The sequence below is a fragment of the Myodes glareolus genome, chromosome 18 (assembly GCF_982192425.1).
Source record: "Myodes glareolus chromosome 18, mMyoGla1.1, whole genome shotgun sequence".
Lineage (NCBI taxonomy): Eukaryota > Metazoa > Chordata > Mammalia > Rodentia > Cricetidae > Myodes > Myodes glareolus.
Window position 1 is genome coordinate 34,424,864 of NC_142043.1, and position 60,948 is coordinate 34,485,811.

Genomic DNA, 60,948 nt, shown 5'->3' on the forward strand with positions numbered 1-60,948 from the left:
TCCTGAGTTCAATTCCCAGCAACCATATGGTAGCTCACAGCCATCTATAATGAGACACGGCGCCCCCTTCTGGCGTGCAAGCACACATGGAAGGAATGTTGTACACATAATAAATAAATAAATCTTTAAAAAAATAAAAGAAAAAAGAAAGAAAAGAAAAAGACACCCAGCTTTTTAAAGGTAAAGTGGTTGACAGTGTTAAGGTAGGTACTCCTCGTTCGCTTAACCAACCGAAAATGGAAGACCCCTACGCAATTAGCTTTTCTCCGTGGAACCCTGCTGTACATGATGAGGTCAGAGAGAAGAGGCTGACTCAGAACAGCCTGAAGAAGAGCACAATAAAAGTGTTCATGTTGCTGGCCTGTCATGGCTAAAGCCTGGATCAGTACAACCTTTCAGTAAAGAAGAGAAAACAGTAGCAACCTAAGAGGTGGGGGATCTGAGGCACCATGCTCTTTCCTGCTGGACTCTGGCCTGGTTAGAGCTGACTAATGGCGGAGGAGGTCTGAAGAGCAAACCACGTGAACAGTGACTGGCTATCAGCGTGGTGGACGCGTGGGTTCTAACAGCAGGGTGTGGAGACCTCTCATTAAGTAACGCGTTACTTGTGACAGAAGTGTCAGGGTGAATGGAGTTCAGTACTCCGAATTATTGGGGACCTTGAGGCTTCAGTATCTTTCTGAATATGTTAGAGGTGAGTTGTGTTTACTCTAACAGCGGACAGAATGAACACTAGGTGGTAGGTGGAAGTTGGTGGTTTCCGCTGTACATACTACAAAAAAGAAGGCTACAAAAAAGAAAGGTGTAGAGAGGGATCCAGAGGGCAGCACTTTCAAGTAGAAGGACTCGCTGTCCAGCTTCAGCCTGCTGACCTGCTATAAACGTCTGTCTCCGAAGCATTAGGAGAGTCTGAAATGACGACAATTTGTGAATACAAGCACTCATTTGGAGCCTGGAGAGACAGCTCGGTGGTTAAAGAACACTTGATGCTCTTCTAGAGGACCTGACTTCAATTCCCAGCACCCACAAGGTGACTCACAACCATCTGTAACTCCAGATTTGATGCCTTCTGGCGTCTGTGGGCACCAGCCATGCACACTGGGCGCTGACAGACATGCAGGCAAAACTTCTACATACACAAAATAAAAATAAAGAAATGGTCATGTGATATCAACTAGGGAAAGTGAAGGAAAAAAATGAAGAAAATAAAAAAGAGCATGGAGGGGGCTGAGCAGGCGAAGCTGCTTGCCAAGCCTGATTGATGGCCTGAGTTTAATCCCTGGGACCCACTCGCTTTCCTGGTGGGTGCATGCATGCACTTGTGTACACACACACAAGCGCGCACACACACACACACACACACACACACCACAATGCAACTCAAAATTTTTATTTTTAAAAAGCCAAAAGTTCAACAATAAGAAAGCTATGAAGCAAACTGCAACATATCCAGAACTGGGCAAAAACTAAGGGAGGCAAACACATTCTCCAACAGTCCTTGATAATTTGTAAAATTTCTTTAGATAAAGTATGAAATGAAATCCTCATGGTTTCACACCGCACGAACAGCATGCTTTCAACCTCTGACTTAATATATGCAAACAAAACTACCCCAAAGAAATAAAAACACATTACAGTCAATTCTAGGTAGCGGAACTAAGAGTGAATGTCTTTTTTCTTTACGAAAGTTTCCTACTTTTCTGTATTTAAATTTCCTTCCAAAATTGACAGAATAATTTCTGTCTTAGTACTTTCTTCTTCTACAACAGAATACCAGATTGGGTGGGCTTGTCTGTCTGTCTGTCTGCCTACCTGTTTGTTTGTTTGTTTTTGAGGCAGTGTCTCCTGTAGTCAGAGTGTCCCCCATTTGTTACATAGCTGAAGATGACTTTGGATTCTGATCCTCCTGCCTCCACCTCCCAAGTGAATTGAAGGAAAGCACCACCCTGTCTAGGTTCTAAGTGCTGGGGATGGACCCAGGACTTTGCCCATGCTAGACCAGAATTTACCGGCTGAGCCGCATCTCTCTCCTTAGTGGTGTGCTAAGGTGGGAAGTTTGTGTACCTCCTGGTCCTGAAGGCTAGAAGCTATCTCGCATGGCACCGCCCTTTGCAGCAGGATCCCAGCTTCTACCATTGCTGGAGAACAGAAGGGGGTAAATTATTCACAGAAAGAGAAGAACAAGGGTCAGACCCACGAGCATGGCTGCCCACTCCCTTCAGAGCCCCTATCTCTCCCTGGGAATTCTGCCCTCAAGGCCTCAGCATCACTCCCGGGTTCACTTCCCAACATTACCAGTGCAGGAAGCTTCCACTGTAGAAACCTGATTCTTGTAGAAAACGTAAAGTTAACTGGGGAGACAGCTCAGGTGGTTAGTGCAAGACCAGAGTTTAACGCCCAAAACCCACAGTTAAGCCGCGTGTGGTAGCATGTGTCTGTGAGCTCAATACTGAAGAGGAGAGGCAGCCATAGGAGGGATCCCTGGGTCTCACCAGTCAGCCAGCTGAGCTGAATTCAGGGAGCTCTGGAACAGTGAGAGACCATAACTTTAAAAGGAAGATAGAACCTTCAAGATGATCAGGCAGGTAGGGGCCCTACTGCCAAGCTTCACAACCTGAGCTTGAATCCCAGGACTCTCCTGATGAAAGCTCCTGTTCTCTATCAAGGCTCCCTTTCTAGGCCTCGGAGCAGAACAGCCCATCTCTTGGCCATCACAGGGGAGCAGGAACCGCGCTGGTCTTCCAGGGTAAAGCCTGGACATCAACTGGCCTACGTTGTGCTCTGGTCACAGGGAATTCAAGGCAAGTAAGAAAAGCACAAGCCACCGGTTCACCACCACCTCCTTTGATACGTGCTGATTACACAGAGTGAGCAGGGCTTGGTACAGCAAGGTTGAGATTATGGATTGGCAGTTGACACCAGGGAGTGGCGCTGAGCTAGAGGGGAAGGCTGAGAGGGTCCCCAGGGAAGAACTAAGCTGGGTCCAGGTACAGCACATAACTTCTATTTCTTTATTAATATTTCATGTGTGTATGTACCCTGTGTGGTATGTGTGTGTGTGTGTGTGTGTGTGTGTGTGTGTGTGCTCAAGTGTGTCACAGGGAAGAGCTAAGCTGGGTCCAGGTACAATATATAACTTCTATTTCTTTATTAATATTTCATGTGTGTATGTGCTCTGTGGTGTGTGTGTGTATGTGTGTGTGTGTGTGCTCAAGTGTGTCACAGGGAAGAGCTAAGCTGAGTCCAGGTACAATATATAACTTCTATTTCTTTAATTTATTACTATTTCATTTGTGTATGTGATGTGTGCGCGAGTTTGTGTGTGTGTGTGTGTGTGTGTGTGTGTGTGTGTGAATATGCAGGAGCACATGTGCCCCAGTGCAAGTGTGGAGGACAGAGAACCACCTCGGGTGTAGGTCTTTGCTTTCTACCTTGTTAGAGACAGGGTCTCCTGTTGTTCATCACTGCAGGCGTCCACTAGATTAGGTGGCTCACAGCTCCAGAGACTCCAGTCTCCACGCCCCGTCTCCCCAAAGGCATGCTGGGATTACAGAACCATTACACACATCCTGGAGATGGCCATCCAGCCCTCCTGCTTGCAGAGCAAGAGCCTTAGCCCCTCCGTAATCTTCCCAACCCTTGCAGCTTCTATTTCTTGCCTACGATTTTCTATTTTTAAAATGTGTTTCAAGAGAATTTCTAATTGCTTGTTAAGGCATTTTTTTTTTTAAGATGGCTACTTCCAGATAATGCCAACACCTGACTTAACTGTGTTAGCATCAGCTGATTTTCCTTTCATGCCCAAGCTGCAGTTTGGGGGAAGGATGAGTGCTTTTTGGTTGTTGTTATACCCCTTTCATGTTTTCTATTACATTAAGAAACAATGAGTGTTAGCGCGGGTTGTCTTTCAGCAGCCAGGCCCCATTCGGCAGAGCAGGCAAGTCCCAGCCTGTATGGTGGGCTGTGACTCCAGGAGAATCTCATTTCTGAAGTCCCCTCCTCCCCGCACTGCTTCTGTCCACGTGTGGTTTATCTGGTTCTTCTGGTCCTTCCATGGGCTGCTGCTGGTGACTGAGGGCCAAGCGAATCAGCTAGGCCTCCAGGAGGTGGAGAAATGTTCCAGTCAGTGGAGCTTCAGGGGCTTCCCGTGTAAGAAACAAACCCCCATTCTCCAGCAAGGACGTCCAAGAGACTAGAAAAAGGGGAGCAGCTTTTAGTTCAACTCCGCAAAAAATCAGAAGGGTCACCAGCCTAGAGAAACGGTGAAAATGGCTTTGGAAACCCTGATTGCCAGAAACCCTTGTGCTCCACCCCCCCTACCCATACACCCCCCCCACTCCCACCCCCCTCCACAGGCTGGTGGTTCACAGTTACAATCAACTTACTCCCTTCCCCAACTCCCCATCCTATTGGTTCAGGATGCCAAGCTTTATCTAATGAATGTTCAGGGCCTTGAGACTTCCCCCTTTTCTAACAGCGGGCTTCCTCTCCTCAACTGCCTGCAATTTTCCACCTTTCAGAGTTCCACCTTTCAGACAAGCAGCCACCAGCTAGGGAAGTGTGGGGCAGAGACCCTCCTGCTTATCTGTGCTTCTTTAATGAGCTCTCAGAACACTTCATGCTGAAAATGGACCATAACCATTTACTCTTGTACAGGCTAGGCCACTCTGAGTGCCAGTGGGTGTGGGAGGGAGGGTAAATGGGTGGGGTGTGCATTTGGCTGGTGCCACCCAGCAAAGCGTGGGGACAGGACTGGAAGCTGGGGAAAGGAAATTCCCCCAGGCTAATCTGATATCCCAACTCTTCCAGGAAGGAGCTGCAGGGCTCACCTGGAATTCCCAACAGTGTCGCTGGCCTATCTAGATAGGAACACACCCGATAATCCACCCTTGGCAGTTCACCTTGAGAGGAGAGGCTCACCAGGGAAGTTACACCCAGGGAGACACACCCCCGAGAGGAGACACACCTGACTCACCTTCCCCTTTTTTCCTAGGCCCGAGTTCTGATCAGTTTCCCCATCTCCCCCGCCTTCCATTGGCCTCCTTTGCCTGCCTCTGACACCAGGCTCCATAGTCCAAACACTCGGCAAAGAACAACAAAGAGTCTACACCACCTGTCCAGATCAGAGTTGGACCACAGCCGTGTCTGTCTCCACCTGCTCCCACCTGCCTGAGAGCCAATCCATTGTGAAGGAGAAAAAAGACCTGACATAATCCCACCCAGGGAGCTGACTGATCCTGTAATTGCTGAAGCTTTCCTTTTGTGTCTTAGCTTTTGTTTATGTTAAGTTCAACTGAATGCGGACATCGAGCAGGTGGCTTCATAATGGCACTCGCTCTCTCCCAGTCCTCCCTTAGCTAGAAGCTCATCGGGCTCCCCACAGTCCCAGGCTTTGGGGACAATTTAAGCAAACCCCAGATGTCACATTCCCCTCACGGAGAGCTTGTGACTTATCTCAGACAGTACCCAGTCACCCACCTCTTTGGACAGTCTGGTATCTATTTGCACAGTTCAAGGCATTTATAGTCTTTGAAATATCTAAATTTAGGGGATCTTACAGGACCCCCAACAAGACAGAGGTGTGTGACTTAAGGGGAAGCATATCCCTGGGGTGTAAGGCCACAATTCAGTACGGTGAGGCTCTGGGCCTGCAGAGGTGCGCAGGGGGTACAGGCTACAAGCCAGAGACTCCAGGGGCATCCCCAGATTTGACTGTCAAGGGAATAACCTGGCCCATGTGTCTCCAGCATCCATCCTGTCTTAACCTGGGTCTCTGAGTTCTGCATCCCCATTTGGGACATAATAGCCTCTGGGCCCTAACTCTGCACCAAAGATTCAGAATGGCGTAGAATGCCTGCTGGACCCTCCTCTGCCAACCAAAGAACCATGTGTTTAACCTTCTGGCCTTTCTCTTTGGTGATGGACTGTGATGTGGAACTGTAAGCTAAAATAAAGCCTTTTCTCCCCCAGTTGCTTTGGGACACGGTGCTCCATCATAATGATGGAAACCTAACTAAAGCACCTGATCCATGAATGCCAGGCAATCACTGAACCAGCACAGGCACATCCCAGACTTGGCTTTCCATAAGCTGAGTCCAAGACTATTCTTGGACCCCCTAGTCTATCTGAGAAGGAGGAAGAAATACACAAAGCCTCAGGCACTCCAAAGCCACTGGGGGCAGAGCACCTACCAGGAGGCCTTTGTGTCTATAGGCCCTTGAGCTGTCAATTTAGCTTGAAGCTCCTGGCCTGACCAATGAACAACTCCCTAGCTCCCATATCCATTAGAAAGGAAGCCCTAAAGCCCGGCAAGGCTACCTGTGAGGTAGCAGTTCTCAGCCTGTGGGTCTCTACATCAGATATCCTGCACATCAGATATTTACATTACGATTCATAACAGTAGCAAAATTACAGTTATGAAGTAGCAAGGAGATAATTTTATGGATGGGGGTCACCACAACACGACATGACGCTGTGTATTAAAGGGGCACAGCATTAGGAAGGTTGGGAACCACTGCCAACGTGGGGCTGAACATAGCCGGCCCAGTCTTACCAGCATTGTGACAGGATACACAGGGCTCTGAGCTGAATAAGTACCCTCAGACCTGACAGGTCTAAGCACCCATCCCGAACTGCTGAGAGGGAGCCCATGCCCTGTCACTCCTTCAGGAGCTGACCTTCTCCTGGTGGCCCCCATTGGGGCTACCAGTGCTACAAGAATCTGTTAAAAGCACAGTCCTTAGCCAGGTGGGTAATGTCCTGTTTCCTGGCTGCTGTGGGATTATGTTGGGGCCTCCTATATGCCTGTATTCTTCTCTTAGACCCCCCCAGAGTGGGTTGCCAGCCTTCCCCTCTACCCCAAACTGCTACGTGCCCCTGGACCAGGCCTACTTCATGTGGAATCCCCTCCTTGGGGGAGGATAGTTTATGAAGACAAAGGACAGAAATGGGTAGCAAGAACATTAATATTTGGAGCTCTAGAGAGATAGCTCAGTTGGTAAAATCACTTGCCACCCAAGAATGAGGGCCTAACTTCTATCTCTAGCACCTCTACGAAAAGCCAGGCAAGGCAGCACATGTTCACAAACCTATACTGGAGTGGAGCTAAAGGCCACCCAACCTAGCTGACAGCAAGCCCCAGGACCCGGTAAAAGACCCTGTCTCCAAAAACACGGTGTATGTCTTTTGAGGAACAACACTGGAGCCTGACTTCTGGCTTTCTTGTGCATGCACACACATGTGCATATGTACCTAGGCCCAGACATGTGCACCGAAGTGTAAATGCACCCCTCCCCACAGCCAGAACCTTGTTGGCAAAGACCCTCTCTGAAACATTGTCCCTCTCCTTAGTTCAAACACCCCAGAGTGCTGTCCTAAGAAAGCAAATCCCACTGAGCTCAGTCCCAGCTGACACTAGCCTATCAGGAAAGTAAATATTAATGTCAGTGGAGATGGGCAACTAAAAAGACCCGACCACATAAGGGAGGGGCTCTGCTATCTTCTGGTGAGGGCGGCTCCCACCACAGGAGAGGCGCAGGATGTCACAGGCGAAAGAGGAGTCACCCCCACGAAGGAAACAAAGGAGAGGAACCGCAAGAAGCCACACATGAATGGAGGCTGATTCAGGATGCTGAATGCTACCATCCTCATGGGGTTCTGTTTGGCATAAGACCAGGACAGAGGACTTCTTTGCCTACCCAGGGTGGCTCACAGAAGGTGAGGCACCAACAGAACAAGACCTTCTGGACCAAGTGGCTTGTCTCAGCCTGTAGGATTCAACCATCCACAGAGCCATGGACTCTGCCCAGGGGCATAGATAGCCCTATGCATCTTGCCAAACCATCTGCTGGCCTCTCCTGTGGCTCTCCCTACCCCAGCTAGGTCAGGACCTCTTTTGGAAAAAGGAAAGCCATGTCAGGAATCTGGAAGGAGACCTCCCCCACACTCCCAGCAGGTGGGCCAATGACTCCATTTTGCTCTGAAATCTCTCAAGGCAGGTCCTGGCAGATGTTCCTCCAAGCAGAAAAAGACCAGACAGAGGTCTGGGGAGATGGCTCAGCAGATAAAGCACTTGCTGGGAGGCAGAGACTGGGAATCTCCGAAACAAGGGGTTAGCAAGATTAGCAAAACTTCAGGTACAGCAAGGGATCCTGACTCAGTAACTACGACGACAGAAAGACATCAAGGAAGACACGAGTTGTGAATCCCTGACCTTCACACACACTCAAACACATGTGCTTACCTACTTACGCACATGTGAAACACACACACACCTGTCCAACACTCACACATATGTGCAAGCACATGCACACAGGCACAAGGAGGCAAAACCCTTTGGGTAACCCTTTGGACAGTAAGTCTGCTGCTCGCATCTCATCAAGCTGTGGGATTCTACCTTGCCCAGCCTGTCACTATGGGGTCACCAGCTAGTCTCAGGAATGTGCCCTGGGAAGGAAGGGAGGGGGCAGAAAAGTCAAGAGAAAGAGGGACTTAAAATTAAGTTTATGCTACTGGATGCACAGCCAGTGAATGATGCCAAGGAGCAAAGTTTTCCTTACACAGGCAGCCTCCAGGCAGGGTAGTTCAGTGGGTGGTCCTCTTCAGAGCGTCACTAGCATGAGGCAGACTCTTCAGACTCTCAAGTGAAGTGGGTAGAAGGGGGGCAGGGGGGAGGCGGTGCAAGGCATCAGGCATCCCAGAGGCTCCGGTAGCCACTTCAAGTCTGAGTCCTTCAATCCACCGGAAGGTAGAGTATTTTCTAGGGGACAACTAGATCATGTATGTTCTCCTTAGGCAGGCCTTTGCGGGAGGGTTTAGAAGGATACTGACTGCAAAGTTCTTGAGCAGAGGCCCACCTAGCCACAGGACAATTCTGCCTTGGGAGAAAAGGGAACAGGAGAGAAGGCTGTGCTGTTGGAGGAGGCAGGGCACTCCAAGAAAGAACCATTCGGGAGACCAGGCGACAATAGAGGGTAAATGGGGCAGACGGGGTCTACAGAGACTAATGGACTCAGGTTCCACGAGAGTGGTCCAGCTCCGCTCCCCTGACCCCTACAGTACCAGCTCTGGACTCGGTCCATTGGCTACTGGAGAGCGTCTGAGATTCCATCGCTACACCGAGTCACCTTTAAAAGTTTGTCCTCAAGCAAAACCTCTCCCGGTTCCCGCCTGCAGCCCCAGGGGAGGCTCTAAAGACAACGCGACTGCCTCCTCCACTCCTTCAGAAACAATGGGCAGACAGCCGACGGAGAACCAGGGAAGCAAGTGTGGAAAATCCCCCAATTTTACAATGTCAACTGCTGAACGAGGTAGCAGCCAGAGGCTGTGCCCCCGCGTGTCCGCCCGCGGGACTGCACTCCCGGGGATGGGGGGGGGGAGATTGATCTTCTGGTTCTCAGACTATGAGGGCGCATGGTGGGTAGAATTATGTTAGCTTGCTAAAGAGGAATTCTTAATCTTTTCTCCAAAATAGTTGTTTTACTGGGTCATCACTTCCTACCACTAACAGTGACTTTTCTTTCTCCTCCATATTAGCCCAAAGCTAAGAGCTCTGAAGTAAGTCTTCAGAGGACAAAGGTAGGGACAAAGTAGTATTTGAAACTCTGAGGCTGACACTGCCTCCAGCAAACACTCAGCTGAGCTGCTTCTTCTGTTGACACGTTCTCCTAGGGCTATGGGGAACCCTGGCTACCAGGGAGAGAAAGAAAACAGCAAATAGAAGCTGTACTGAGAGCCATATGACAGCTGGACCTCATCGATCTCGTTGGCAATCCACAGCAAACTCACAGGGTCACATTTCAGCCAATTTTTCAGGGGCAAGAGCCCGGGGAAGCCTGGCTAGTCAGGTTGCAAAAGCTTCACTCCTTGACTTAAGACTTCGGGCCTTGATTTCAGGGCAGTTCACAAGATTGCCTGGGGAGTATCAAGAAGCACCCGCTGGGCTTAAAGAGGGTGGCTTAGGAAAGCCTTCCTTGTAAGAGAGGCCTCCCTGGCTAATGAGAGGGCTCTTCAGCCATTGTGGCAAGAACGAAATCTGAAGAAACAGCCTCTCTAGATGAGATGCTGTCGGCCCTTGAGCCAGAGCGCTGTGGCTACCACTGCCGTTTGTCACAGGGACAGCCACCCACTGCGCACCTATGCCAGACTCATCTGCCTCCGTGGGGTTTCAGCTTTCCCATCGGCACAGCCAAGCATCAGTGGTTTTCTCTTGACCACTCTGGGGCCACTTGGCAATAGGTACCATTGTGGTGGCCCTCTAGATCCTCAGGGCTTCAGCCTCTGGCCTGGAGAACAGAGATGAACACAGGCTGGCCAAGGACAGAGCACCGGAAGGGGTTTCACCTGGCCAGGAATGGAGTGAGAAGTTTCTCTGGCTCTGGAGTGCTTCCCCACGCTCCAAACCTCGGTATTTTCTTTTATAGAATGGTTATTATAGCTTGCACTTGCCATGCTTGGTGGTGGGGTTGAAAATAACGTATCTGCTGTGCCAGGTGCCAGAGCAGCCTCTTGGATTTGCCTCTTGGCAGAACCTTAGCATCTGGGCAAAAACCATCCGATGGGCTCATTTGCAGCAATGCCCTGTAAGTCTGGACTGCTGGGCCAACCAAGTCCCATGCAGAAATAGCACCCTGGTCTGCTACTAAAAGGGAGCTCCCTCAGCACACTGCTGTGTCCTCACACCTAACCAGAGGAAATCGTTACTGGAACAAGCTGTCCTCAGGTTTTCTCTGGGCCCAGAACAGTTCCAGCTTATAAAATGGGCAGGGGCAAAGGACCCTGGATCTCACTAAGCATACCCCTTCCCCACAATCTGGTCACACATAGCGCGTTCAGGACCATGCACCCATCTGACTATAGTGGTTACTTCTTTGATCTGTTCTGCAAAACTTCATGTTCAGTGTGTGTGTGTGTGTGTGTGTGTGTGTGTGTGTGTGTGTGTGTGTTTGTAGGATAGAGGACAACCTTGGACATTGTCCTCTGAGAGGTGCCCACCTTGCTTTTTCACATTGGCCTGCTATTCACCAAATAGGGTAAACTGGCTTGGTTTGCAAACCCCAGGGATCTTCCCATCTCATCTTCCTCCCCAGTCCTGGCATTGCTAACAAATGCAAACATGTCTGGCGTTTTAAAGGTGGGTTCTGAGTACTGAACGCAGGCCCTCATTCTTGCATGACAATCACTTTACCAACACAGCTACCGGCCCAGTTTCTGCGTGTTCCTGAGGAGTTACATTTAAGCATACATGTCTGCCTTCTCTCCTTTTCTGTTTGCTTGGGTGGGGGACTTCCTGGTTTGATCTTATTTTCAACAGTCTTCTTGGACTTGCAATAAATACCCTGGACCCCCGAGTGTTGTCCCCTCCCCCACTCCTTTGATCCACCCCTTCGCAGGCCAGAACCAGGGCCTCACCTGGCAGTACATGATGTGGGCACCTGAGCCCGACAGCAGGAGTCTCTCCCAGAGGCCAAGCTGGCCGGTATCCAAACGCTAGAGCCCATCCCAGCTGCCCTGGGGTGTGGAATTCTGGACAGATTATCTCATGTCCCATCACCAGCTGCTCCGGTAGCCTAAGTATAGCCAGGGGCCCGGTACAGAGTACAATACTGCACAGGCTGCACGCTCCGCTTTGCAGGCGAGGGCCCGGGATTGGGTCGAGGGCCCATACTACACTCCACTACGGGTAGAACACCAGTCAAGGCTGCAGGTCCTGCCGCCAACCCTTTAAAAAAAAAAAATCAAGGAAGTTGGAATTCTAAACGTCTTTTAATGTTGGCTCAATTTTTAAAACTACTTTTTTTGGAGAATGACCAGGATCAAAACAGTGCATACTGGAGGGGAGGTACAGCACAAAGCTGGTCCTCGAGTTTTTGCAGACATTTAGGGCTTCGGGTCATCGTTCAATGCCATTAGGGGAATGGGGAAGTTCACCCAAGACCTAGATCCATGCCGCCCTCGACCTCTCTTTTCCTTCCCCACCCTTGCTGCTAGCCCCAAACTGCATGGTTCCAACTCCCAGAGCTCTCAAAGTTGGAACTTCAGATCCTTCGGTATGAAGGTCAAAGCCCTCATATTCCCGTGGGAGTGCAGGTAAGACAAACTGTCCTGAGAAGGTGAAGAGACTCAGGCTCCCAAAGCCATGGCCGAGGCCCAAAGGAACCACCCACTCCTGGACTCGGGACAGCCTTGTCGCCACCTACAGGCCTGCGAGCCGGAACTAATTCCCTTTCCGTAGCCAACAGCGGAGACACAGTGTGAGAGACACGCGACCCCGCGCCCAGCACCGGCCTGAGCCCCGGTCTCCTCCAGCCCCTCCCCCCAGGGCGCTCCAGAGGCGGAGCGGAGGATCGGAGCGGGCGGCGACAGCAAGAGGCGCCGCGAGGGCGGGCCGGGGGCGGGCCGGGGCGGGGCCGCGACGGACTGCGGAGACGCGGCGGCGCACGGGGCGGTGCAGAGCGTTCTCGCCGCTGAGCTTTGCGGGCGGGTGCGGGCTCGCGCGGCTGTGGGGCGCTGTGGCGGGGGCCGGGCTGTACGCTAGCCAAGCCGGGGACCGGGGCGGGGAGCAACCACGGCGCCGCGGAGGCCCGGGGCCCGCGACGCTGCGCACAGCCTGGGCGCCGAGTAGCCGGGCCGGGCCGGAGTGCGGGCGGCGGCGGCGGCGGTGGCGGAGCAGCTGCGCCCCCCGCCCTCCCAGGCCCGGCGCCCGGGCCGCCGGCGATGGTGACACATGCGGCGGCGGCGCGCCGGCGGCAGGACCATGGTTGAGCGCGCCAGCAAGTTCGTGCTGGTGGTGGCGGGCTCGGCGTGCTTCATGCTCATCCTGTACCAGTACGCGGGCCCGGGGCTGAGCCTGGGCGCGCCCGGTGGCCGTGCGCCACCCGACGACCTGGATCTCTTCCCCACGCCGGACCCACATTACGAGAAAAAGTACTACTTCCCGGTGCGCGAACTGGAGCGCTCGCTGCGCTTCGACATGAAGGGCGACGATGTGATCGTTTTCCTGCACATCCAGAAGACCGGCGGCACCACCTTCGGCCGCCACCTTGTGCAGAACGTGCGCCTCGAGGTGCCCTGCGACTGTCGGCCCGGCCAGAAGAAGTGCACCTGCTATCGGCCCAACCGCCGCGAGACGTGGCTCTTCTCTCGCTTCTCCACGGGCTGGAGCTGCGGGCTGCACGCTGACTGGACCGAACTCACCAACTGTGTGCCCGGTGTGCTAGACCGCCGCGACCCAGCAGGTCTGCGTTCGCCCAGGTGAGCGCCCGCTGCGGGCGAGTGTGTCGGCGGGAGGCGGGGTGGGGGGGAGGTTAGCACCTTAAACCCCGGGCCAGATCAGTCCTTCTTGTTCTCTTGGGGCCCCTTCTGATCTGCCGGCTCATCTGTCCCTGCAGCTGCCACTCCTGACCTCTGATCCCTCGTTTCACCCTCTGTGCCTTTGCTCACCATTGGCCTGACTGCGCAGTGCCAAGACTTCCTCCTGGGTCACCGCCCGCTGCCCTCTGTCCACCCCACCTGCGGCGCACTGCTGGCTAGCCTAAAAGAGAAACCTCTGGGACTAAAGGTCCAGCGTTGGGTCTAGAGGCAGAAAAATAGGTGTGTTTGTGTGTGTGTGTATGTGTAGCCCGTGCCTGTCTAGTACCAAAAGTGGAGCAAGAGAAATGAGGTCCCTCTTCCCTTGCACCTGTGGTGTCTCCAGGCCCTCCAGTGCCTGCCAGCCTGGGGAGGAGCTGCCAGGAAAGGGGTGGGCTCTGCCTGCCGGTGTGTGCAGGTAGAACAAAGGCCTGTGTGACCCGGCCTGAAGGGGGGGAGAAGGCAGCACTACCTGGCCACCCCAGCCACAAAAGTGGAACAAAAGCCTCGGGTTGGGGACTGCCTTCCCTAGAAATCTCTCCGCCATCCAAATTAGGGATAGCTGAGGCAGTTAGGGCTACTTGCGCAGCTAAGGACCTTCCAGCAGCTAAGGGCCCTTCGATCTTCTCCTTGTTTGAGGATACAGGTGGGGGCCAGTGGGGTTGGGGCAGCACCTCAGGAAGCACTTTGTAAAGTTGAGATTGTAGTCCTGTTCCTGTTTGGTGCCCGCTGAACCTTCCGGGATCATCTCCCCCACCCCACCCCTGGAAGGGCCAGGAATTAGGGCTTCTTGCCTGCCTTTGTTTCTCTTCCATAGTCACTGTGGGACTGAATTTACAGATGAGCTAGGAAGTGGGCGTGGGCATGTCTTGACTGATGTCGGTATTTTCTTCCATACACTTAGGGCAGGAAGGTGCTGGCTTTCTGGTGGGGTTGGGAGCCTCCAGGGTCCAGCCAGCCTGGAAGCTGTTTAGGGTCCACCGTACTGCTTGCCTTACAGCACCAAGTCAATTTCTCAAACTGCAAGGACACTAAGATATTAAGAGTTGGGTAATAGATCTACTTATTTTGCCATACACCCTGTACCGCACCCCTGGCCGTTCCAAGTCTCAAAGGAGCTGTTCCAGGACCCTAATCGAGACCCAGAGTCTCCTTTCCAGGCCCTTGAAACTGCTTCCTGTCCAGCACTAGCTCTGCTAACTCACACGTGTATGTTCCAGGTGCAGCACCCATTCCGTGGTCCAGCCATGCTCTTATGATGGAGCTGGGTCTGCCCATAGCAGCTGTCCACTTGTCAACCAGCCAAGGCTGTGAGGTTCCCAGTGCTGGACCCTGACAGACCCCAGCAGGCCCAGGGAGGCCCTTTCTGTCTGCGGGATGTGGGGGTTGGGACAGGGAGGGCATCCTGTTTATAGGTCCAGGCAAACTGTGCATGCCACTCCTGGAGCAGTAGAGAAGCCAGAGCCTACCCATCCTGGACGCTTGAGTGGTACTCACCAGTTACCCTTGAAGGCTGTTCCCTCCCAGACGGCTTGTGAACTGGGTGGGCTGGGTCTTCCTCTTCTCTCTGCCCTCAGGGTTTTGGTAGTGCTTGGACAAATAACTCTGCCCAGCCTCCCAACCTCCCCATGGGACTTCTGCCTGTGGCTGCACTGAACCGGGCACACATTTGGGTGACTAATGGGGTTGGGCGCTTCTTCCGCTCCTTCCTAGGTTTGTGACTTACAGAGTCTCTGGTACTTCCTGCCTTGGTAAGGAACAGGTGTGTGAGCAAAGCGTTGGAGGTTTCTGTGGCCTCAGTCTACTACAGATGTTTCACATCTGCCAGCATCAGTCGGTGTACTTACAAGACCAGCCTGTAGAGACAGGGGTTGCTGGCTGACCTTGGACAGATGGAACTGCCGGGGGCTGTTACCAAGGACCACTGGCACCCGGGCCAGCTCTAATCTGAGGACGTGTCTACCTGGGCCAGAGAACCCTTCTGATGAACACAGCATACCTCTGGGAGCCAGTGAAGCCCACCGTTGGTGGCTCTGGACTCAGTTTATGACTTCCTTAGTGGCTAGGGGTGAGGGTGGGAGGTTTGGATGCCATTCTGGGGTGGTACCTAATGGGGCTGGAGTCCTCCAGGGTCTAGTAGTGGGAAGAGGAGGAGTCTGGCATGATAGTAAGAGGCCTTGAGTCTTCCTCTCACGTGTCCCCTTCTGTTGTGATGATTTCTGTGACTGGGCAGGAAAAGGGGGCAGGGTTGAAAAGAGAAGCCCGTACCCCCCCTCCATGCTTTTTGTGTTGAAAGCCCCAGTGTCATGAGAAGCTCAGAGTGTGGCAGCTGTAGCCAGACCCTCTGTGCGTCCGTCCTTAGCTCCACGTGTGGAGAGTTGAAGGTTTCCCTTACTTCACTTGGGTAAGGAATGAGCGCTGAGTAGACACCGCTGTGTGCAAATATTTCACATAGCTTTGGTTTCCTTTGCGAGTTCGTCTGGGTAGGAAATCCGAACACTCTGCAGCTCTGGAGACCGTCCGTGCCGGCTTACCCTTGGGGATTAGTTCATCCATGCTTCGTGCATTCCAGCCCGTGCCATCAGAGTTCCCAGCTGCCACCTCACTAAGATCACAATTGTGGTTTTAAAAAACTTTCCTGGGGCTAGGTGTAGCTCAGTTGGCAGAGTGCTAGCTTAGCATGCAGGAGGCCCTGGGTTCTAGCCCCAGTACCAATCAAACCAGACATGGGGTGTACTCCTCTACCTCCAGCATTCCAGGGCCTGGGAGCAGGAGGACAGGGAGGTCACGGTCATCCTTGGCTGTAAAGTGAGTTCCAGCTTGCACTATATAAAACCAGGTCTCAAAAACAACAGTAACAACAAAGTTTTTCCTTTCTTTTCTTTTCTTTTCTTTTCTTTTCTTTTCTTTTCTTTTCCATTTAAAACTTGGCTCCAACTTGGAAGCCACTCTCACTTTTTAAAAAAAGCTCTTATTACATTTTGCTCGTGTGTGTGTGTGTGTGTGTGTGTGTGTGTGTGTGTGTGTGTGTCTGCCTGCCTACCTGCCTGCCTGCCTGTCTATTTGTGTTTGTACCTGCCGTGGACATATATCAGAGGTTAGAGACCATCTTGCAGAAGTCAGTTCCCTCCTTCCCACTGTGTGGGTCCAGGGGATCAGGTTTTATGGCTGGCGTCCTTTTTTTTTTAAGTATTTATTTATTTTATATGCATTGGTGTTTTGCCTGCATGTATGTCTGAGGGTGTCAGATCTTGGAGTTACAGACAGTTGTGAGCTGCCATGTGGGTGCTGGGAATTGAACCTGGGTCCTTTAGAAGAGCAGCCTGTGCAGTATTCTCAACCGCTGAGCCACCTCTCCAGCCCCTCAGCATCTTTTATCTATTGAATCATCCATCTTACTGGTTCCCCGAAGTGTGTGTTTGTTTGGGGCTTTTGTTTAAGCAGACGGTATGTATGATTTTAAAAGTAAAGTCCTGCCAAACTCATACCGTTGAGGTGGCGTGGCCTTGTAGGGAACGGGCCATGGTTGTGTCCTGTCACCCCCGGTTGCTTCCCTACCTGCTTAGGGTGTCTACAGCAGGGATCAGAGGACAGACTGTGGTGCTGGGGGCTGGGGGTGGCACTTGTCCCTGGTGGTGATCTCAGTGGGCCCTGTGGCTTGCTGGGAGTTCAGTCCTCAGTATAATGATTTTGAGGCTCTAAGCCTTTAAGAGGAGAGCCTAGGTGATTCGGTTATCTGAGGACACCTTCCCGAGGGAGGGGGAGATCCATCCCACTTAGTTCCTGAAAGACTGAATCTGGACCAGGGTTGCTCTGTGGCTTCCAGTCCAGCCATGGGATCTCTCTTGCACACTGTCCCACCGTGATGTCATCTGTGCACCAAAAGGCCTTCAAAAAATCTGAGCTCCTGCTGGCATCATGTCCTTGAACCTCTAAGAACTGAATTAGTCATCTCTGCTTTGGAAAGCACCGAGCCTTGGGGATTTCATTACAATGGAAGAGAGTATGAGATAAGTCATCAACACCCCCATAAAGTAGGTGTATGAAGATTGGTCCCTTTAAACTCATTGGAGTGGCTAAGCCAGGAAGGCATGGGACAGTATTTGGACATCTGTCTATCCTGAGCACTGTACCTCAACTGGCCCTTTGCCATCTCCTGCCCCAGTGGGAATTATTGTCCCCAGGTAAGAAAGGCAGCCACAGATTCAGGCCGTACAGGCCGTCCATCCCTAGGTAGAAATGTACAATACTACATGAAACCTGAGTCATCAGACCTATTAGAAACCATCCGACAGCCTTCACCCGTAGCTGCAGGGCATTAATCAAGCCATGTTCTCTTGGCTCTGAAAGGGAACACTGGCAAGGTCTGCTGACTGACCATCCGCAGTGGCACAGGGCAGCTTCGAGTAGCCTACCCTGTATGGCCGGACGTTCTCCAGGAGTTTCTCAGTCCTAGGCTGCCCACTCTGCCACCTATCCTGGGGAGGATGGGCAGGGTCAGAGGCAGCACTATGGGGACATGGCCAGCTTGTCTCTATCTGCTTGGCACTCTCCACAGAGTAAGGAAGCCAGAAGCCAGGTGCCTTTCCACCCAGCCTCTCTAGTCCCAGTGCAGAGGACCTGAGAGATGTTTCCAGAGCAGACATGAAACCACAGAGAGAGTAGGAAGGGGCTGTCGCTAGGGCTCTCCACTCACCTAGTAGGTTTGAAAAGAGTCAATCAAGCACAGATGCCGTGCTTAGGAGAACAGTTACAGAGTGAGGGGCGGGTCGGCTCATCTGGCCAGGCTCCAGGCTGAAGCGGTGAGCAATCCCTGGGGGCAGGTACCTCTGCCCCTGTTTCAGGACCCATCAGCAAGGTTTCGAAATGCCTGTTACTAAGTGTCTGTCCTCTTGTAAGACTTTTTTTTTTTTTTTGCTTCTGGGGAACTCAGTTGTCTTTCTCTTCCAAGTAAGACCTCATTATTTCGCTTTTGTTTTGAAGACAGAGAGGATTAGACTGACGGGGAAGGGGAGGGGAATAAGCTCTAGACTCAGGGACAGGCAGAGGTATGTGTAGTGGCTGTGGGAAGTGATGTGGGCAGTGTCTGAGTGGGTGGAAAACCCTCTCCTATGTATAGGGTTTTTCAAGTCGGAGAGAGGTATAACTGATTCCAGAGGGCGTTTTCTCTGGTGCTGGCATGTTGCCCAGAGCTGGTCACAGGGATGAATGGGAGCCAGAGAGGTACTTGGAGATAGCCCAAGTAGAGAGAGATAGCCCACGTGTTATTGTCTCATCTGCCTGAGAATTCCGGCCTGTCGTTTGCTGCCTGTTGGACTTCTGGTCTTGTGTGTCCCTGAATAAAGTACCCCTTCCTGCTGTGGCATTGTCCCAAGTCCCCAGGGCCTGTCACTTTGCAGAAATAGCACGGACATTTCCACACACGGGAGAGGGCTAAAAGCCGGTCAACCTCTGACCCAGGGAAAAGTCTCCCCTGCTTCCAGATAGTTTCCACTGGAGACGGTACACCCTACTTCAGCCTTGGTGGGAAGCCGGGTCCTGGCAAACCCAGTCTGGATGAGCTTTCTTGCCTCTATTGCTGGCCCTTCGGAGGCAGGCCCATTGTGTGTGGGCACTGGGAGCTTGGCTGATCCACACCCTTTTCCTATACAGCCCGGAAAGCTTGTCATGTTGTGGAGGCTTCTTGACCCTCTGTGGCTGGCTGGTGTTCTGCCTGAGTGAGATGCCGTCCAGGGACCATTTGGAGGCTTCCCCCATATTCCCAGCTACCCCAGTTATTCATTCATGGATTCCCTGAGACTTTGGCCTTGGCAGCCTGTCACAGGAAACAGCCCTCAAGTTCTAGGAATGTTTCAATCCTCTCTATGAACAGGACTTGGGCACCAGGGGAGGGAGCACACATGGCCGGCCTGCCTGCCTGCCTGCCTGCTTGCCTGCCTGCCTGCTCATGTCCTGGGGACATGTGTTAAGGAGGGTTCCAGACTGGGCCCTCAGGGGTAGAGGGAGCCTCTGAGCCAGTCTCTTCTGCCTTGTGGCCAGAGCCAGTGTGACCCTGGGACTCAGTAGACACATCCCCATCTTTATGATGGAGGTATCCGGCTACCACTGGGGTCCAAAGAAGGGCACATGACCTCATGGTGTATCCAGCTCCAGATTGTGCCCAAGTCTTGTGGGAGCCATAGCCATTCATGACCACTTGAATTCCGCCGTGTGCCAGCAGGGAGGGCCCAGCTCCCCATCTGGTGAGCAGGCTGTCTGTGGTGCCCTGGTGGGCACTGCTGAGCAGGACCTTGTACATTTGCATGGAGCTGCAGAGAGAATCCACTCCCCACAGCCCGGCGTCTGGCTTGGGAAGGCCATGAGCCATGCAGCTGCCTCTGTTTGTTTACATGGAGATTGCTAAAAGGTTCAGCAGCAGGGACCTCAGAACGGATCAGTAGCTGGAGATAATCATTGGACCGCTTAGACTGGGGGATTAATGGTTTACAGAACTGTAAAGCACAGGGGTCAATGGCCAAAGTCATCTAGCCCTCTGGTTATGAGCAGGAGCAGGTTCCTTACCTCTCATGGCAGGCTCAAGCCTCTACCTCCGTGGGTCAGGCTACTCCTGCAAACGCCAGGCCACTCCTCAGAAACTGCGCTTGCCCTGGGGACCCTGCTGGGCCTGCAACTGGAGTCAGAACAGTATGGAGTTTAGTTTGGGCTGCTCCCTGTCTGGACCACTCAGAGCCTCAGTTTCTGTCTTCACTCTTATGGAATGGTGAGAGTCTAGGGCACAGCAGGGTGGTAAGCTCCACTCAGTGCCCTGGGCTCCGTAAGGACACGAGATACTGTGGCTGCCCAACAGGAAGGAAGCCAGCTAAGGAGATAGAGGGGAGCAGGAGCTGGGAGTGGCAGGCAACTCCAGGGCCATACTGAAGTGACCCAGAGTGAGGGCCAGCCTTGAAGCTGGTCCAACCAAGTACAACCCCAGCTTCACCTTTGCAGCATTTGTGCCCCGTTTCCTCTTCTGTAAATGCTCACCTTGACTGTGCCTGCCGCAGGGGTAGAGACCAGGACCAACCTGCACCTACAATTCCCCCAAGGGCCTGTCTGTTCCTTTGAGAGGTTACAGTGAGTTTTGCCACTTCTGGGGACAGAAAAAAGGGACCTCCAGAGCCAGCTCTCGACCTTACTCTGTGACCTGGTGGGACCTGAGGCCAGCAGCTAAAGCCTTGGCAGGGTTTAAGTTGTCCTTGAACTCCCATACGTAGCAGAGGGTGATCTTGAACTCTGCTCTCTGGGTGTTGAGATTGGAGCCACACTCCACCGTGTATAATTAATTCAGCGTTGCCGACTGAACTCAGGCCTCTGTGGGAACTAGGTGGGTGTTCCGTCAATTGAGCTCCATCCCCAGCCCAAATGTGGACATAAGGCATGTTGAGCCTGGTAGTGGTTTCCATGGACTGACTCCCCTCTGTTCCTCTGAGACGCTAGATGGACCCACAGGAACTAAAGGGCAAGGGCAGAAAGAGTAAGCATGCCCAAATGTGACATTGAGTCAAACCCAGGCTCTAATCACACACACACACACACACACACACACACACACACAGGAGTGTGCGAGGGTCCAGTGGAGAGTGTAGGGGAATGTTCACTTCTACCCCCATTGTAGTCCCAAGGTGGAGTCACTCCATATCTGCCCCACCCTGCTGTCTGCTATTCCATGATTCTCCTCCTATCTTCCTTTTTTGTTGTTGTTTTGTTTTGTTTTTAGAGACAGGGTTTCTCTGTGTAGCTTTTGGAGCCTGTCCTGGAACTCTTTTTGTAGACCAGGCTGGCCTCGAGCTCATACAGGCCTGCCTCTGCTTCCCGAGTGCTGGGATTAAAGGCACGGGCCACCACTGCCTGACTCCTGTCTTCCGATTACTAATTAGCAGCTAGGCTACATCTCCCCTAAACCAAACACCAAGTTGTTTCAATGTTGCAAACTTGCTAGGCCCTGTATCCAACTGTACTTGGCCTCCCCCAGCCTGCAGTCTGTGCTCAGCCTGTCTCTGAGGTGTATCCTTGCTGGTCCATGACATGCATATATAATCCACCCACCTCCCAATTCAGCCCCATGGCTGTCTAGACACAGCTCCTGTTTTCTCGGCTTTGTTCTGCCAGCAGCCTGGAGGGAGCTTCATTTCATGTTGCCTGCCGCGGTCCAGGTTATTAAAACTGCACATGTTCGTGGTCCTGTACACCTTGTTTAGTAAGACAGGGTGGTCCCCCTCAGCACAGCAGGCCCTGAAGACTTAGGCATGTAGTTTAGCTGCTATGAAATAAGCCTGGTAGCCTGAGTGCTCATCTGCCTGCCTCCGCTGGGTAACTGGGTTCTCTCCTGTGTGTTGTCTGCTCTGCCGTTATCTGTTTGTGTATTTGGCCTTGGTTTTCCTCTATGGGGTTGTTTATTCTCTCCCTGATGGCTGGTAGGGGCCTCTGTGTGTCTTCGGGCCAAGTTCCATGGGTGATCTGCCCAGCAGATGTCAGCCGCAGCATGCCCATCCACCTTTAATGTGGCTCTAGGCTCTTGGCTTACTTGGGCACTGCAGTGGCTAGAATCAAGGTGGCTGGAGCCCCTTCTGTCCTGCCACTGGGACCGTGGGTACACATGGAGGGGCTGTGCCTGCTGACCTCTGACCCCTTCTGGGACCTTGCTGATAGAGGCAGTTTCTACATAGGCCTTGATAGCCGAGGGAGTGGACAGATGGCTGTCTTATTACTGTTCTCCCACCAGTGTGGACACACCAGCCTACCATCAAAGGTACCCACTAGGGCCAGGGTACACAAGCTGAGCCCAGGAAGGCAAGTGCTGCAGGCCCCATTTAGCAGGGTCTCAGACAGTTGGAAGAAAGGGCCTTACAGCTAAAACCAGAGCCTGGAGGCTGCTGCTTGGAAAACACCCAGGCTCCATCTCTGTGTGTGGGAAAGTGGGCCCAAAAGACCCATCCCTGTTACTCGCAGCCTGACCAGGACCTTGGACACCACTTGTCTGCATCTGGTACCTGGCCCCACGTCCTTCCCCATCCGCGGTCAGCACCATCTGCTGCAGCCACACCCAGGGCTGTCCACCGCATGATGCTGTTCTGTGGACAAGCTCCTGGCTCTGCCCTCCCAGAGGAGGAGCTTATCACTGATGCCCCTACACACTCAGCCCCAGCCCCTGATGCCTCCTCACCCCACCAGCGCGGCCCCCCTGAGTCTCTTTCTAACTGAGAATTAGAACACTCTGGGGCTTGAACAGCCCAGGGGACAAATGTAGACCATTGCTTCTAGCTCTCGGACAGCAAAGGAGAGCAGCTCCCTCCAAGTCGGCACTAAAATTCCCGTGTAAATATTTACCTCTCTGGAGCTTTGGTGTCCTTGGGAAATAAAGACTGGAGACTACTGAGTTTTGGTGTGTATGTCACCATGGTGAGAAACGAGGTGAGCGTCCTTTCAAGCAGGGAAATTGGGGATGTAGGGGATAATATGAGCCTTCTTGAGACCTTAGGGAACGCTTTGTCACAGCTCTACTGGAAATGGAGGACTAGGGGGAGGTACCAAAGAATGCACTGTAGGGAGCCAAGGCGGGCTTTGCCAGGGCAGGTGGTAACTGACCCGCTACAACCCTCACTCAGTGCCAGGCTTTCTTCATTCAATCCTCGCCATTAGGGACCCCGTTCTGCAAACAGGAAACTGAGGGACAGAGAGCATGAATAAATTGTCACATAAGGTCACCCGTGGCAGAGCCAAACGCCTATGATTCCAAAGACCTCTGTAGCCCTCTCCCATCTCTCTTTAGTGACAGGCAGGAGGGGGGGGCCTCCCCACCAGGGGATCTAGGAGTCTGGCTCACGCCAGGGACTTGGACCTACCATGCTGCCTGTCTGCAATGGTGGGTAAATGTAGCTGGTCACAGTAGGCCTGTGGGAGGCCTGGGATAATGTGAAGGACCTGGGTGAAGGTTCCCACCTAGCCTGACTAAATGAACTGTGACATGGGGGCTCCCCAGAGATCAAAATCGGGGGGGGGGGTGGGATAAGCAGATGGGATTCCTAGTATCTAGAGGCCTTTTTAAGTAGAATTGTTAAAGATTTATTTTTACGTTGTTTTTGTTTATATAGATGACGTCTGTTTTTGTGGGAGTGTATGCCCGGTATGTGTGAGACGCTTTGGAGGCCAGATGGAGGCGTTGGATCCCCTGGATCTGGAGTTTCAGAAGTGGCTGTGAACTGCCCAGAGTGGGTGCTGGGAACAAACCCAAGTCCTCTAACCTCTCATTTAATTTTTAATCTAATTATGTGCCGAATGTGAAGGGGGACAACTTGCAGAAGTGGGTCCCTCAGTCCACCCTGAGGGTTCCAGGAATCGAACTCCAGCGGTCAGGCCTGATGGAAGAGTGTTTACCTGCTGAGTCGCCTTGGGAGACTGAGTCTAGAGGTTTGTGAGGGAAAGATAGGCCCTGCCCAGGCAAGGGGTGGGGAGAGAATGGGCCACAGGAAGACTTTGGTGGCCATGCCCTTCTCTGCCTGGAGGAGCTTGGGGCTTCCTCTGCCACCTCTGTCCCTGTGACAGATCCCAGGTGTGGATTTACTCATGGAAGTTCAGGCGAGGTTGCTTTCCAGCTCACCTCCTGAACTCCGAGAAGGTTCACTGCCTCCCCCATCCTACTGTTTATAGCCATCGGGAAGGTGAGTCCTGTAAGGACAGACTTGTGCCTTTGCTTTCCTGGAAGCTAGACTGGCACTGTGCCCAGCAGGAAATGCAGCTTCTGTAGGGGACCAGCTGGTTTTAGTCCCATGGGTAGAAGGCAGAAGTGGGACCAGTGGGCCGTCTGAAGCACATCTCCTCACATCCTCAGCTCTCAGGGAGCTGGCTTGGAAAGGGACCCAGATAGACTCAGACCTGACAGTCCTACATGGAATGCATTGCAGGCCCTCAGCCTTGTAGGATCCAGAGCACATCCCAGCAGCCGGGATTGTTGTATTCAGTAGGGTTTTTAGAGGAGCAGAACTGGTGTGTGTGTGTGGCGCGTGTGTGTGCGTGTGTGTGCGCACGCACGTATGTGATAAAGAAGATTCATTAGAATGTCTGGGCAGTCAACATCGGACACTGTGTATGCCAGAGAGGCTAAGAACCCAGTAGCACACTTGGTCTGGGTGTGCAGATGCCTCTGAAGGCCTAGAAGATTCCTAGAGCTTCCAGGTCTTCAGTCTATGCTGGGTTCTGATGCCAGGGAAGAAGAATGCCAAGGTACCAGGAATGCATGTACCCTTGACCAAAGGGGCAGACCAGCCAGCAGCCACGCTTTCCCCCTCCGACCTCTCTGCCCACTACTGGAAGATGATGGGATGGCCTTCTTCCCCAGTTCCTGGAAATGCCTTCACAGACCCACCCAGAGATGTGTCTTAGTTGATTACAGATGCAATCACATTGACAGTTGAGATAGCCACCAGGGAAGAAAGGTCTTCTGGCTTAGTCTGCAGTGTGGGAGTGCACCTTAGGTCAACCTCGGATGCTGTTCTTTGGGTTCTGTCTGCCTTAGCTGCCTTTTAATTGATAAGTCTCTCTCTCACCTGTAGCTCCGTAAGTAGGCTAGGCCAGCCAGAGAGCCTGAGGGATCTGCTTGTCGCCGCCTCACCTCCCCAGTGCTGGGATTACTAGTGTGTAATTACAAGCCACCAAACCTGGCTTTAAAAACAATTGCATGTGCGGTGGGTAAGTGCAAGTGTGTGTGAAGTCGTCCGTCTCTGTGCACAACTGCTGAGGCCAGAGGAAGACATCTGGTGTCCTGCTCCATCGGTCTCCACTCACTCCTCTAAGGCAGGGGCTGTCGTTGAGCCTGGCAGCCAGCAAGCCCTGGTGATCCTGTCTCCACCCTCTACAGTGCTGGGGTTAGAGGAGTGGGGGGGGCGGGGGTGTTTTTCAGCCTTTCAGACGGGTGCTGGCAGTTTGAGCTCAGTAGCCAATACCCAGAGGTGTGTCCCTTAGTTGATTCCAGATGCGATCTTGTTGACAATCAAGATAGCCATGGCAGGTGTCTTTCTTCTGGCTCAGTCTGCATCACAGGCCGGGCCCTTTTGCCTGTGGGCTCCTCACATTGCTCACAGATGTCCAGAAGACTTGAGGGGTGGAGGGTGTGACCCTCTACGTGCAGCTGGGGCTGTGGGTCTCCTGCCACACTGCAGCATCCTCTCTGCTTTCCACACTTTACTCACAAGTGAGCACCGTGCCATCTCCACCTGGCACACGCTCCCAGACGAGAAACTGTGCTCTGGGGATTTGAACCTGCGGTGACTGAGGTTTAGTTGAGCAGGCCCCTCCAGGCCCTGTCTGCTACCCTCATTCTCTGAATCCTCCCTTAACCTCAGCCCTACTGTGTCAGTTGCTGTGTCCCCTGGCCCCTTCCTCCATGTCTTTTTCTGGTCCGGATGGGACTGTGTGTGGTCTTGGCTTTTGTTCTCTTTCATAGTGTGCAGCCGACAGGTGGGAGGAGTGAACTGTGAGTGACCCTCCCCTGGTGATACATCGCAGCAACTTTGCCAGGTCAATAGGAGGGCTTACTACAGAGCCACCGGGTGATGCCCTGCAGGAAGGGCGTGGTGGTGCTTGGCCATAAGAAGGGAAGCAGGCGGCCACCCCATGAGGAGACAGATGCTGAGCTGTCCCAGTATGGGGTGCTCTAACTGAGCTGGGCATCAGGGTGAAGCTGCTGCGCTGCTGTGCTTCAAGGGCCCAGCCGGTACACAGCCTTCCTCATCGCAGCCCCGTGAGGCAGAGGCACTTCATATCCCAGCTGCAGACAGGAAAGCCACTCAGAGTTGAGGTCTCCAGACGATGTGCTAGCCCAGGGGTCTTTCCAAAGGCCTCTGTTTCCAGGGCCACCCCTGAGGGACGCTACACCTTTGCAGTCTGTGGTAGGTACCTATTTTTCCTACTTAGCCCACATACGACAAATCACCTGGACTTGGAACAGCAGTGGGCTCCGCTCTGAAGGTCCCATGGCCCTCTTCTCTTCAGTCATGTACAAGAGGAGATTAGCTCTTAGAAGGTTGAGTAAACTTTAGGAAGCTGGGCATGGCCAGCAGTGTCCCCAAAGGGTGGCTGCATAATACTCCAGTGAAACAGAGGGAGGGAGGCTGATGCAAGTGGCGTTCCAGGGGTTAGTTAGCATGATCGCAGAGGCTGCATTGTTTCAGGACGTGTTCTCTGCAAACTGCAGACCCAGGGAAACCATACCTCGTCTAAGACTGAGCATCACTGACCCTGGCAGACATTGATAACCTGAGAGCAGGAGGAGGGTATCTCCTGGGTGCCATAGAGCACATACCCACCCCTGCTGTGCCCATTTCCTTGTGTGCAGACCCCTTGGTTGTTCTTGTGGTGTCTGCCCACACTTGGAGAGCGAGTGTTACTTAGTTCCCTGATTCCAATGCCAGGCATTCTTTTCCAGGCCTCTGGGAGTCCTTAGTGCAAACAGGTGACACCTAAAGTTAGCCATCACTGAGTACCCTTTGACACGTACACCCGACCAGATGCAGTGTCAAGTGCCCAATCAAAATGGCCACTATTTCCAGGTACCTACTTGATGTCCCCCCGCTAAAGGACAAGCTGGGCATTGCAGAACAATCGGAAGTTGATCTAATGGTTAACAAGTAGCAAATATGCACCCAGCAAGACTAACCAACTTACCTCTGCTGGGGATGCTCAAGCATCCAGGCCAAGAGAGGTGGGCAGCCATAGGAAGCAGAACATCTCAAAGGGCCGAGCCCAACAAGTCCTACCCCTCCTTGAGCAGTATGTTAGGAGAGGGAGGCTGGGACCCTGGTGTCCCCTGCAAACCGCACCTCCCCTTCCAGTCTGCTTGCCGCTACTTAAACATATCACCCTTGATTTTTGGTTGCTTTTGTTTGTCATGGATGCTGCCGCTCGCAGAATGGGGTTGCACACCCCGAGCCGTAGCGAGGATGATAATAAGGCCAGGTGTCAGCACAACACAGATGTTCTCCAGACTTCCCCAGGCTGCCTGTGGCTTCCCTGTGCTGTGCTGATGGAATTAAGTGCTGTCACGTGGGAGGTTGGTTCTGTTGGTCCTCCGCAGCTAAAGAAATACACCGAGAGCAATGACTGCCTATGAGGTGGTCCGCGGGCGGAGGAAGCAGGATGAGTTGGTTGAGTGAAGAGGCTGGGGTGGAAATAATGCATATTGTGGAGAGCTTCTGCTTGGTCACCAGCCGCCTCTGCAGGGCCCTTCATGGACCCCTAGGGAGCATGCATTCCTCAGGAGCCAGCAGAGGGACAGAGGTATTGTGGGTGCAGGCATTTTTAACTGGAGGCTCAGTGAGGAAGTAGGCATGTTTGCATATTTTCCTAGCCTTGAGGGAAGCAGACCTAGCCCTGCCTGCGCCCAGCCGCACCCTCAGCTCCTGGTCAACATTTGTGACCTCGGGTCCTGCAGCCCGGCAGCTAGCCATTGAGTGGCAGGTCCCAGGAGCAAGTGTTCTCCTTTGCCACGCATGAGAGGCCCTTACGGGAAGAGCAGTAACATAGAACCCCAGAGCCCAGGGTCTGTACCCACCACTATTATGCACAGTGGTTCCCATGTCTTTTTGTGGTGTGGCCTGACTTTAAGGCACTAACTGGGGTGTGTGTATGTGTGCTGGGGCCCCTCCTTGGGATCCTACTGTCGGGGTGATTAGGCCTGGGGCATGGGTACGTGCCCTTATCCTTTCAGACCCAGACAAGACCTATGCCATTTGGACCTCTGACGTGCCAGAAGGGTGCCCTGGTGGCTGCCCAACTCTGCTGTTCCTGTGAGCCAGTGTAGATATAGACTTACCAAACCTTGAGGACACAGCTGTGATTCCCCTGGATCCTGCCGGAGTCTGGACTGTGGCAGCTGAGCCACAGGTCTCACCTGCCCACACGTACCCCAGTGCAAGTCTGCGAGCCTCCTGGCCTAAAACAGAGGCTAAGAGGGCAGGAAGCCTGCTCTCGACATACACCGCCACCCTCATGCCTCTGTGTGTGTGTGTCTCCTCACACATGCACCCACGTCAGCTCGTGCTTTGAAGCCCAAAGTGGCTCAGACATTCCGGATCAAGAATCCCATTTCTCCTTACAAGCGCTTGGCACTCACACATTTTCTCCTGCTTGGAATTCCTTCCCGCTAGTGCCCGCTAAGAGCTGAGCAATTTTCCACTTGGTGGCTGGGCCCTTTCTGCATCCTGGCCCTTCAGAAGCCCTCAGAATGACTAGGATGTGGGAGGATATGTCTCAAGGGTGACCTCTCGTTGCAGAGGTGAACTGAAGCCTCAGCCCAGGGTCGGGTCCCCTGGCCATGCAGAAGCCTGTTGCTGGTACGTCTGCACATCTGAAAGCTGGGACTAAGATGGGTCCCTTTCTTCCCTTGTGCCCTCCAAGGAGAGAGGTGCCCATCTAGGAGGATGGCAAACCTTACAGCTTAGGTGACGCGGGTGTGCTGTGCTTTCACGCCTGTCCTCATAGCCAGTGCTTTCTGTGACCGAAGAAGGCACTGAGCCTCTGTCCTGGCAGCCTAGGGGACAAGCGTGTGGTCCCACATCCGCCTCCTGTTGGGCTGATTGGAAGGCAGCTCTCAGCACAGAGACCTGGGGCATGGACATGAGGAAGAGGGTACGGTGTATGATGTTAGAGTGCTTTCACCAGTGCCAGCCTGCCCCTTCCTTCCAGGCGGTTTTTACCCTGGCACAGAGAGTCATTACCAGTGGGACCCTGGGTGGGGAGTGGCCTCCAAGAACAAACCAACGGAGGTATGCAAGTGTGTGTGTGAGTGGGTGCCCGATGCTGCCTCTGCTTGGTCCCCGGCTCACCTATGTTGGACAGTAGGAGGTGGGGCTAGCCTAGACAGGTTCCATGTGTTCCTGTCACTGAGGTTCCCTGGAATGCAGTTCCTGGAGAAGGGTACTTCCTTTCCTGTGCTGCCCAGAGGGCTTCAGGAGACAAGCCTTGCCCAGGGCTGGCTGTAACCACCTCTCTCTGGCAATACCTGGTTTTGTTTACACAGCATAAAATTGCATCAACCACTTTGGCATCTCTGTGCCTCTGCGTGCCACCTTCTCTCACTGTCCACCTCCAGAGCATCTCCTTCCTGAACTGAGTCCCATCTTCTTCCAACCCCAACTCTCTGGGTCTCCTCTCTGGCCTCTAGCAACCACAATTTGACTCTGAAGGAACTAGCCTAGTCTGGTGCCTTATATAAGTTGGACTATCTGACATTGGTACTTTGTAATTTTCTTTTTCTTTTCTTTTTTCTTCTGTTTTCTTTCTTTCGTTCGTTCTTTCTTTCTTTCTTTCTATTTTTTCTTTTTGGTTTTTCGAGACAGGGTTTCTCTGTGTAACAATCCTAGCTGTCTGTCCTGGAACTAGCTCTTATAGATGAATCTGGCCTTGAGCTCACAGAGATCCACCTGCCTCTGCCTCCTGAGTGCTGGGATTAAAGGCATGTACCACCACCACCCAGCTTTTTAAAAAAACTTTTTGCATATGTATGTGTTTGTACATGTTCTCACATGTTTGAATGTACAGGTGTGAATGCATACCCTTGTGTAAGCTAGAGACTGACAATGGGATTTCTCACTGCATAAAACCTAGGCACCTCATTCAGCCACTCTCCGCTTCCTTTTCTGAGGCACGGCTTCTTACTGAACCCAGAGCCACTGATTTGGCTCGTCTGCCTTGCCAACTTATCCAGGGATCCCATCTCCCAAGTACCACAATTACAGACACATTGCCGACTGCCCAGCTTTTTGTGTGGTTGCTGAGGATCTGAATTCATCTTCATACCTGTGAGGCAAGCACTTAATCCACCAAGCCATCTCCCTGACCCAAAATTCCCTTTTCAAGGCTGAATAATATTCCGCTGTGTGTATATGCTTCATGTTGCTGACTTGTTCATCTGTCAGTGGTTACATGGTTGCTTTTCTCTCTTGGGGATGACGCTGTCATCCACATGGGTGTGCAAATGTCTCCTCAGTTCTTCGGTATATATCCAAGAGGAGAATGCTGGATCGTGTGGTAAACCTGTTTGTATGCAGGGCCTCGTCATATTCCTAACAGGAATGTACAGGATTCTCCTCTTACTTGCCAGCTCTTGTTTTCTGGGTTGCTTTGTTTTGGGATAATGTCTCCCCTCCTCGCCCAGGCTGGAGTACGATAGCTATTCATAGCCTAATCCCACTATTGTTACTCACTGCAGGCGAGTTTAGCATGCTACAGCCTCAGACTCTTGGGCTCAAGCAGTCCTCTGCCTTGGCTGCCCAAGCAGCTGGGACTGCTGTGTACCACCAGGCCTGGTTGTTTTCTGATAGCCATGCTGGTGCATATGAAGTGGTACCTAATTAACTCACAGTGTTGAGCATGCATCTGTGCTTTCCTGGCTGTGTGCAGGTATAACGGCCACCTGTCTGCATCAGGGATCTCCTCCCGTCCCTCTTACCTTTCTGTTTATTTGTCTTGTTGTTGTTTGTTTTTGCTTTCTTGAGATCGGGTGTCATGGTATATACATGGCTAGCTTAGAACCTGCTATGGAGACCAGGCTACCGCCAACTCACAGTTTCCTGTCTCCACTTCTGAGTAGTAGGATTAAAGTGGCGTCTGCCAGGTCCAGCCTCCACCTCATTTTCAGAGATGAGTTTCTCACTGCATCTGGGGCTCGCCTATTTGAATGGACTGTCTCACCAGCAAGCCCCAGAAATCCTCGTATCGCTCCACCCTGCCACTCCCAAGTGCTGGGGTTACAGGCATGTGCCACCATGCCCTAATTCTCAGTCCTCTTGTTTATATGTCATATGCTTTGCCATTGGGCCGTCTCCCCAGCTTCCTCGTTGTGGTTAGGTCATATGCTTTGCCCTCCAGCCGTCTCCCCAGCTTCCTGGTTCTGGTTTAGATTTGCAGTCCTCTTGTGCTCAGTTGTGGTGAGCATCTTGTGAGCATCTTTGCCATTTGTATATCTTTGGGAAAATGTCTCTTCAACTTCTTTACCTATCTTTCAATGGACCGTTTTATGTTTTAGAGTTCCTTATATGTATCTATTACCAAATACAGCATCTGTAAATATTTTCTCCTATTCTGTGAGTTGTCTTTTCGCTCGGTTGATGACTTTGACTCACAGAGTTTAAATTGCGATGAAGCCCAGTGTGTCTCCTTTGTCTTTCCAAGAAAGCATCATCCAGTCCACCCTCAGAGCTTCTCCCCATGTTCGTTTGCTTTTTTAACTCTACGTTTAGTTGACTCAGCGTGTTCTGTTACCTGAAGGAAGACGAGCCCAATGGCTCAAGGTACAGACTGAGCACTTGTCTAGCCTGTACCTGGCCCTGGATCTGACCGCTGTGCCACCGGTGGGGTGATGAGGTCCCAGGCTCATTCTGTAGACTATGTCTGTCTAGATCTCCATCCCTTCCCCTGAAGACTGATCTTCTAAACTGGGAGGGGGTGAGGAGGGTGGGAGTGAATATGAAACTACTATGAAGTACTTACTTCAGGGACTCCTTGTTCTGTTCTAGTTCTCTCCTTCTTTGTGCTGGTACGAACGAGTTTTGTTTGGTTTTTAGTGGTGGTGGTGGTGGGTTTTGTTTGGGTTTTTTTGAGGCAAGGTTTCTCTGTGTAGCTGGGACTCAAACTTTGTAGACCAGGCTGGCCTTGAACTCACAGAGATATCCCTTACCTCTGCCTCCAGAGTGCTGGGATTAATGGCGTGCACCACCACACCCGCTACCACACTGTTTCGATTACTTCCGTTTTCTAATAAGTTTTGAAATGTGTGACCTTTAACTTTGCTCTGTATAACACACGCTTTGGGGATTGGAGATCCTTCCATCAGACTCTTCAGATGAGCTCTATCTGCACGGAAAATACTCTGTGGTTATGACGGGCATAATGGTCTGTGTTGATCCCACCGGTCGAAAATAAGACCATTACCACGCTTTAAAGCCAAATTTATAGCAAGCTTTAAATAAAAATTGGCCAGGTGAATGGGCTCTGGCCAGGGCCTTACCTTGATTCTGGGAAATGGCCCCTATTGAGTTTTGCAGCAGCTTAAGTATTTCCCAGCGGGTCCAGTCGGGGCCAGCACACATCCTGATGTGTTTCCTGCCTGTGAGCCTCCTCTTGCCCACGTGTGATCAAGCACATCCGGTGCGCGTGGGTCAGATTTGTTTAGGAAACTGAAAAACGTGTGACTTGTTATCTCCAATAACCTCCAGCACTTCAGGAGCTATCTGTCCTTGGGCAAGAGGCTCACAGGCCGGAGGCATTTTTGTTTCGTGGATCTCTAAGGCAATGGTAATGAAATTTTAACTGTGGCTTCTGCATCTGCAGATTGTGGTTCTGTAGTTCTTGGTTAGGTCTTCTCAGCCGTCGACACGAGTGTCTTTGCGTCTGTCCATGTCAGTTTTCATCTCTCCCATTCAAGACCCATAGTTTTCAGGATACAAATCTTTTACCCCCTTGCTTTGAGCTTACACTTAATGCCACTGAAAATATAGTTGTTTTGCTAATCTCCTTTTCAGATTGTTTATTGCTAGCATATTGAACCGATTTGTGAATTTATATCCTACAACACTGCCGAGTTAATTAGTTGTAGTGTTCTCTCCCCTCCCCTGTCGTTTGGGGTCATACATATAAACTGGTTGCTCTGCAAACATAATTTTATTGTCTTTTCCTGTTTGGATGTCTTTTATTTCTTCTTCTTGTCTATTTCTAGGATCTCTGTTTCTAGGATTATGTTGACTAGACCTGGCAAGTGGGTGTTGTGTTTATTTCCGACGTCGCTGAGCCCTTTCCCAGCAGCTTCCCCACCCCCCTGGTTCCTAAGAGTCCCAGAAGCCAGTACTCAGGGACTTAGACAATACTGGCGGCCGGAACCCACCTTCATGCCCTCGCCTTGCTTGTTGCTCTCCAAAGGCTAGAATTGCACACAGACAGGTCACCTCTGTTCTTAGCCTCAGGGACCTAGCTTTGTCAAGGAGCCCTCCCTGTGCAGGGGGGGGCAGGGGCTGTAGAGGCTCCGAGTCCTGGGCTGCTGGCCTGGACACCGCACAGGGTCTCTAACCCAGCCAACAGCACTGCTTACAGCCAAGTTCCAGGGCGGTCAGGAGCCAGTGCAGAGCCCCCTTTGCACACTCACAGTAGACACTCCGCTGTTGGGGACCTCCATCTGCCAGGAGGACCCTAGCACCCCTGGAGGGGTGGTGGCCACAGTACTATACCCAAGCCTCTGCAAGACTCATTGTTGTCTTCCTCATCTTTGTGGGAAAAGTTTGTGTGTGCACGTGTGAGCATGTGTGTGTGTATGAGAGAGAGAGAGAGAGAGAGAGAGAGAGAGAGAGAGAGAGAGAGAGAGAGAGAGTGTTTGCGCGTACGTGCATGCCTGCCTGCCTGCCTATCTGTGTCTTTGTCTGTGTTGGCTAGTCAGTTCTTGCTTCCTTTAGAGCCTCGGGCTAGGGATGGTCACAGTACAGAAAGAGTATCTTAGGGAAGGGAATTTGACACCTAACTGCAGCCCTGCCTTCTACTCCTGAGCTCCCTCTGCACCCAGGCCCTCCCTGTTTCCAGAGACTGTGACCTTAGGAGCCAAACCCTGGATGCAGCGCTTGGTCTCTCTCTCCCTCTCTCTCTCTCTCTCCCTCTCTCTCTCTCTCTCTCTCTCCCTCTCTCCCTCCCACCCTTCTGCAGACGGTTTCTAGTCTCCAGATCTTTCTCTGACCACCCAGGGCTTCCCTACCCCCACCCAGTGCTTGCTGAATACCATGCAGTCTCTCTGCCAGTCTTTTGCTCTCAGTTTTAGGGAGTGGCTTTGGGATTGTTAGCCAGTGGGCTTCCTGCCAAGCCTCACCTCAGAGGCTTAACTGAGGCCTCATTCTGCCCAGGCCCCATGGGGCCAGACTAGTGGAGAAACAAAGCAGGAGAGAAAACAGCAGCACTCTGCCTGGTGTGCATGGGGGCCCTCAAGTAGGCCATGGCCAAGAGCAGCACTCCCTCACGGAGACAGGTGTAGGGTGGGTCACTGGCATGTGTGGCCTGTGCGGGCTTCAGAATAGAGTGATGAGGTATGTTGCTGCGATATGGTGTGTGCAATACTGGGATGGGCCCTCGAGGAGGGAAACCATGGAGACTGTGCATAGTCAAGGGGCTGCAACTGTACAGATCCAGGGGTTCCCCTGGGTGATCTGCAGGGCTCTCTTAGAGAGAGAGAACTTCCACACATGCACGCTCACCATACAGGCGGAAAAGAGAGAACTGACTTCACACAGTTGCCCTTTGCCCTCTGTACACACGTCGTGGCCTGCACACACATCCATGCACAAGTGCATATCTTAATAATAGCGTAGACTTAATTAAAAAGAAAAATGACATGAGATTCGATGGTGACCCAGTGGCAGAGCTGGGACTTTCCTTCTAGAGCCCCTCAGAAGTGCTGGCAAGGCCAAGTTGAGGTAGGGTTTCCACAAAGGGTCCTGTGACCTCAGTGCTGCCTGCATCCATTCTAGGGTGCAGAAGGGTCTGCGTGTTCCCGTGGGCACCCTACGCACATGACACAGATCTTCTGAGAACCATAAGGAGACCAGGCCAGTGACAGACGCAGTGAGATCACGTGATCAGAGCATGGCATGGGAACCCTGACCTCTAGCTCTCTGGTCATCTTGCATGGGGTGAACACTTGGGTGCCTCACACTCTGCCGTACAAGCCTCATGGTGCCCTGCTCTGTGGCCTCACACGTCTCTGAATGGCCCAGGGACTCAGCTCTTATATTACGGAGTGCATAATGTAAGCACCTATGTGCTGTCTTCAGCACCTATCTGCTGTCGCCTCTTCTTTAGGAAGCACGGCGGCACCCTGTAGATGCTGATGGGTGTGTCCCTATCACAGAAGGAGAAGTCATGACAAGCATAGGTGCCGGCTAGGTCACAGCTCCCTGCAGGTTGCCCTTCCTCTCCTGTTTCGGGCATCTTCTGGGTGACTCAAGCCTTCATTTCCACTGGGAATCTGTCAATTGACACCATCCCAGCTGCCCCCCCCCATATCAGAGGCCCTGTGCATCACGTGTCTGTGGTCTAGCCCCTGTTGCTTTTCCTTCCCCATACCCACCAGGATGACTAAGCCCTCTGTGCTGCCATTGCGTATTGATACAGCCCTGTGCCAAACTCCCCACTAAACTTTAGCTTCCCCAAGGCATTGAGGGACCAGCAGCCTACCCAAATGTCTGGTTAAAGTGCACCCTGATGGCTGCTCCCAGAAAGTGTAGTCCCTCAGCTGCTGGAAGGGAAGGCCCTTTTTCCTGAATGAGCCTCAAATCTTGGTGTCTCTACCCTGGTGGGTGTGGTTGTGCCACCCCTGAGAGAAATGTCTGGAGGAGAGATGGGCCAGAAGCCTGGAGCACCCCTACCCCTGCAGGAACCTAGCCACTCCCAGCCAGAGCGGGTCAAAGCCACCCAAGCCTGTGCCTGTCCAGACCAGCCAGGATGATCCCCCTAGATCCTCTTGGCCTGTCTTAGTGCAGTAGGAGGGCATGGGGCACTCCTTGGGCTAAATCCTTATTGTGTTTGCTCAGCTCCCTCCCACTTCCCCATTAACTGCTCCCCATTAACTCTTTTCCGTGTGTGGACGGCTCCAGCCTCTTTAGTGCAAGCCTGACTCCTCCAGATACCCAAAGATACCTGAGCCTTGCAGGCTGCACCATCTCCCACAACTACCCTGGGATCAAGGAGCTTAGGTGTGGCCTAAGGCCAGGGTTTGGCAGTGGGGAGGACAATTAAGTCTGTTCTCAGACAGAAGAACCTGTGGGCACACAGCCAAGCTGCTGACCAACACACACACACACACACACACACACACACACACACCCCGTCTATCCGAAACCTCCCACAGAAACGGAAGGAAGGCAGCAGAGGACTGGAGAGGCCCAGCCTTCCCATTTGTGTGTCCTCAGACACCTGTCATGGGCTAGTGAGATGGTTCACTGGGTAAAGGTACTGACTGGCAGACCTGGTGATCTGAAGCTGATCCCTGGGACCCATGTGGAGAGAACTGACTTCCACGCATGCCCTCTGACCTCCACACGTGCCCTCTAACACACATAAATACACACACACACACACACACACACACACACACACATGCCTGCACACATATACACATACATGAATAAACACTCTATAGGCAGAGCACACAGCACGACTCCTTGGAGAGGCCCACCCTCCTCCAGGCAGGGTACTGGGCCCTGGAGGCCCCAAAGCCCCAAGGCCTCGTGCTGCAGCCAGAATCTCCCTGAGGGTGCTGAACTGTGCCCTGGCTGACGCACTACTGAGCTCACTGGTACCCTGGAGGCCAGGCCAGTAGAAGGAGGAGATGGCTAAGAAGGCCACTGCCTCCCTCATCCTCTTCCCCCTCTGACCTCCAGGACACACAGTCTCTGAACACAGACATGACCTTGACTGCTAGGACCCCAGGCAAGGACTGTGGGGCGTGAAGTTCTCCCCCTTGCAGGACTTCCTGCTGACCTGCTGTGTCTGCACAAGGACAGTGGTGCCCCTGAGTCCTGTGTCTGAGGAATTCTCACATGCTGGGAGTTCTGTGTGCCTGCTTTACTGGGGGCTTACACTGAAGAGGGATTCCATTTCAGCAGACACTCCTGAATGCCTATGGAGATAATCTCTAATCCGGCGGAGCCCACCACAGGGGAGTTTTCTCATTGCAGATCATCAGGCACACCTGGTGAGATACTTAATCTTGATTGTCAGGCTGTTGATCTAGAATCACCATGAAAATAAACTGTTGCGCGTGTCCATGAGGGAGTTTCTAGGTTAGGATCCCTGAGGTGGGAAAGAGCCACCCTCAGCGTGAGTGTGGGTGGCCCCGTCCCATAGGCCCATGTCCTAGAGTGAGGGAGAGGAGAAAGGGAGCTGGGCGGCAGCATTCTTCTGCTTCCTGACTGCAGGTGTGACGTGACCTGCTGCCTCCCACTCCCACTACCGTGCCCGCCCCACCATGACGGACTGTGCCTGCAGACCACTAACCAGAGTCAACCCTTCTCCCTTGAGTTGCTTTTGTCTATCAGACCGGCCCAGTCACACAGTACAATGTCAGCATGTTCTCTTGGAGATGAGTGGGCCAGAGTTTTGTTCGGGATGCTTGGCATGTGTGTTTGATGAAATTGACTGTGCCGTCCTCTCTTGGCTGGTCTGAGTTTTAATGCTGCAAATCCATTGGCTCTACCTTTCCTGTCTAGGAGACAGAGTCTATTTATTTGTTTGTTTGTTTGTTTGTTTTTTGAGACAGGGTTTCTCTAACTTTAGAGCCTGTCCTGGAACTTGCTCCTTTTTTGTCTAAGAGAGCATTTATTTGTTTGTTTGTTTGTTTATGGTTTTTCAAGATAGGGCTTCTCTATAGCTTTAGAACCTGTCCTGGAACTCACTCTGTGGACCAAGCTGACCTTGAACTCTCAGAGATCCTCCTGCCTCTGCCTCCCACTCCCACCACCCCAAGTACTGGGATTAAAGGTGTGTACCACCACCACCCCACTATTGGATAATCTATTGTTTTAAATTTTGTTATAAATAAATTACCATTTTAATAAGAATTTCCCCCCACACACACTTTTATTTTAAAAATACCAAATCAGAGCTGAGAAGATGGCTTAATGGGTAAAGTACTTAACCACCCAACATGAGTGAATTCCTGCCCCCAGCATCCACATAGCAGCACTGGGAACACAGAGGCCGAGGATCCCTGGGGCTTACTGGCCAGTTAGTCTAGACACGTTGGTAAGCTCCAGATTCGGTGAAAGACTCTGTCTCAAAAAGATAAGGTAGAGAATGATTGAGGAGGATACCTGTGTGTACACACGCACGCACACACACACACACACACACGCACGCATAAAATCAGATCTTCAAGCAGCTGAAATAATGAGCTGAGATGGTCTTTCACCTGTCAGTATTTTATTTGTGCTCATATATGAAAATTCAATTTCTAAATACACACATGGACTTGTAGATACATGTACATTTACGTGTGTGCGCACATATATATGTGTGTAGTTGCTTTAAGTAAGAGTAAACTGCAGCTATTCCTTGGTACTTACATGTTGTTAGAGATTTAGAAAATTTTGTTCGGAAGTAGATTCTTCCCTCTATAACAGTCCAGGTTGGCCTCAAACTAGTGATTCTTCTGCTTCAACCTCTCAAGTGCCAGGATTACAGATAAGCATCACCACACCCAGCGTTGGTAGGGTTATCTTCAGTTACTTTGTGTGTCGGGGTGGGGGGTATGCATGTATATGTGATTGCGCATGTGTGTGTGGAGACCAGAAGACAACGTCCTGTGTTATTCCTCAGGCACTGTCCACCTTGATTTTTGAGACAGAGTCTCGAACTCATCAAATAGGCTAGTCTAGCCCGCTGGAACTCCCTGGAGATCCACTTGTCTTTATATCCCTGGTGCTGAGATTATAAATGTGTGCCCCTGTGCTGTGCGTGTATGGGTGTGTGTGCGTGCTTGCGTTCTTGTCACTATGCAGAGTGTGTGCATGTGTACACAACAAGTATGAGGAGTGCACGCATGCATGCATATGTGGCAGCCAGAGCAGGGCATTAGTAGCTTCACTTTATTGCCTTGAGACAGGGTCTCTCACGAAATGATACAGGGTCCTCAATGCACAGATGTTCACAGTTTAGTCCTAAGTTGGCTAGCCAGCAAACCTTCAGGACCTGCCTGTCCCGCCGCTCAGTACTGTTACATGGGTCTCAAGGCTTACAGAGCAAGTGTTCTCGCCCACTGAGCCCCATGCCTGGCCTTTTTATGTGAGTTCTGGGGATGGGTCTCACATTCTCATGCAAGACAAGCCCTTTACTGACTGAGCCTCCTGCGCGGCCCAGTTCTGACTTCACTTTTGAGATCATAGGGCAGTCTGTGATTTTACATCTAGACACTTTCTACAAAATAGTTGACAAATGGTTTCTCTCTTTCTCTTGCATGTCCTGGCACCTCTGCCTCGATGGGTGATGGGTGAGAACAGGCAAGTGCGTTTCAGCTGCTTCTCCTTCCTCTCATGCTGGGCTGGGCTGAGCCTGCCCGGGTCACTCCTCCTGCTAGGTGCCATGTTGTGAACCTCAGGAGATGCAGTGTGTACGTTTCACAAGGAAGAAACGAGTCAGGGGTGTTCCGTGGGGACCCCTGTTCCAGCCACACAGCTACTCGATGGCAGAGCCCTTGGCAAGTGGGAGACCTGAATCCCAACGTTGGCTATGGCACATCTAGTTCCTGCCGGTGCCTTGAGAAGACTCAATGATAGAGCACATGTGACGTCACATGTCTCTGGGAGCCTCGGTTTACCAATCCACAGGGGGCTCTAATAGAGACCAGGAGCAGGGCCAGCAAGCTCCTGTGGAGAAACTGAAGTAGCTAGGTGGTTGGGGGAGGGTTCCTGACGCTAGAACAACCTGTAGTCCTCGGGACCCGGGTCATTACAGGTGACAGCTTTCCCATTGTATCCAGCAAAAGTGGCCAGCTCCTTCCCCTGTGAATGAAGCTGGGTCAGCAGGGCCACAGTCTGACCAACACTGGGACACTGCAGCTAGCTTGGTCACACAGTGGTTCTCTCTGGACCGGCTGTCAAGGTTCTGAGGGGTGGATTCTACTGCGGGGTGGGTGGAGGTGTGGGGAGGAGGCGGTGGCCTCCTTTTGAGAAGACTGGCGAGAACTACTGGTAGGGTATTGCTTAGCATTGTGGGAAAGAGCCAGCCACCATCTTCAAGTTCAGCAAGATGGGCCCGGAGGGATGGAACCCCCCACCCACCCGGAAAAGTAAAAACACAAAGTAGCCTTCCAGCTTTGAACATAGTATCTATCTATGGCTTGCCCGTCAATCAGAGAGCAGCTTTCTGTTAGATTTTACACATTGCTGTGTTTCTGTGGTTATTAAAAAAAATGAAAAACTATGAGGAAAGCAAAGAAAAATCTACCCAGGACACTGGACAAAGGCCCCAGCATAAGCTGTGTCCTCACTGCTGCCTTGTAGTCTCTAGGAACAGTGTCATTGGCTCTGGCTTGTAGGCCCTGTGCGCTTCCAGTCCTGGCAGGGATGGTTTCCATCAAGGTGTGGCATACTGCATGGTGGTTTTTTTGTGCTTATGACTGAGTGCCTGGCACAGATAACCAGAGGTGGGTGCTGCTTGGTTAGTGGCAGAAGCAGGTAGAGACCCGCTGTGGGTGGGTGCCTCAGCCCATCCAAGCATATGTACTGCACACATTGGCAGCCCCAGTGCTACCCTCCTTACAGGCCTCTATTTCTCCTCTCTGGCCTGGTACTTATGGTGGGGGAGGAGGGTAGAAGCCAGTTACAGGCAGTGAGGATGTGAAGAAGTCTGGAGTTCTGACCACCTGCCCCCACAGGAGCAAGGAGGCCGGAAGAGTTGAGTTGCCCTTCCTCCCCTGGTCCCCAGATCTGGAGCAGGTCTCGGGCTGAGTGAGCAGGTCCATGCCCACCTCCTCCTTGCACACACTCAACAGAGGAGCAGTGTTCTGTCCCCTTCTCTTGACCCCATAGTGGGAGTGCACGCATGCATTCAGGCAGAAGTGACATCTTGCCTGCCCAGTATCAAAAACCAGAAAGTACCAGGCAGGTGGGCGTGAAATATGAATGAGTTACAACAGGCAACCCCTTCTCCCCTCTTCCCTGGCATGCGGCCCCAGGCAGCCTCTCCTCTCACTAGAGAGGCCCACTCACTGGAGCCCTGCCTAGATGACTCAGATGGATGCCAAGACAAGGCCCTCCCTGTATGCAGAAGGCTCCAAGTAGATCACTGCTTAGGATGTCTGCAGAAAAATCCTGCAGCCAGACTGACAGGGCACAATGAGAACCCCAAATCCAGCCACTTGTCCCCTCTTCTCTAGAGAGCTGATAGCTTACAGGCCTGGTTCAGTGGGCTGTGCTGCTTGAAGGCATTGACAGGGCCTCCTCCTACAGCCCCTCCCTGGGTGGGGCTTACCCAGAGCATCTCCTAAGTCCCTCCTAGCCATACTGACCCAGCCTCGTTAAAACCATCCTGGGCCTAGTATCCTAGCCCCGCCCAGTTCCCTAGGTTGCCCAGTAGTTGCCGTGGGTGTCACACACAGGGTTGGCACTGGAACGGGTAACTAGGAAATATATCATGGAGAAGGGGCTTCACCTGTGCCTTGGCTTGTCCAGTCAGCACAAAGCTGGGCTAGGAGGCCACCCTGAGCTCTTTGGACCTTATCAGGGCCTCATGGGATCTGCATGGCTCTAGGAACTTTGAAATAGCTTGAACTTTTCCCAGGGTAGGACCACTACTTCTGGTAAGTTACCTGCCTTATCCTAGAAAGAAAAGGGACTTTGGGGACCCTCATGCTGCCCCCCAGATGCCCGCACAACAGCTCAGTTTCTCTGTGGGTGCAGCTCTTTGGCAGGAAGACCTCTTGGTGAAGCAGCCAACCTCATTTATAAAATGAGCAAGGATTTTTTACACTCCCACTGAGCCACTGGGTGTTGCCAGCAGGAGGGGGACCATCAGGATCCCACAGCTGACCGAGCAACACTGTACTTCCTCAGTGTTATTTTTAATAGTTTGGTATTTTGAAACAAGAATGAGATTCCATCTTGCTCACGACAGGGCCCTCTCCCTTCATGCATCCAGGAGACGCTCTATGAATCCCATGAAGTAGGAGAGGGATCAACAAACCAGAGCTGAGAGGGTAATGCTCCCTGAGGCTTGGTTGAAGCCTCATGCACCCGGACTCAGCCACACCTGTGCTTCACAGGGTAGACTTAGCTAGCTGGCGAGTGAGCTTCGATAGCTCGGCTACCTCCACCTCCCATCTCACAGGCACGGAGATTGCAAAGGTGTTCCATTCCCAGCTTTTTCCATGGGTTCTGCGGATTGTACTCATTCCTCACCTCCATCCCCCACTCCCACCCCCATCCCAGTATAGTGCTCTTTAATAGATGCCGTTCCATCAAGTCTTCATGGGCCTAGAAGTGTATCTTTCAGCCTGTTTAACAAATGTAAGTGCTGAGACCTGGGGACTGAGTGACTGGTCCCGTTCTGTCCCATTTCGCCCCCTCCCCCCAACCCCAAGCCATGTAGGAGGACAGCTAGCCAAGTGAGGTCCTTCCTGTCAGTTTAGCACCGGAACCTCTTGCTCTGCTGCCCCTCACCAGGCCAGAACTACAGGGATTGGGGTGGGGTGAAGGTAAACAGTCTTGAGTGCTAGAGCAGGAATGAGTGTGCATACCCCCACACCCCCATACTCCCCAATTCACCCTGCAGAGAGAGGCCAGCCAGTGCCCACCAGGCCAGGACAATTGCCGTGGACAGAATTTGTTAGTTCCTTTCCTCGGTGCTGCAACAAAATACTTGACAAAAACTATCTGTGGCCTCCAACAAGGCCACACCTCCTAATAGTGCTACTCCCTTTGGGATTATGGGAACTAATTACATTCAGACTACCACACACTGACAGAGAAATAGATGTGGCAGGCCAGCTAGCTTCATATCAGAGAATGATAAGATTAAAGCAACTTCAGGAAGGAGGTTGCTGTGGGAGTCTGCGTTTCTCAATGGGTATCCACGCCCGAACCAGGCTGCGTGCTTCCTGAACTCGGGCCCACGAGAAGGGACAATTTCCTGAGGGTTGAAAAAGAGACACAGACACAAAGAAACATGGCTCATCTACAAGAGTAAATGGCAACTTTATTAAATTCAAGTCAGATATTTATACCAGTGGGCAACCAGGATCAAAAAGGCAAGGCCTCCTCCCAACCAGAAGCAGGAGGAGAAGATTAAAGCTTCCCGGCCCCTCGGGCAGGGTCAGCCAGGGGAGGCAGGCTAAGGGCTCACTGCTAAGACCTTGAATACAGGTGGAATCACCATAACAAAGAGAACCAGGTTCTTGCTAAGTTATCCCCTCAAGCCAGAGCTGGAGCAGAGACTCCAGGTCACACGGCCCTGCGAATCGCCAGGAGAGAAGGGAAGAAACTTTGTTAGCTACAGGTTGCTTTGGTCTGTTGAATCCAGCATGGCAAGGAGGACCTAGTGGCAGGAACACGAGGCAGGCAGCTGGTCACATTGCAGCTGCAGAGAGGTAAGTGCTGGTGTGCATCTCCCGTCCTCCTTTCATTCAGTCTGCTGCAGCCCCCAAGATGCCTCTGCCTCCATTTAGGGCAAGTCTTCTCACCTCAGCCCAGTCTAGGTGATGCCTCACAGTCACGCGGCCTGTCTCTTTGGTGATTCTGCAACCCAGCAAGCTGGCTTTCTTAAGCTTCATACCTGAAGTGGGGAGAGGTGAGGCAGGTTGATGTAGAGGGACTCTGCTGTTCTGCAGTGTCTGGTTACACAGTCCCTCAGCCTGGTAGCCACTCTCCACAGGCTGACTGACCCTCCCCGACATTCTGCACACGTGCGCACGCGCGCGCGCACACACACACACACACACACACAAAGTAAAAAAAAACCGACTCATGCTTCACCTGGACATCCTTTTCTTCTGACCACTTCCACCAGCCAGGATCTGACCTGGTCTGAAGAGAGCACAGGACAGGCAGCACACTGAGCGCTAAGGCAGCATCATTCTCTACCCAGCCTACCACCCACATGCCTATCTGGTAAACAGCTTGGTTATGATTCCAGCTGAGGGGAGGGCTCAGCACAGAGGTGCTTGGCACAGGAGAAGGCAGACCTTATGTGCTGTGGTCTATACCAGCCAAGGCCTTGTTGGGCCCCACTGGGTCTGTAGACGAGGGCAGGCTGGAGAAGTCACCTCAGGTCTGCCTTGGTCTTCCTGCCCTCTACACCATGGTCAAGGGCAGTGGGGGTGGACACTCATCAAATAAACAGGCCAAGGGCTACAGTAAAGAGGGATGGAGCCCCAGATAACTTTGAGTCACATATCACCCTGGCTCCAGGAAACAGGGTTAGTCTCACCCCGGAACCTGTCACAAGTTCACAGCAAAACTTCCAAGATCACAGCTTCTGCAAGTAAAGGAGGAAACTCTGTGCTAACATTAAAGCTGGAGATAGATGGCTCAGTGCATAAAATCTTGCCACGTAAGCATGAGGTCCTGTGTCTTAGTCCCCACAAAAGCCAGACGTGTAGCATGAACATCTGTGATCCTGGCATTATGTCTTAGTCAGACTTCCTATTGCTGTGAAGAGACACGTGACCATGGCGGGAAGCATGGTGGCATGCTGGAGGAGTAGCCAAGAGTCCTCCATCCTGCATGCAGCAGGAAGTCGACTGAGACACTAGGTGGTATCCTGAGCATAGGAAACCTCAAAGCCCACCCTACAATGACATACTTTGTCCAACAAGACCACACCCTCTCCAACAAAGCCATACCTCCTAATAGTGCCTCTTCTTTGGGGATTTTGGAGGCCACATACATTCAAACTACCACATACTCTGGCAGAGAAATAGAGATGGCAGACCAGCTCGCTTGGCATACATATCAGAGAATGATAAGAAAGTCTCAAACAAAATTAAAAGCAAGAATCTATACCTGAGGTTGTCCTCTGACCCCCACATATGTGTTATGGCATGCATACATGGGCACACTCATGTATACACATGAGAGAGAATCATAGAAAACTAGTTCCCTCGAAAGGAGTTACACTGACCCCAGCCTCGGCAGACTGCCTGCCTAGGTAGGACCTTTGACAGACTACCCCCCCCCATGCTGCATGGTAGCCATGCAGTGCCTCCCGCACACATCTGTGTGTGTGAAGACAGTGTGCGCCCAGTTCAGATGAGCATCCTCAGCCGTCTGGAGCCTGTGTCCTCAGGAGAGTGGTCCAGGTGCTGAGGCTGCTGAGTGGATTAACTGGAGCAAGCAGTAGGTACTCTGTCGGTGCATGTCTTGGGGGATGCTGTGTCTCCTAGAGACCAGAGATGGGTTTGCTGATGCAAATGATCTAAGGCCCGAAGCAGGACAGGAGCCCACTTAGCCAGAGCGGCAGTGGCCAGAAGGGCTGTACTTAAATTTACTGGACTGAGAGAAGGGTCTAGCCTTGCCATCCATTTACAACCTGGCTATAACCCAGGAAAGTCACAGCCTCTCAGGACTCTGAGTTAAAGGAAAAGGTATAGACGCTGACATATCTTAAAAAGGCTGACAGGGCTTAAAAAGGAGAGGAGATCGCAGTGCACAGGCTGGTGAGCACCTGTGGTATGCAAGGCAGATGGCAGAGACCTAGCGCCAAGTGTGACTGGGGCAGATGGATGGGTAGCCCTGGAGATGAAGGTTGAGTATCAGTGTTGGTGGCCCTGGGCACAGGGCCCAAAGCATGCCAGAGTCATGGACCCCTGAATCCTCCGAACACCCAGCTGCAGGCTTACCCATAGAAATCTGGAAGAAGGCCCAGGACAAGCAACGTGCCTCTTGGCAGTCAGGCCAAGGTTGAGCAGGAAGGATGGCTGTGGACCTGGCTGACAGAGATGAGTATACTCAGAATGAGGTTGCAAGGCTGTCTCGGGGGTGGGGATGGGGCAGATCCCTGCCCATGTCCAGCTTGATTCAGGCCAGGTTTTCTGTAAGTTAAGGAGCCTCCCTGGCTTGCATATTATCAGCCTAGAAAGCAAAGTTCTTGCCCACAGGGTCTGTTTTCGCCCTTTCTGTATGTATGTATCCTGCAGCCCGGGGAGCAGCCTAGGGATCCCAAGACTTTATCAAGAAGGACGAAGGCCTCGTTGGCACATTATCCCCTGCACCCCAGCTTAGACCCAGCCTGCTGGCTGATCACAGGAGTGAGGCCCACAAGGCCCCACTGGCAGCTGTTGTACAGTACTGGGTGTGGATGTGGCCCCTGAAAGTCACTACTTTACTCTAGAGGCCTGGGCCAAGGGAGGGGGGACTTGTGCTTCTGAGCTTAGAGCAAAGCTTCCAGCAGTGTCGTTGCACAGTAACCTGTGGGCCACCAGGGCCCGTACCTGAGGATGTCTACGACCGCTCTGTCACTGTAGGAACTGCCCAGTGGAGATGCAGAGGAATAGGGCTGCTGAGCCTAAGGGTCAGAGAAACTCCAGGACCTCTCCCCTCCAGGCCCGAGCTGTTAGGGTGCCAATGGCAGGCCTGCAGTTGCCCATGCTGTCAGTGTGTCTGACAGCCCTGATCGCGGTCACCAAGAGGCACCAGGACATTGTTAGCTTTGCCCCATCACTGTGTAAGAGGCAGCAGGGAGGACCATGTCCCCATTTTACAGGCAAAAAAATGTGGGCCCAGAAGGTGCCCTGCCCAGGATCTGAAAGCTGAAGGCTTGGAGTCATGCCCTGGGTTTAAAATAATAGCTAGGTTTTCATACACACACACACACATATGTTCCCCTCTTTATGTTTGAAATGCCCCTGGGCACCAAGACTGTAGGGCTGGGGCGTTTGTGTTCAGACACCTGAGCAGTGGCTGCTGCATTCTGGGATGACTCAGGCTTCTGCCCTGGATTTGTCATCCCTGCCTGGCAGCTAGACTTAGGGGCAGGACAGTTTCAGTGAGTGGGGTTCATAGCCCTTTCCCCCATCCTCCCCACTCTATCTGCCCTTCCAGGGACACAAGGGCACTGGGAGGGTCAACACCGCCCCCCTGTGTCGATGTCTCCCAAACATCTAGCATCTTCTCTTCCTAGCAGAGAAGCCGTTAGGACTCCTGTCCTCAGCTTGGACTCTACAGTGAGAAGGATATGTGTGATGGGGGAGCGGGGGGCACTTGTCCAAGAGTCCACACATGGCCAAAAGTAATTAGAGTGTATGCCCTGGCTCCTAAGACAATACCAATTTCTGTTTAATGTCTCTCATTTTCCCTGCAAAGCTGGCGTAAACGTGGCCCTCCCTGGCTTACAGACCTTATTTGTTTGTTGCTCGGAGTTGAGTTACAAGCACTGCCACCTGGGTTGTGATGTGGACAGCTGTCAGCGAGATGTCCAGGCGCTCATTCCAGGCGGGCACATTTAGCTGGCCTTCTGGGTCACTAATGTAATTATGTGATTATTGCTGCAACCCTGATACCCCGGGCCCTGTAGCCCAGCATCCAGCTTACCCTCACATTGTGTAAGGTCCTCAGTGTGTCGGCCCTGAGGAAATACACTAAGTTCAGTGACCCAAATGGGGTAAAAGTTTATGTCCCTCCCTTTAAAAGGATACAGACCCAGGCTGGCACAGTAAGAGCACAGCCATGGGAACACCAGAGACCCAGGCTGTTCCTCTACCTGTCTAGAGCGGAGCTTCTGCTTAGGATCCAGGGTGCCTGCAGACACTTGGAGTCCAGCTACACTCTAGCCAGCAGGAGGAAAAGAAGACAAGGAAGAGTTTCTGGGGACATCCTGATGGCCAGGCTTAGTCACATGGCCATACTGAGTTGCAGATCACCTCCTGAGCTCCTTCCTCCGCAGCTGCTGTCAGCCTGAGTATCCACACAAGCCAAGCTCCCTAGATCTACATTGCCCCTTTTGCTATCTCTAAGAATTCAGCTTAGGCTGGGGCTGTTGAAGTGTCCATGTGATTTATGTTGGACTAGCCACTCACATCCCTGGGTATTCCTTTCCCATTTCTCCAGCTGGCTGCATCTGCAGATTGCATAGGTCACCAAAGAGGCCCATCTAGGGCTCGGCTGCCCTCATCCTCGCCCAAGATAGGATTCCATTCTGTGTTCCCCACGAGCTGGTAGCTGTGGGCACTACCTGCTCTGGTTGTCCTGAGGGCCAAGTGGGTTCAGGAGAGGGATCGGTAGAACAGCCTTCCTCGGAAGGCTATGAGCAGGGTCTGCCTGCTCCTGTGTCTGCACCTGACCCCTGATGCCATGAGCCCTGGGCCTGAACCAGGGTATTTTTGGAAGCAGACTCGGTGACTCAACAGAAATCACCCCTGCTTTTCTTTAGGTATTAGCAGAGGGGTGGCCTTAGACCAGCATTTTCTATGCTGCATTTAGAGAGAAAAGCATACATACCCCTCCCCAGCTGCTAACAGCAGCTCAAACGATGGGCTGGGGGATCCCACAGGTACCAAGTAGGACTAGTTGGCCCTGCATACAGGGTCAGGGGCAAGGAGATGAGGGGCAAACCCCTGGGAACCTGTTTGCTTGCTAGGCACCCTCTTGTGCCTCCGTGAAGCGTTGTCTCCTCTGGGCCATCCACTTGATCCTTTACCCCCTCAGCCTGCAGCTGTGCCTCTGGGAGGGGAGGCAACACCGTCTTACATTCTCAAGAAGCCTTACCCACAAACCCCATTCTGCTCCTGGAAAAAGAAGAAAGCAGCCAACCCCATATGGCCTCTGCCCCACGGTGGAACTTGAAACCAAAATCACACTTCATTTTTCTAAAGTCCTAGCAGGAACCCAGGAGCAGGGGCACACAAAGCCATTGTGGGGTAGGAAGCAGCTGGCACCTGGGGAGCCAGTGGCAGGACGCTAGCCAAGGTACTTTGTGTCAGGGGCTCCCCAGCTTTGGCAACTTCCACAGTGTTCTCTTCCTTATCAGGGACCTAGGGCAAGGTCTGCTTGTCTCTCACAAAGAGTCACTGTCCAGCTCGCTGACACCCCATGAGCCTGGAGTGGTGACAGTAGTCAGAACAGGTCTGGAGAAAGAGACTCCACGCTTGAGTGTCCTGAGTATGTGGGACCTTCTGAACTTGAGTCAGGTGTCTTAAAGGTTATTGATTATTAATCTATTTATGTGTATATGTGTGTATGCTTCTGTGAGCTATGCATATATATGCGTGTGCCTCTGTGAGTTATTCATATATGTGTGTGTGCCCCTGTGAGCTATTCATATATGTGTGTGTGCCTCTGTGAGCTATTCATATATGTGTATGTGCCCCTGTGAGCTATGCATATATGTGTGTGTGCCTCTATGAGCTATGTACACCACATGCTGGCAGGAGTCTCCAGAGGCCAGAAGAGGGAGTCAGAACTGAAGTTGTGGGTGGTTCTGAGCCACCCTGTGGGTGCTGCAAAACAAACCCAGGTTCTCTGCAAGAGTGGACACTCAATTGCTGAGAGAGGGAGGGAGAGAGATTGATTGAGAGAGATTGAGAGTGCTTTCTCATGTTCATATGTGTATGGGTACACATGTATACTGTGTGTAGAAGCCAGAAGTCAAGCTCAGGTATGATTCCTAAGGTGTTGTCCACTTTGGGTTTTTTAGACACAGGGGGACGGGGTCTCTCACTGGAGTGGAACTCACCAAGCAGACTAGACTGACTGTCTATCACACCTCAGAGGTTCACCTGTTTCTGTATCCCCAGCTCTGGGCCCCAGCCTTTTTAACATAACATACATGTTGGGAAGTGTGTGCAGGCACGCCACAGTGCACTGTGGACGTCAGTGGACCGTTTGCGAGAGTCGGTTCTCTCCTTCCGCCATGTGGGTTCTGGGGATCAAGCCCAGGAGCTCAGGTTTGGCAGCAGTGTATTTACTCACTGAGCTTGCATGCCAAGCAGTTTTCTGACCGGCCCAAGCTTTGCGCCCCAACACCTCATCCCAGTCAACAGGGATCCTACAAATGTGACATTGACTCAGCTATTTATTTACAGGTTGAGGATCTTCTATCCAAATGCCTGGGATATTGAATTTTGTGGGAGGATTTTTTCTGATTTTATTAATAAATAAAATAATAACATTAATAAAGTATGTTGGCCATGGGTCCTGAGGGCAGACTTTACCCTCTGTGTACATGTAATATGGAGGTAACTGAATGCTGTATTTTTTTTTAAATATTTATTTATTTATTATGTATACAATATTCTGTGTGAATGTCTGCAGGCCAGAAGAGGGCACCAGACCTCATTACAGATGGTTGTGAGCCACCATGTGGTTGCTGGAAATTGAACTCAGGACCTTTGGAAGAGCAGGCAGTCTATTGAGGGAGGAGCTTGTAACTACTGGACTGGTTAGGTTAGTAGTTCTGGGATTTATATGTAAATAAGGCATGAAGGCAAGTGCCTGCCCTCTCTGCACTGAAATCTGCACACTGCGAGAGAGTCCTCTGAGCCAGCCTGCCTTATCTGTGAGTTTTATTTTCCTGACTGAGCCTCTCTCACCTGTGTCTGATCCCTGACCACCCCACCATGGTGTGTGCAGGTCTCCAGGTGTTCTTAGCTGCATGGGTACATGTGGAGGCCAGAGTCCTCTGGGACACTCCAGCTCACATTTTGAGGTAGGACCTCTCACAGAACTAGTCATCCCTTCACCTAGACCTCCCGAGCCTCTCTCCCGTCCCCTGTAACCCAAGCACTGGGGTTATAGATGTATGCTGCCAAGCTTGGCTTCTTAGTGTCGGTGCGGTGCTAGGGACCCAAGCTTGAATCCTCGTGATTGCACAGCAAGTGATGGGCTCTCTGAGTGTCTCCCAGCCCTCCTACTTTGTCTACAAACTAGGAAGATACTCTGGTCTGGCCTTGCCTTGGTCTCTTCACCGCAAGCTCTCCTGAAGTTGAAACCACACGTTCACAGTCCTCTAAGATGCACTGCCCTGTTTGGGTGCCCGAGGCTCAGGGACTGATGCCTCCCCAGGCTAGAGAACTCTGTACTAGCTTGCTAGAGACCCAGCCTTGGTCAGAGGCAGATACAGAGATAGATAGCATTGTTATAATCGTACCTAAAGGACCATTTGAGGGCCACCTCCCTCACTATTTTTCTGGAGGTGATTTTCCCGAGCTGATCGCATTTGGCTGAAGCTGAGATGTGCTGTCTACACGGGTGTGGGTGGTGGTCACTGTGCAAGGGAGAAGATGCTACTTCCAGAAAAGAGGAAGTGGCAGACAGGTTCACACAAGCAGAAGTCAGCAGGGTGGGTTTAGCGCTGTTGTCTCAGATCAGGCAGAGTTCCTCTTCTTTGTTCTTATTCTGGTATCCCCTGATATTTCCTAAGTAAGCTTGCTATTTCCCTCATCCCCTTCAATCCCGCCAGCCGTCACCCCCACCAGATCCCAGGTGGGACCAGAAAGCTGGCAACTTGGGGACTAGAGGAGGTGAGATAAGAGTCCAGTCCTGGGCCACCCTCAGCTCCCTGCCCCTTGGCTCAGGTTGGCCACCCCTCTGGTTGATGCACTGAACACACTTTGCAATGATGGTTCCACCCAGCATGGTGTGGGCGGGGCTAGTCTTCCTTGCCCCTCACCTTCCCACCCTCACCCCATGGCCCTAGGCAGTGTTAGCTGTCTGGAATGACCTAGACTGGTGGGAACAGACCAACTTTCCCAGAAGTAGAAGAAGAAAGCAGAACACGCCCTGGAGACATCAATTGCAGAACTTAACTGCAGAGGTGTTGCTCCCAGAGGGCTCCAACGCACATTGTCGCTGCCAGATACTGCCTGGGGGCCCGGCTGTGGCTCCTGGTTGCAGTTACAGGTATAGGAAGGCCTCCTACACCCCATCATTTGAGTGACCACCATGTGCCCTGTCCTGCCGACTACCATGAGCCCTGGACTTGTCCTTGTGTGGAGTATATATCCAGGGATGTGCCCTCGAGGTCACTGTGCCATGGGCACCATATAGGGTAGGACAATGGTTTACACTGTGCTCACGAGAGCCCAAGTCAAGTGGTCAGCCACCCTGAGAGAGCACAATTTGTGGGGGAGTCCCTGAGAACAGAGCTGCTTCTGTATACACCCCTAAGGCTCTCTGTGTGACAAAGCCAGCCATCGTCCAGATGCTGGACTCGGCAGGACATGTGGTTTCCTTCAAGGGAGCAAGTGAGGGGTGTGTGTGTGTGTGTGTGTTGGAGGCCAGATAGAAGAGACAGTTTGTGAGCCACCTGATGTGGGTGCTGGGAACTGAATTCAAGTCCTCTGGAAGAGCAGTAAATGCTCATAACCACTGAGCCATCTCTCTAGCCCTCCCCCCATTTGGGGGGGGGGGTTTCAAGGCAGGTTTCTCTGTGTAACAGCTCTGGAGGTCCTGGAATGCTCTCTGTTTTCTGACTGGCTTCGAACTCCTGTTTTCTTTTTAAATAAAGACTGTTTATGTGCGGGTGCCCACTGATGCCAGAGTTACAGATAGCTGCGAGTCAGGACGTGGGTGTTGGGAACTGATAAGGACTTCTGCGAGAATAGCAATTATTTTTTTAACCACTGAGCCATCTCTGTTGCCCTGTTCCCTTTTCTTTTTCCAACGTGTTTGGGACACATAAGAACTTGTATCATGTCTATGAGAAATAATTCACAGTAGTGAGACTTGTTCCCTTGCTGCCCTTAGGGCATCCCATGAGGATGGTGTCCTAGGACCACTGTAAACCCCTGGGCCTCCACCCCAGAGAACAGCAGCCCTAGCCGCTGCCTTGAATTTCCAAGTATGCCATCTCACTGCAGGGAAATCACTTACAATGATTTCAGCATCAGCACCCATCACTAAAGACAGTCGCTGGGGGTTTCTCTTAAGACTTATTGTTATTTATGTGTGCCGGGGGAGGGGGGTAACTGAGAACGCCAGAAAAGGCTCTCTGAACTCTTGGAGTTGGGATTACTATCTGTTGTGAGCCACCTAACAGGGAGTAAGTCCTGAGGACTGAACTTGGGTCCTCTAGAAGAACAGCAAATGCTTTTAACCACTGATCCATCATCTCTCTAACCGCAGGATTTTATTTCTGAAAACAGTCTGTTGGAAAACCCGGCCTCTAAGGCCAATCATACAGTAAGCCGGGTGACCGTGCAGATAGGAGGTATCACACTTTACAGGACCCTAGAGGGGATGGTGTGACTTTTCAGGGTGCCTGGCTTGCATCTGAAGTCAGTGACATGAGCCATGGAAGATTCTTGGGGTGAGGAGAGGGGTGCACAGGGCTCATCCAGGAAGAAGGCAGCTCCGTCGATGTGCCATGGCCTGGCCCTGGAGCTACCATCTGTTCAGTACTGATGGGCATCTGACACCAAGAACACAGAAAGCCTGCAAGGGGCAGAGGCCATCACACAAGATGGCAACAAGGTATACAGGTCCCAGGCACAGGCTGTATGGGCCTCATTCAGTTCCAACCTTTGAGGGGTGCAGTCTGACCCACTGAGAGAAACAGCTGTCCCCTCCCCGCTGTGGCTTGTGCAACCCAAGCAAACAGGATGTTCTCCATCCTGGGAGCCTTCCAGGGCACAGGACATTCATTGGAGGATCAGGAGCTACTGTGGGGGCTTCCTCTGCACTCTACAGATAGTAAGGGGCCAGCCATCTTTTGTCAGAATTATCACTCCTGTGACTTTCAGAATGTACGTTGGCACCCGCAGGGGACCTGGGCAAGAGGGATCTGAAGCCAGGCACTACAGGGCATCATTCCGCGGTCTCGCTTAGAAGGCACACTCTTGGCAAGTTCGTTCCCTCATACCTCAGGTTTTCTACTCAGAGAGGAATGGTAGAGCTGAGACCTTGTGCTGCAACTGGAATTGGCGGACGTCGCTTGCCCAAGGGTCTGTGCTGAAGAGCCACAGTGGCTACAACAGGCACAGCTCTATCCCCTCTTCTTCCCAGGGTACTGATCTCTTACCCCGTTCTCATTGTAGGAAGTTCTATTACATCACCCTGCTGCGAGACCCAGTATCGCGCTACCTGAGTGAGTGGCGACACGTCCAGCGCGGAGCCACGTGGAAGACCTCACTGCACATGTGTGACGGGCGCACACCAACCCCAGAGGAGCTGCCGCCCTGCTACGAGGGCACAGACTGGTCAGGCTGCACGCTGCAGGAGTTCATGGATTGCCCCTACAACCTGGCCAACAACCGGCAGGTGCGCATGCTGGCCGACCTCAGCCTGGTGGGCTGCTACAACCTGTCCTTCATCCCCGAGAGCAAGCGAGCCCAGCTGCTGCTGGAGAGTGCCAAGAAGAACCTGCGTGGCATGGCCTTCTTCGGCCTCACGGAGTTCCAGCGCAAGACGCAGTACCTTTTTGAGCGGACGTTCAACCTCAAGTTCATCCGGCCCTTCATGCAGTACAACAGCACGCGGGCGGGCGGTGTGGAGGTGGATGAGGACACCATCCGGCACATCGAGGAGCTCAACGACCTGGACATGCAGCTGTATGATTATGCCAAGGACCTCTTCCAGCAGCGTTACCAGTACAAGAGACAGCTGGAGCGCAGGGAGCAGCGCCTGCGCAATCGCGAGGAGCGCCTCCTGCATCGCTCCAAGGAGGCGCTGCCGCGGGAGGACACAGAAGAGCCAGGCCGCGTGCCCACTGAGGACTACATGAGCCATATCATCGAGAAGTGGTAGTTGGGGCAGGGGCAGAGAATGATGGGCAAGATTTAACAGGGAAAGAAATGGGGCAGACAGTTTTTGCTGTTTGGTGGAGAGGGAAGCGTGCTGGTAGTATACCCTAGACCTTGACAGGCAGGGTAGGACCTCTGAGGCAGGCGGCCTCCCTGCTCTTCCAGCCCCCGTGTCACACTTAAAACTGATTTTGAAAAAGACTGTCGAGGGGACATGTCTGTTCAGCCGAGAGTCCCACACCTACTATGCACGCACTGGCCCCACTGACCCAGACCCTCTAGGAACGTATGACTGGTTCCTAATAGTTCATCTGAAGCTCCTTGTCCTCTGGGGACCCTAATAACCCAGAGTGGTGAGGAGCCTCTTCCTTGAGAACCCAAGCGTATCTCTGAGGCGTCAGTCCTCGGACCTGGAATCTCCCCTTCTTACCCATCAAGGCTGCTGTCATGGTTGGGGTCGGCCCCAGCTGTTGCAGAGAAGACTCAAGTCTGGCACCTGACCCCTGCACTGTCTTGGTTGTGGTCAAAAGTCACAGTCCATGCTGGCTTTGAGGGAGCCAGGCTCAGGCGGAAAAGGGACATCAAGAGTCGTTCCCCCCCCCCATCCCTGTGCTGTCTGATCCACTGCCCCCAGCCCTATCACTGGGACACTTATACAAGGGCTCCTTTGCCACTGTTCCCACCATGCCAGCAATTCTTCAGTCCCATGCATTAAGGCATCCATTGGATGGGTGGGATACAGGGCCACGCCAGCCTGAGTTGATACTGGAGACCAGGATGGGGACTTTCCCTTTCTCGGCTAAGGGTCAAAGGAACAGCTCTGAAGGGTCCTTCCTGGGGCCTGTATGCATAACCCTCCCCACCTGGCTCTCCCTGCATCTTTCTACCAGGCTGTTTGCAGCAGCCCCGTGGGCCAGCCAGAGCCCCTACTAGAAGCCATGTTGCATACCTGTTTTTCAGAACTTGCCTAGTGCCGTGTCCCTTGTGTGCTCTAGGAGGCCCTGAGAGGCCCACCGTTAAGTGGAGGGGTCATGGCTTTCATAGTCCGTATGCCTGTAGACGGGGGTTGCAAGCTGACCCTGAGGCAGGGCAGGGGGCCTGCTCCCTGTGTCCGCCACACTCGGCACTCAGGCTAAGAAGGGGTGGTTCAGCACAGACAAGAGTATGGGCCATATGTAGTCTAGCAATATTTCAGATGTCGGCAGGTATAGCTGCTGCCCAGAGTGATGGCTTAATCTTCACACGCGTGCGGAATAGGGCCTACACTCAGACACCAGGCTTGGAGTCCGTAGGCAGGATAAGGATGAGTTCTGTTGGGCGCTGTCCAGCCCAGTCCAGGGCCTGCTCATGGTGTGATCAGGTAGCAAGATGAGTTTGAAGGTCAAGGTCACTAGAGCAAATATACTTCTGAGAGGAGCATGGGGCATATTTGGGGAACCCTGGGGTCTTTTCTTCGCAGGTCATGTTGGTTGCGGCCAGCTTCTGTCAGGAAGTACCCCAGCTCCGCATGGCCCCTCTTCACAACTTGCTGTGTACATGGCTCAAATATAGGATCTGTTCTATACATATTGGGATATGTTTTAACTTAACGCCCTGCCATCCCGACTCACACGGAAGCACGGGTCAATTCTCTCTCTCTCTCTCTGCTGCATTTGAAAACTAGTCCCTCCCATCTCAGGCCAGCGTCAGGCTGAGGAATCCTCAGTCCCTCGACTGTCCACCCTGCCTAAGGCTCAGGCCACCAGCTTTGGGGCTCAGCTTCCTGGTACTCATAGCATCTCAGAACAGGGTGCTTGCCCGTCCCTTCAGCTCCAAGGACTCTGCCTATCCAGGGACATCCCCCGAGGCTGAGAGGCTGTGCACAGGCAGTAAGCCAAGGCATCCTGCAGCCCTGCAGCCCAACCACCCCCCCTCCTGGAGCGGGAAGCAGGGACCACGGAACTGTCCAGGTGTCACGTCTGAACTGGAACTGTTTCACTTGAGCCCGGGAGCTTTAAAGCTTTATTTATTTATAGCTTCTTATTAAAAAATAAAAGGCGTTGGGAAGGAGTCTCTCGGTTATTCTTACAGAGCAATGGATTGATGATGGAAAAGCAACTGGTTGTCTTCTGATTGTCTTTGTCTAGGTGGGGAATGAACACTAGCAGATGAAATAAACCCTGAAAAGGTCACTGTGTGCTGTGCTCTGTGCTGATCGCCCCCCCCCCCACCAGCTGCCTGAGTCATAGGAGTTTAACAGGGGTGCTGCATGGGTGCAGGTGGCCCGGCACAAAGTGAGGTGCCGGGTAAGTAGACACAACTCAAAGCACAAAGGGTAGAAACAGCATCATTTACTGCAGCCTGTAGACAGGTGACACCAGGTGAAAGGGGGGCTGTCACCAACAGCAATGTCAGTGCCATCTGCCACGGCTTCCTCTGCTCAGCTTTAACTTGGAAATTTTTCAAGTGGCAAAGGCAAAGATGGCTCTAAGGATGTGGCTCATTGGCGGAGTGTTTGTCTAGTGTGTAGGAAGCCTAGGTTTGATTCCCAGCTCTCAGGAGGTGGAGGCAGGAGAATCAGTTCAAGGTCATCCTTGGTGACTGTAAGTCTGAAGTCAGTTGTGTGAAGTCCTGTCTCAGTGAGCCTAAGCTTCCTCTGATGCGGGAGAATTGTCTGTATTCTGTCAATCATATTTTAATAAAACGCTGATTGGCCAGGCAGGCAGTATAGGCGGGTCAACCAGACAGGAAGTAGAGGCGGGGCAATGAGAATAGAATAAGGCTACGGAGGAGGAAGGTCCCTCGGCATTCCTGTGCAGACCACCGAAGAGACAGCATGTAACCTGCCCAGCTGAAAAAGGTACGGAGCCATTATGGCTAACATAGATGAGAATAATGGGTTAATATAAGTTATAAGAGTTAACAAGAAGCCTGACCTAATGAGCCAATCAGTTTATAGTCTTGTGTGTGATTTTCCTTGGGACTTGCTGGCTTGTTGGGGTACTGGGCGGGACAGAAACCCCAACAAGCCGGCCCTCATGTTACATTCCTCTTCATTATAAGAAACTACAAGTCAATGGAAAAGATTTCGGGGGCTGGAGAGAGAACTCAGTGGTGGAGAGCACTGGCTGTTCTTTCAGAGGACCCGGGTTCTTTCCCAGCACCACATGGGAACTCAACTGTCTGTCATTCTAGTTCCAGGGGCTCTGACACCCTCACACAGACATACATACAGGCAAACTATCAATGTACATTTTAAAATTTTTTTCTTTAAAAAAAAAAGATTTTATGTCAAAAGAGCAAGAACTGTTCTTAAAGACCATCAGCTCCATGTGAGTTCCTTACCAGTTGTCAGTAACTCCATGAGTGCATTACAAAGGACAAAGGTTTGCCAGGCATGGTGACACGTGTTAGTAATCCCAGCAGAAAGAAAAAGGGATCACTTTTGCTTCTGGCTCGCAGATTTGATCCACAGTAGAGGGACTGCTTGTGGTGGGCTTGTTGGCAGAGCCCTTTCTGCCTGAGACAGGTGAGCCAAGCGTGAGGCAGTCCCATAGTCTACCTGGTATCCCAGCCCTCAGGACATACAGGCGGGCAGGTCACTGGTTCTAAGCCAGCCTGAGCTGCATGGTGAAACCCTGGCTAAAACAACACGAAAGTCTGGGAAAGTAGTTCAGTTGCTAAAGCACTTGCCTCGCAATTGGAAGGATCTGAGTTTAGTGTGCAGAACCTACATGTAGACTAACAAAAGCCAGACTGGTGGCGTACTTAACACCCCAGTGCTGAGGAGACAGACACAGCCAGCCAGCCAGCCTAGCCTACATGGTGAGTTCCAGTCCACTGAGAGACCCTGACTCAAAACAGCAAGGTGGATGGCACCTGAGGAATGGCAGCTAGGATTATCTTCTGGGCTCCCCAACTGCACATGCGCATGCACACAGATCACACACACACACACACACACACACACACACACACACACACACACACACACACTCGTGCACAGGTGCAGACAAAATAAAAGAAGCACATGTCTATGTGTCCTCTAATAAAGCCATAGGACTTCATGGGATCACTCTCATGATCTAATCCTAATCACTTCCCAAGTGGGCCCACCTCTGAACACCAAAGCAGAGGGAGTCCCCACCCTTTTCCTACTTCCCACTGTGGATTAATCCATACATGGAGCCATAGGGGACACCCCAATTATATCGAAGCCACGGCAAACCCAAAGAGTTCAGTGAGGTCATATTGTATCACACTGTTGGCTCAGTGCCCCCTCTTCCGTCCTCTGCACACGCACACTTTCTGAGCTATCTGAAAGTAGGTTGTGGTCATCAAACCCCTCTACCCCTAAACTCTTGCACATATGTCTACTGAAATGTCATTCTGCTATTATATTCAACCCAACTGCCGTGTCCCCCAGGCATAACCCATATGCACGATTGTTATCTACTATATCCTTGTCCCATAAATGTCTTCAGACCCAAATATTACTTCTGCACCTCTTGTGTATGGGTTAACTAGAGCCCACACACTCTCTGGTTCTCATCATACTATTAATATTGTGTGTGTGAGTGAGGGTACAGGACTGCCATTGTGCACATGTGAAGATCAGGAAAACCCCGGGTGTTAGTCCTCGCTTTTCAACTTGTTTGACACAGGTACTTTCTGCTGGTTTTCTCCCTGCCTAAACCAGCAAGTTTTGGGGGTTCTCCTGTCTCGGCTTCCCATGTCCTCTTAGAAATGCTGGGGTTACAGATACTAAGTGTCCAGTCTTTACTTGGATTCTGGGAATATGAACTGGGGTCCTCACACTCACATGGCAAACACTTAGGCACTGAGCCATCTCCTGGCCCCACCCTGGATGCTATTGACTGATATGAACCACTAACCCCTTCAAAGTTGCACAACCCATCCCCCACCCACAACCAGTTATTTAACCTTCTTGAACCTAATAGCAGGCAGGAGCCTGCTGCTGCTGAGCATTGATTCTGGTCTGGGACCTGGAGAAACTGAGGTCTCTCCACTGGTTTTCTATAAAGGAAAGCAAAGAGTCACAGGGAACCACATGGCAGAACCCCCAGCAACTGGTAACCTGGTAGAAGGAACCCTTGTCACTGACTGGGGCCTGTCATCAAACTTATTTGTTTTTTATTTGTTTGTTTTTGAGACAAGGTTTCTCTGTGTAACAGTACTAGCTGTCCTGGAACTTGCTTTGTAGCCCAGGCTGGCCTTGAACTCACAGAGTTCTGCCTCTGATTAAAGGCATGCCACCGCCCAGCCTCAGGATTATTTGTGACATGAGGACCCCAGCATCACTTCAGCCCAAGATCTCTGTCCTTGACCTCTGAGTCCATACAGGGAAGGATCAACAAAAATCTTAAGAGAGCTGGGCTGGGGAGATAGCATAGGTGCCTGCCACCCAAGTGTGAGGACATGAGTTCTGTTCCCAGAACCCACATAGAATCTAATCCTGGGGGAAAGGAGGCAAGAAGCTTCTTGGGCTCACTGAGCAGCTAACCTTACCCACATCAAAACCTTCCAGTTAAATGAGAGATTAAAATAGACGTCCTGACAGCCTGAGTTCAATCCCCAAAACTCTTCGTGGTAGAAGGAAAGAAAGGGCTTGCAAAAGCTGTCCACACACACACATACACACGGTTGGATGATGGACACTCTTGCACACAGACATATGTAACATGAAGGGGCCTACTTGTTGGGGTTTCTGTCCCACCCGGTACCTCACAGCCGGCAAGCCCCAAAGAAAGATCACACAAAGATCTCCATAAGTTATAAAACTGATTGGCCCATTAGCTCAGACTACTTATTAGCTCTTATAACTTATGTTAGCCCATTATTTTTATCTATGTTAGCCACACGGCTCAGTACCTTTCACAGCTGGGCAGGTTATACCTTGCTTCTCAGTGGTCTGGGCAGGAAATGTGGAGGGAGCTTCCTGCTTCCCAGAATACTCCTGTACTCATCGCTCCACCTCTACTTCCTGTCTGTTTGACCCACCTATACTTCCTGCCTGGCCAATCAGTGTTTATTTAAAATATGACTGACAGAATATAGACAATTCTCCCACACCAGACATAAATTTAAAAAACAAAACAAAACAAAGCAGTTAGGACAAAAATAATGTGGAGAGCTATCAAGTAATGCATCTGTGGTGGTTTCCCAGTAGGTGTTGCTGTTTGCCGAGGCTTTGGAGGCAGGGCTTAGCTGGAGGAAGTATGTCACTGGGGGCGGGCTTTGAGAGTAGATAGCCTTACCTCTTTCCAGTACACTCTCTCTGCTTCATGCTTACTGAAGTGGAGGATGTGAACTCTTTCCAGTCCCCCCCCCCACTGCAATGCCTGCCTGCGACCATGCCCTGCTGCCACGAA

General features: G+C 52.1%; 1 protein-coding gene, 1 long non-coding RNA gene and 1 pseudogene across 2 annotated transcripts; 2 read left to right on the plus strand and 1 right to left on the minus strand.

Annotated features, from left to right (window-relative positions):
* LOC125397937 (AKT-interacting protein-like) overlaps positions 1-427 on the plus strand; it is a 1,099-nt pseudogene extending 672 nt beyond the window's left edge.
* A 947-nt stretch (positions 428-1,374) lies between these two features.
* Positions 1,375-9,334, minus strand: LOC146890763 (uncharacterized). Its single transcript, XR_014998278.2, has 2 exons — positions 8,559-9,334; positions 1,375-4,192 (listed from the first exon to the last, which is right to left on the minus strand). It is a non-coding gene; the product is annotated as an uncharacterized LOC146890763 (long non-coding RNA).
* A 3,249-nt stretch (positions 9,335-12,583) lies between these two features.
* Positions 12,584-56,748, plus strand: Hs6st1 (heparan sulfate 6-O-sulfotransferase 1). The gene is made up of 2 exons (XM_048430380.3): positions 12,584-13,251; positions 53,873-56,748. The coding sequence occupies exons 1-2, from the start codon at positions 12,725-12,727 to the stop codon at positions 54,579-54,581; spliced, it is 1,236 nt and encodes a 411-aa protein (XP_048286337.1). The 5' UTR covers positions 12,584-12,724; the 3' UTR covers positions 54,582-56,748.
* Positions 56,749-60,948: the final 4,200 nt, after the last annotated feature.

Bases quoted from the DNA above. Each gene is read 5' to 3' on its own strand.
- Hs6st1 (XM_048430380.3), top strand. From the start codon at position 12,725: ATGCGGCGGCGGCGCGCCGGCGGCAGGACCATGGTTGAGCGCGCCAGC. The intron at 13,252-53,872 runs GTGAGCGCCCGC...TTCTCATTGTAG, and splicing joins GCAGGTCTGCGTTCGCCCAG to GAAGTTCTATTACATCACCC.